We start from the raw sequence: 72,089 nt of genomic DNA, 5'->3' as shown, positions 1-72,089 counted from the left end.
GTCGTCACTGTTAATTAGCAAGGAGATGAAGCCATGTGAGGGGAAGCCACATCTTTACTATGGGGGAGCACATTTGGAAATCCCCTCTGATATGCCCTCTCCTGACAGAGAGGAAGGAGTGTGTTTCTTTGGCGCTGCTGACCTCTGGAGAGAAGTAAAAATCAGAGGCAGAGAAGTAGCTGTTTAACATCCTTTATTTACCCACTTCATTTACTAAATGCATTAAATTAAACTGCAGATGTTTTGCTGTCAACACAGGCAGAGAGCTGCATATTGGTGGGTTATTTTCTTGAATGAAACATTTTATGTTCTGTAAATAAACAAACACAATTTTGTTAATTAGCTAATGAATTATTTTTAAGGCTCCATTTGGCTGTTTTTTATAGCCTAGGCTACTACAGTTCCCATGTTAACAAGTAGAAACCGTGCAGCAGATATAGAGGGCCCAATATTTCCAGAAATTGTAGCTCCTGAAAGAAGGCTAAGGCCCTGGTATTTTAAGTTATTATATGTTTCCTGCAGTATATCTAGCCTAGTGACCACAGGAGTCTAGAAGAAAAGTCCAGACTGGAGAAAGGATGTCAAAAATTAACATCTCCAAGTAAATGAGAGTTAATCTGGAATTAGACGTTGGGTCAGGCACTTTGGAAAAAAAGAACGCTGCTGAGAAGCAGGTACCGCTTGTGGATGAAACCCTGAAAATCTCTTGCCTGCTTACATCGCCCCTGATCCTGACACCCCACCTCGGATTCGAGCGGCGGGGTCCAGAAATGGATGTCACAAATTGTGGCGAAAGAAAAAGAGGAATTTCCTCCCCACCCCGGCCTCAGCGAAAGAGGCACCGAGCAGCAGAACGCATTGCAGTTCGACTGCCAAAGTGGTTAGATTTTTAATAGACAGATGGCTAATTTTACACTTCCAGCCCAGTTTCTAACACACCCGAGCCGGGAGAGCCAGAGTTAGTGTATTGCCATGCGGGAAGGTCAAGCAGGCACCCAGAAGTAGAACATATGCTCACGTCAGCATTTTTCCATAGTCTTCTTGAGCAGAATATTCAGCGTTAAGCTGGGGGATTTGTCCGAGCTCAACGCTAACGCCAGATGGGTGGCCTGTTACAAACTAATGATGGCCTAAGTGTAGAATCTTAATCAGGTTCTGAGGGCCAGTGAATCAAATAGCACCACACAAGTAATCAGCAAAGGATTTTTAAAAATTGCCAAAGACGTATTTGCCGAAATTGCTCCGCTCACTAGAGGAGTGATTTTTGTCTCATCTAAAATCTGTCGTGTCATTCCCTGTTGATGTAAATCCTAATTGTTTTCCTCTGGGTGGATTTTGGGGAAAATTAAGCAATGGACATTGTAGTTTTGCAGTACTGTAAATAGGTTTTCAGCCTTCAGGTAGCTCAACTTTAAGGAGACTGGAAAGGGTTGTTTTCTCCTGCAGTTTTAAAATTTAGGTTGCCTCATGCCTGGATTGTGGATAACTGGTATTTACAAGGGCTTTATTCAATCGGAATTTTAAAAATGTCCTCTGAAGGAGGAAAATTAAGATCAGCATCTTTTCTCTGGAAAAGACTTGTAGTAATAGCTTGGGAGTCCACAACCTGCTCTGAGAATCCATCCAGAATTTGCTGCCCTGGAACCTTCTTGGGAGAAAGAAACAATGACAAAACCATTTTCTAGGTGATGATAAAGTTCTCGGGATCTTAAGCTTTTTCGTTCTTTCCCAGCATTGAACTTCCCTGGGGTGGCTGACGGACTGTGGCTATGTAAATACCATACCGCAATTAGAAAGACTGTATTAAAATGAAGTGAATACCATTTGATTCTAAGTAAAATTAGTCAGTGAGATCAGGGAGGGTCAGCTATGAATTGACCTTATCCAAAGGGATTTTTGAAAAGACAAACACGTTTTCAAATGATTTTAATTTCTACACCATAAAAAGCTTTAATTGGGCAGTTCTCACTTCAAATAATATGCTTTTGAGACCTTTCCCTCCCAGGATCTCACTTCCTGAAAATGGTGGCCTTCTTTTCAGCCAGTTCAAACACATTCACAGGACTTTATTTAAAACAATGTAAAGAAATGGAACAAAGCCGATTCCTTACAAGGAAACCAAGCTTCAATTTTTGCCAGGAAAATAACCTTCAAACCTCAAATTTCGTATGTAAATGCTTCTATCAAATTTTTCTTTCAAGAACCTGGAAAGCATTTCATTTTTGTTTTACTTAACGGGATGTGAAAAGAGTTTTCTCGCAGAGTTTTTGTTTTATAATCAAAATAACTCAAGGAAAGTGACATGACTTTTCTTTGGAGATTTTTTTTTTTCTGGACAAAGTCTAGGAGCCAAAAAAAAAAAAATACCCACCAACTAAATCCGAGTATAGCAGACAAAAGTTAGGCACAATAGAAAAACCCTGAAAGATAGTCACAAATTATTCTGTCACAAAATTAAAGTATTTGTGGAAGAAAAGGTCTTAAAAATGCAAAATGAGTCCTGCCTAAATCTCTACAGTTAATGGAATTATGAAACTTTCTGTATGCACTGGCAGCCAGTTAAAGAGCGTTTAAGCCTTTTAAAAGAGCACATAGTTTTAAAGAAACTTTATACATCCACAAAATTACTTTGAAAAGGAAAAAGCCAAAAGAAAAGCAGAAATTAGGGCAGTTTTTAGGCGACGGGCCAACTGTTTGCTCTACTTTGCTTTATTTATTAGTTCTTAAGGTATTTAAAACTTGAGCATTAAAACTGCAGAATGATTTGCAAATGAATGCAGTTTCAGTTGTGAAAATATAACTCACAGCTGAAAGTGGGTTATTCAGACAAATGGCTGCTTTGTTAGAAGAGGGGAAGTAAAGTTCTGTGTTAATTTATTACAAACTGCAGCATTTCATCCCTGATGTCCAGGCAACAATGTTTTTTATTTCAAGTAATTTATAAGAACTTCCCAGAGCACTTAACAGTGATGTCTTGGGCTCTTTTGCCCCTGAGCCGGAGCGTATATGTATTTACTGTGGGAATTTGTTTTTAATAAAACTGTTGTAAGGCATTTTTATTCGTTTGCTTTGTTACATTAAAAACATTCGCTGCATAAGTAATGTATTTTATTCCTGGTTGAAAGGCAGCAGATTATAGCCAGCACTGTATTGGGTGGTGAAGAATCATGACAGGAACGGTAATGTCTGAAGCAAAAGCAAGGCTTTCCATTTGCCACTGTATCTTTTTCACTGAGGAGAGAGGGGCCGCTTGTGGTAAGCTCCCTGCCTTTGGCTAATCCACAGTTGTTCTGACTGAAAGTTAAAACTCGGTGAAAACTTCTTCAAAAAACCAGTGACCATAAAAGGACCCATATAAAGGGGAAAGAAATCCAGCTGCTAATATTACAAGCCCTGCAGAGAATCCATTGGAAATCCATATTTTAGGGAGTCGCGTTTTGCTTTTTTCATACAACCCAACGAATTCACTCCAGATCGTAACTCCGTCTCCATGGATCCCCTTCGGGGCGACCTTATTTTTACTCTCTCTTTTTTTTTTTCCTCTGAGTGAAAGAGGGAGAGAATGGGTTTGACTGTGACAAGTACTAATATCTTGAATTTGTATAGCATTTTTATTTTACAAGGTGCTTTTCATATTCTCTCCCCACCAGATCTTTGTGCTCTTTTCCTTCCCTTTGGCTGTAATTTATTTTAACGTCCATCTCTCCCACTAGACTGTAAGCTCCTTCAGGGCGGGAAACATTCTTCCCGACGCCATTGCTCTTTCCCACGAGCTCAGCTCAGTACTTTATGTAGAGTGAACATGCTATTGCCTTATCAAATATCCCATTTTTGTCTTCACAATATCCTTCTGAGGAAGGGCAAGGCAGGCATTAGTCTTTCCATTTTACAGATGAGAAAAGTGAGATGCAGGGACTTGTCTAAGGTTACACAGCAGACCAGTTTACAGAACTGACACTAAAACACAGGTCCTCCAATTCTCACACACTGGTTTGTTACCAGAGATGGAACAATCCCAGAACGCTTTCTTCACCCCGCTAACATAGAGGGCTGATTTTGGGGGGGTCAGACCTCCTGAGCTTTAGGGAATATTAAAAGGGGCAATTACCCTCGGGTTTTAGCACTTTGAGGACTCGCTATTCACCCCAGCATTTAGGGTACACATCCGTAATTGATTTATTTATATTAATATCTGTCTCCCCTTTAGACTGTAAGCTCCTCGTGGGCAGGGAACACGCCTACCAGTTCTGTTGTATTCTACTCTCCGAAGCGTCTGTCTCCCCTTCTCGACTGTAAGCGTGTTGTGGATAGGGAATGTGTCTGTTTATTGATATATTATACTCTCTCAACTGCTTAGTTCAGTACTCTGCACATAGTAAGCACTTAATAAATACGACTGAATGAATGGATAATTGAAAGCGTTTAGTACAGTGATCTGAACACAGGAAGCACCCCATAAATACCGTTGATTAATTCTTTGATTTGGTGGAAGTGGCCACCATCCTGCTGGTTAGTAGAGTGGAGGTACCACCCTGAGGGGGTAGGAGTTAATGTTCTGTTGAAAGTGGGGTCCTTGGATGAATTAATTCTCACTGAGATCATGTAAGGGTTTCACTTCTGTGTTTCACTGCGATGCTGTTTGTCTTTATATGTGTTTCTGTGTTTGTGTATGGATGTATCCCCACACACCTGTGTGCCTATGTGTGTAGGTTTTTACTGGACCCGGATTGCACCTGATTGATGGCACTGGGCCACGATGAAATCATTTTTGAAAAATTTGGAGAAAATCTTCCCCCAAAGCCTCTCCTACTCTAGATGGATAAAAATGGTAGGCAAATATCTGGGAGTGTGCAGAGCACCCATCTTGGCAATTGTTTAGCATCTTGGGCTGCAGGTGGTGAGGGGAAGGTCAAGGGTGGAAGAGAGTAAACCTATGTAGAAACGTATGGAAAGGTCTAATATTTCGGTCTCTTTTCTGGGGTTGGTGCAACCCCGTGAACCACTAGCAAAGATTATAACATGCTTTGCAACCTACTGAGGTACAAGCAGCTATAGAAATTCAGGCTCATAATTATCTAGACACATTTGAGGAGTTCTTTATAATTTGAAAATAGCTTTGACTTTTAAAAAGAAAATTGATGAGCAATTAGTCTGTAATAATAGATTTTTCAAACACTTTTTCTCCCTCCAAAAACTAGCAGTGGAGCAAATCACCCTTGGAAGAACAACCCAGGTCTCAGGCCACTGCTTTTCTCCAGGGTTGGAAGTGCTTTTCCATGCCCCCGAGTGACCATGTAAATCCCCAGGCCTGAAGTTTAAGAGAAATCAGGCAGTGGGATGAACTAAAATCAGAACTTGGAGGACCCAAATAAATTTAATGCACTCTCGTTTTTTCTTATTTCCTCTGGGCCTGGTTTCCATGGGATCCTGTGCCGAGAGAGTTCTGTGGCTAGTGCTGTGGGAGAGAGGAGCAATCAATAGCATTTACTGAGCACTTACTCTGTGGAGAGCACTGTACTAAACCTCTGGGAGAGTACAATGGAGTGAGGAGTTAGTAGACATGATCCTTGATGATATTGGGTCTAGTAGAGAAGACCTTCGCCATCCATCATTGTATTGCTGGACTTCAATTCTCCCCGCCAACCCAAGAGGATGCTGGTAATATACTTCCTGCCAACTGAGGGGATAGGAGACATTCTGTCTTTCCATTCTGCCACATAGGAGGAAGTTGAATTCCAGTTACGTCTCTTGGGAGGAAGGGAGGAGAGAATACTTAGCACTGTGCTCTGCACACAGTGAATTCTGAATAAATACCGATCATTGACTGAAAGTGATCATGTCTCCATCAGTGTATGCACCCAAATCCTACCCACCTCTGGGATCCGGGAATGAGAGTGGTGGGGTCGACACCAGACCTAGCAGCACCACGGGCAGGGAATGTGCCTGATATATTGTAATATGGTTCTCTCCCAAGTGCTTAGTACAGTGCTCTGCACATAGTAAGTACTCAATAAATACGATTGACCGACTGACCGCCCAACTCTTGGACAGACATATCCCCCTACTCGGCCTGGATAGGTCCTAGTTCATGGCCCTAGTCCAAGCCTTTTGACTCAGAAGGCCCTCTGATGCTGAGGGGAAGCTCGGTATTGCAACTCTCCATTAAACTGTCTGTTAGAGAAGCAGCGTGGCTCAGTGGAAAGAGCCCGGGCTTGGGAGTCAGAGGTCATGGGTTCAAATCCCGGCTCTGCCACTTGTCAGCTGTGTGACCGTGGGCGAGTCACTTCACTTCTCTGTGCCTCAGTTACCTCATCTGTAAAATGGGGATTAAGACTGTGAGCCTCACGTGGAACAACCTGATTGCCCTGTAACTACCCCAGCGCTTAGAACAGTGCTCTGCACATAGTAAGCGCTTAACAAATACCAACCTCATTATTATTCTCTTCACCCAGGACTCTGCACATAATGCACACCTGATCCGGATGCAGATCCAGATATGAGGGAGATTACAGAAGAGCTATTCCTTCCCTGAGCAGCTGGCTGGCTGTTGGAGTTGGCTGACGGGACAGATGTCACTGCCCACTCTCCTGGGGTCCTGTAGTGAGGGAAGAAGAAACAGGTGAGAAGATGAGGCCCTTCCTAGGAAAGGCGGTGAGTTGGACGGGGGAGGCGGGATAGAACCAGATTCAAATACACACTAGCTGAAAACCATGGGGAGAATAGAAAGAAATCAGTTAACATTCTGGGACTCAAGGAATGCTGAAAAGTGGAGAGGGGACAGATATATCACCTATCTTACTTGAAGAAAATTTGGGGTGTCCTCATCGTGTCTGATGCTACATGTGTAAATAATAATAATAATAATGTTGGTATCAAGCACTTACTATGTGCAGAGCACTGTTCTAAGCACTGGGGTAGATACAGGGTAATCAGGTTGTCCCATGTGAGGCTCACAGTTAATCCCCATTTTACAGATGGGGTAACTGAGGCACAGAGAAGTTAAGTGACTTGCCCGCGGTCACACAGCTGACAAGTGGCAGAGCCGGGAGTCGAACCCATGACCCCTGACTCTGAAGCCCGGGCTCTTTCCACTGAGCCACGCTGTTCCGTTGGCATGGCCTAGGGCAAAGAGGCTAGGGGATTAGAACACCTGGGTTGTAGTTCTGGCTATGTTAACTTGCCTGGTGTTTGACCTAGGACAGATTACTTACTTTTTCTCTCCCTCAGTTTCCTCATCTGTATAAAGGGGTTTAAATGCCTGCTCTTCCTCTTAGACTCTGAGCCCTCCGTGGGGCACGAACTGTACCCAATTTGATTAGCTCGTATCTATCTATCCCAGCGCTTAGTACAGTGCTTGCCGCATAGTAAGTGCTCAACAAATACCACGATTATTATTATTACATGGCTGCATACAAACCATTTCCTCCAAAGGGTCCCTAATTCCCTAACAACAGTATAGCCAAAAATATGTAGTGAAAATGCACGTTATGACAGAGGGTGCTGGCACACACATTTCAAGAGACAGAGACTGAGAATAAAATGACATCAAAATATACACATGATTTTAAGAACCAGACGCAAACTATTTAGAAATGCACCTCCCCACCCCCTCGCAACCAAACTGTGCCCATCGGGACTCCAGTGCTCACACGCTGACTTCTCGCCAGCCCTTGGCTCTCACTTTCACCGGGAAATGGCTTCCCCCGGTTTAAAGATGAGGTCTCCAGAGATTGCCAAATCCCAAAGGTTTGTGAAAAATATTTCAAATACATCCTACGCGAGTTTGCTACTGACAGCAAGCATATTTAGGGCGGGGATGCTAAGAACAATTATCTATCAATCAAGTGATTTTCCATTTTGAAATTGTCTAAACAAGTATTTACTATCTTCTGATGGCTCTTGGAGCTAGTGAAGGAATTGTTCAGTCTACTGAATAAATAACAGGTTTTAAAAATGGTCTTAATCTGGGCTTAAAGAAGGTCCCAAATGCTATCGATCCTTATAATTCTCCTGATAAAATTTGGTGGAGGGACTAATTTAAGACAGTCAAATGAAATGTAACGGTGGCCAGAGAAACTTAGTCACTCAAAGGGACAGCATCTTGCTACAAGAACTGAGTATCTCAAAGTAGTGTCAAGGCTTCTTCAAGGGATAATGTCAACACGGAAGGTCCGTGGAGCAGTTTTCAAGATCTCCCACCCTGCATGTTCTCTCACTCTGTCTCTCTCTGTGTCTCTGTCTCTCTCTCTTCCTCTCTCTTTCTCTCTCTCTCTCAGCCTTCTGCCATCCATGAGGGTTGGATTAAGACCTGGTACTTCTGTAGTGTGTTCCCAAATATCTGATGCAGAGGTATTAATAATAATAATAACGTTGGCATTTGTTAAGCGCTTACTATGTGCAGAGTACTGTTCTAAGCTCTGGGGTAGATACAGGTTAATCAGGTTGTCCCATGTGAGGATCACAGTTAATCCCCATTTTGCAGATGAGATAACTGAGGCACAGAGAAGTTAAGTGACTTGCCCACAGTCACAAAGCTGACAAGTGGCAGAGCCGGGCTTCGAACCCATGACCTCTGACTCCCAAGCCCAGGCTCTTTTCCACTGAGCCACGCTGCTTCTCAGAGGAGGAGCTTAATGACTACTGATGGGGCTGAGGATGTTGACTGGTCAAATATTCCTGGCAGGTGTATAAATATTTGTGGTGACCAACTCATATAGTGTCTGTGTTACTTGGGGTGATAAAGAGGGCATATAGAGAAAACTCCTGTTATGGCACATCGGAGGTAGAAAGTGTGTTAACTGGAGGGCGTTTTTTTTCAATCTGAGTGAGGTTCGGGCTGGGGGGGAGGGTCCTGTCTCAGAGAGGATGCTGAAGTGGAGTAGGCAGTGTTCCCACTATTAATTATCCTATCACACCTCCTCCTGGAAGCCTTCCCTGCCTAACCTCTCCTCTCCCCACCCTACCCCCGCCCCTCCACTGCGTCGCTGATGAACTTGGGTCCACACCTCCCAAGAACTTAGCTACTCAAAGCACGCTCTACAGCAGTGAAGGACATATACTTATAATAATAATGTTGGCATTTTTTAAGCGCTTACTATCTGCAGAGCACTGTTCTAACCGCTGGGGTAGATACAGGATGATCAGTTGTCCCACGTGAGGCTCACAGTCTTCATCCCCATTTTACAGATGAGGTAACTGAGGCACAGAGAAGTCAAGTGACTTGCCCACAGTCACACAGCTGACAAGTGGCAGAGCTGGGATTCAAACCCATGACCTCTGACTCCCAAGCCCAGGCTCTTTCCACTGAGCCACGTTGCTTCCCTTATAGTCGGTTGCTTCCTGTTACCTGTAATTTATTTTAGTGTCTGTCTCCCCGGCTCAATATAAACTCCATGAAGGCGTGGATCATGTCTACTATCTCTGTTATACTCTCCCAGGAGTTTAGTATAGTGCTCTGCACAGGATAGGGACTCAGTAAAAGTGATCGATCGATTGATTTTCCTCTGGAGCAGCTGGACAAATCATCTGGAAGTGCCAGAACAGGGTTAAACGAAGCTTCGCAGATAGAGGGATGGAAAGAGGCAGGTGGAGGGTGGGATTCTCCTGGTGAGTAAAAAAGAGGACAACGAATGGCGGGGGGGATCCATCCTGGTACTTGCGGTAGTAACTTCGTTAATAATAGTATTTATTAAGCTCTTACTGTGTGCAGAGCATTGTACTGCAAGTGAGAATTAGACACGGTCCCTCTCCCTAGGCGGGGTGGGAAGGGGAGTGGAGGGGCTTCCCAATATATGACCTTCGGAGTTCCTTCAGGTGACTTCCCAGAAACCTACTTGTCCGGGATCATTTCCGGAAGGCCCCGGATCTGCACTGCAAGCCCTAGTTCCTTCCCCTCCTCTGTTTCCCTTTCCCGAATCCTGGAGAGGAGCTTTTAATATCTGAGCAACTAGTCATCACTCAGGGACTAAGATGCTGCTTCACTGCTCCAGTAATATCCAATTAGCAAATCATGATCCGGCACTTGGATGAAAGAAGTCAGAGCCATTATCTGTGATGTTCCCAATTAAAGTGTTTATTCATGAAAACCTGTTCCGCGGAGCAGCCCGCCAGGCTGAATTCACCTCCCCATTCTTCTTCGGGAAAAGCTCCCGACCGTTGGTCCCTCCCCTCCTCCCCATCCCCGCCTCAGCCAGCATCAGGAGCAATCTGGCAGCACCGGAATGAGGTGATCGGACGATTCAGATCGAGGAAACAAATAGTGGCTGGAAAAACAGGGTGGCCTAGTGGAAAGAGGAGCCCGGGCCTGGAAATCATCAGAGGACCTGGGTTCTAAACCCTGCTCCATCATTTGTCTGCTGTTTGACCTTAGACAATCTCTTAACATCTCTGTGCTTCAGTTTCCTCATCAGTAAAGTAGGGATTTATTCAAAACTTGCTCTCCCTTCTACTTAGATTGTGAGCTCTGTATGGGCTAGGGACTGTGTCTGACCTGGTTATTTTGTATCTACCCCATTGATTAGTTCAGGACTTGGCACATAGTAAGCGTTTAACAAATACGACGATTACTATTATTCAGAGGGATCTGCCTAACTCCGGTTCCTCGTTCTGTATTTCTTTTGGAATCACTGAATGAGCAGGTGGAAGACTGGAACTGGGGTCTTAGTCACCATTTTCCCATCAGTCTTTGGTTGTCCTCTCATTTCTTTGACCTGGAAAAGAATCGGGTGTTCAGTTAGTAATGGGCTTTTTGAGTACCTACGGAGTACTAGACACTGTACTAAATGTTTGTACAGTAGCATTAAATGTTTTGGAGAGTGCCGTAGTAGAAAGACAGCATGCATGGCATGGTGGAAAGAGTACAGAGTTGGGAATCAGGCTGGCCCAGGTTCTAATCCCAGCTCTGCTCCTGACAGGCTGCGTGACCTTGGATAAGTCACTTCACCTCTTGAGGCTTTAGTTCCCTCTCCTGTAAAATTGGTCAAAGGGAACACTTACCCCTACCTTTAAGATTTTGAATCTATGTGGGTCAGGGACTCTGTTCAATCCAATAACCTTGTTTCTACCCCTCACTTAACATAGTGCTTTGGTATGATGTAAGCGTTTAATAAATACGGTAGTTATTAAGACAGTGGATATCCCGCCCTCAAGGAGCTGTCTAATGGGAGAGGCAACACAGAGTTAAAAAGCTGGAGGAAGAACAAGCATAAAGCAGGAAGTGGTGGAAACCCATTAGGGTGAAATAGCCGAACAAATAATTGAATGCGTGTCGAGGCTGGATTCCTGCCCACTGTTTATTCACTGTGTTTGTTTAGTATCAATTTTCATAACTGCTATGGTCATAAGCTCTCCAGCTACACCACTGGATTTTAAGTGAAAATAGAATTAAAGCCCAGTAGAAAACCTGGCAAAATTCTGTGACGGACCATTTAATTCTGCCCATCTCAAAAAATTGATATTCAAATCTGGAAGCTCTAGGAGAGGGAATATCAGCGGGGGGGAAAAACACCAAAAAACTCTTTGCTCTTTCCTCAAAAATATACATTTTTGCTCTCACAGTGGGATGAAGTCGGAATATATCTCTTTCTAACATTATTGAAATTATTAAGGAATGAGACCGTTAGAAAATAATCATCTATTTAGACAACTGGGCCAATTGGGTCCAGTTCACCATTTTGCACATCCTGGACTTCTTTCTTAATGGTCCCTCTATATTGGCAGTCTTAACAGTGATCTGGGAGTCTCTGGGGCTGAGGCTGATTGATGGGTTATTTCAGCCTACTGATGGTGGCTACGGTGAATGGACTGATGGGAGGATTGTGGCCAGTGAGCCTGTGACTTCACGCCCCCGGAATGGCCTTCCTGAGTTCATGCCACTGTCTCTAGCCAAATGGCCAGAACAGCTAAGCATCAGGTACACTTAAGATGGTCATTCATCTGGTTTTAGATTGGAAAGTCCATTTTGCAGCTGGTCCATCGCCTGTCCAGTATTCTTTATATCTGATATCTTTAAATGAGGAGCCCCGATTCCTTCCACTTCGGCTCCCACCGCCAAATGCCACAGCCGGATGTAGCGCCTCAGTTCAACATGGTGCCTGAGTGAGTTCCCAGAGACCTAGTGGGGGCACTTAAATAGTTCTGGAGCAAGGGAAGAGGTAAAAGGTGAGAGGTCCCCTCGGCAAAATGCTCAGCCACTATGTAGCTTCTGCCAACTTCTACGAAAAACTTTTTTTATGCAAGTCTTTAGGATGCCCTTAGAGTTACATCACTTACATTATTTACCGTATGCCAGGTGCTTCGGCAAAGATGGGGATTGGTGAAGGGGAGTCCAGAATTCTTTAGTGCCCTAAGGAAAACATCCCAGCCACAGTGGAAGTTCTCGATCTATGGCTTCCTACTTACCGTAACATCACAAAACATCAGGCCCAAGGGAGGGGGAGGGGCTGTGGGGAGGGAAGGGAAGGGGGATGGTGCTACGGCCTTGAACCAGCCGAACAGATGTGGCAAATTAACAGCCAGAGGCTTAAGGGAAATAGAAGCACAAAGTTGAGCAGTCTGCACTTCTACTTAAGGCCATGTTCATCCCATCAAAGGTGTTGGCCCAGAGCAGAAATGACACATCTCTTTGCTTCTGGTCCTAGGTCAAGCTGCCCTCAGAGTTGTTCATTGGTAGGATTTAAAAAAAAGAAAAGATTTTAGGTGCTTTTCGTTTTGTTGAAGAGGAGATAACGGCTTGAGATTTCCTTCAGTTAAAGCCTTGCCAGGATAAATATCTCCCTGTTTTGTTAAGCGACCTCATCAATATCGTCTCTTTTCCTCCACATTCTGTTTTTTTCATAAACCTCTGCTCCCACCCTGACTGTGACCTTGTTCCTAGCATACCCTTCTCATCTCCTCTCCACATCCCCTACCAAGCCCCGGCGCATCCACCAGAGAGTCCAAAGTGAAACCTTGAGAATCTGAGTAACTCAGAGGTCAAGGAGAAATGGTGGTTGAGTATGGGGTTATAATATTCCTCATGAAGTGTGATGGCTTAAAATTTAGGAGGGCACCCACTCTAGAAAGTCCCTAAGAGAGCTGGGAAAGTAACAGAGAGAGGCATCCAACATGTTCAGAAAGGTGGAGAGATTTCATCGTGAGGACAAGCTGAAAAGAAGAGGGCTCCAGACTGGAATATTGGAGTATGAGAGGGAATATGATTGACATATACAAAATCCCGTGGATTGTAAGCATCTTGTGGACAAGGAGCACATCTACCAAATCTGTCGAATTGCACTCTCCTAAGCATTTAGTACAGTGCTCTGCATACAATCAGTGCTCAATAAACACCATTGATTAATTGAAATGTGTGACTAGGACAAATGTGGAGTCATTTACCAAATCCCACAATATCTAGATGACTATGGTAGATTCAAAAGAAAAGAAGGAAATGTTTCTTCACCAGTAGGTGTTGCGCAGAGGGAATTTGTTACCCTAGGAAGTTACCTAAGACAAAAATATCGGAAAGTTCCAAGAGGGATTTGGAAAAATTCATGGGTGAGTGGTCCGTAATGGGTTACTAGAGGGCAAGTTAGGAATGTGGAGGAAAAAGTTAGAGGAATGGACCATTCTTATCTCTGAATATAGTTGGCCAGGAGGGTAACCATCACAGAGCACCTCCAAAAATCTTAATGTCAGTTAGGGTTAGAATCCCAGGCTGGATGGAAGATGCATTTGACTCTAAAAAATGGCAATGCTCAGGACCTTAATAATAATTACAGTATTTAAGTGCTTATTATGTCCCAAGAACTCTTCTAAGTGCTGGGGTAGATACAGGGTAATCAGGTTGTCCCATGTGGGCTCACAGTTTTAACCCCCATTTTACAGATGAAGTAACGGAGGCACAGAGAAGTTAAGTGGCTAGCCCAAGGTCACACAGCAGACAAGTGGCAGAGCTGAAATTAGAACCCACATCCTGACTCCCAAGCCCGTACTCTTTCCACTAAGCCACAAAAGAACAAGATTCTGTGGCAGAAGATAACTAGAAATCAGTTGGGGAGCAAAGTCCTGATGTTCTTTACAAGTACTACACATGACCCCCTTCATGGATGAGTAGAGGGAAGAAGAATTCAACATAAACTTGTACGCAAATTCCCTCAAAAAGAATGAAATGAAAACAAAATGTCTCAGCATTCAACCTTGGTTTTCTCCTTTGGAAGGGTGTCCTTGGGGAAGGATATCCACACCTTCCTTTCCTAAATTCCCCGAGGCCTTGGAGTTCTGCAAGATCTCTGGGACTTGCTACTTGGCTGATCTTGGCCAACATAGTAGGTGGATTTGCTGCTAGCCCCTTGTTCCCTGCTTAAAACGTCCAACGCGTCTCTTCTGAGATGAATTTGGTGAGGAAGCCCATTTCCTAACGAAGGACTTCCATTCTTTTCCCTGGAGATGTCTATTCACCTCCAGAATCTCAGAATAAAGCCTACTGAGTTCTTCTTCTTAACAACATAACTACATAAACTCCTTAACAAACTACAAATATACCTTTGCCACCTCCTCCCATTCCTTCCCTTTCTATCTCTTTCCTGTTCTATCTCATCACTCCCAAGGAAGCAAGGGTCAAAATCTTGGGAACAAGCCTCTCTGCTTTCCCGAGAATCAAAGATGTCTATGGCAAACCTCGTATATTGGTCCAAGCACATCAATTCCCTTACTGTCTCTTCTCTCCCTTCCCCTGCTTCTCTCTCCCCCTTCTCTCTCTCTCTCCCTCTCTTTTTAAAAAGAGAAAAAAAGGGGGGAGCCAAACCCCTATCCCCAACCATTCCTGACTGATTTCAGGGGATTGGGACATCTGCACTTTCTCAGCAGTTTGAAAAGAAACAAAAAATTGCCAAGTGGTATAAAATTTGAAGAAAAATTACCCAGACGAGGAATGGACATTAGGCACGCTTCACTTCCCCTCTTTTCGTTGACATTTGAAGTACTTTCTCCTTCCCCTTTCTTTCTGATTCACAGTGTGTCTAAAGAGGTGAATCAGGGAACACAAAAACCAACCTTCTTTTGCCAGGGCGGGTATGAAATATGAAGGCCCGAACAATTGTCTGGGCGCACTGCGTTGGAAGAACATTGGTTAAATTATGGATAGTTTTGAATAGTGTCACTTTTTTCTCTGCAGATGGCTGTTCACAGAAGAAGGCCGGCCTGCATAATTGTATCACTAATAAGCAGTAAGGCAATTAGTTGTGTAAGTGTGCTATAATCATTCTAACAGAAGAGATGACGAAAAGACAAAAAAAGGAGGGGGGGTACAAAAATGTCTTTTCTGAATCCATCAACTGACAGCCATAATTAGATATATATAATTGAAAATTCCACAGTAGGGGGGCTAGCTTATACAAATGAATTTTCTTTGCTACCCTTATGCATTTTTGTCTTTGGTTGAACATCCAACGCCCCCCCGCCACCACTCCCCACTCCGATCTCCCTCCCAAACCAACCCCCCCCCAGAAAAAGGCAGAAAAACTTGTCATTCCAGGGGAGATTGTACTGTACCCTCTACTCTTTCAGAGCAATGATGTCAGAATAACATTTTTTTTTTCAGGAGTCCAGTGTTTAATGCACCCCTTGGAAACGGACTCTATTATTTTAGGGGTTTTCAACCTGTTCTTACTTAGGAGGCCAAACTTGATTCTCTCTATCAGTCGTCTTTCAGTGCCCGGAAAGAAATGTAAAACTCTGGGAGAATGGGGGGGTCACTCCCGGCGATTGATATGAAGAGGGAGGTTTAGTTTGGTGGGCAAGGCGGGGGGGGGGGGGTGGGGAGGGGGGGAGAGAGCCTGGGCTAGAATAGGGCATTATCTCACCAAGTATTATGGGAAGAAGGGGGATTTCTTTTGAGTGAAGCCTGATTATCAAAGCCCATAATTAAATTTGGGTTAAAAATGCTTAAGTGCTTATGAGTTTGTGGAAACTATGCACAGAACAGCTTTGCGCTGAATTAATCAGGCTCCAAGTTTTCATTATTCTGGAGCTTCTCTTTTTAAACTGTAAGCTTACACTCACAGCCTCTTTTTTATCAATAAACTCTCCTAAAATTTAATTGGACAAACCTTAACTGTGATTTTTTTCCCCCCTTAAAGAGAGGGCACATTAAGGCCAGAGCTTGTTAATTAAGTTCTCTAAAAGCCCCCAGCTGTGCAATAAATTTTCAAAGCAACACAACTGCATATTTATTTTTAACATTTGGTGGCTAGTTTTCAATTACAAGCTATTTTGGCGGACAGAAAAAAATAAAGAAATAATCTCTGAGATCATTCCCAGGCTTCATGGGCTCCTTCCCAGTCAAATTGGAGGTACGATTAAGTTGTGACTAATTGGAGCATATTAACTAGAGCAATCACCAGAAGCCGTTGGTTAGGACTGAAGTTCCCACAGTTCCACAGAGATAAGGGGATGGACTCCAAGAGTCCCTTAGAGAGGCGCGTGAGAGATCACACCTCCGCGTCTTCGCCGTAAAGGTGATGCTCTACGGCGGGCTGGCATAGAGAGGTCCGGAATAAGACGAACAATTGTTGCACATTCAATCTAGGGAAGGGGGTGAGACCGGGTGGCCATTCACACGTTCGCTATTCAGTGAGTGCTGCTCAGGCCCAGGGTATTGTGGGTACAGGTTGATCAGAATCAGATTACAAGTTAATTCTACCCATGATGCTCGTTAGTAAAGTGGGGAGCTGGGAACCTGAGTTTCCAATTATGGCTGAGAATTTTCCCAGGGTTGAGTAAAGTTTTATTATTCATGTATTCTTCGAAGGGAAAATGATTCCTAGCAGGAATTTTTGAGGAGGGTTGAGAATTGTTCCTCGCCCAGCCTTTCACCCCTGAGGCTAATCAGTGGGGGAACGTCAGAGGAGCCAATTGTGAGATATGTTCAGGCCTTACTGGTCTTCCTGTGAATTCCTTCCGGGAGAACAGTCTCTGTCCCACTGAGTCTGACGGGGTGCAGCCCTGAGTCCGTCTCCGAGGCTGCGCCGTGGTCGGTTCTGCGCGGAGCCTCATTCTGTTACCTGGATCGCTTGGGGCTCTTCGAGATCCTGGTGTTAGCAGGGGAGGTCACCGTGGTTAGGTAGAGCAGGATGAGCCTGGGAGATCTCCATCTGGGAAGGGACAACTGTTGGCTTTTTCGAACTAGTTCCCGCTCATCTCGTGCATTCCTGCTGCACGTAGCATGAGCAAAAGTAGAAATGGGAAGCAAAAATATTCCACCCACACAGGGAGAAAGAATAGTCTGATTCTCTACACCACAAGAATGAGGTGTTTGGCCAAAATATTTAGGGTGAACTTCTGAGATTGGGATAGACGTGTCAGGGGAACAGCCTTAGAAAAGCTGATCATTCCCCTCCCTCCTTTCTACTGGAATACTACTCTTAAAGGAGCCACACCTGCTGCAGGAGAAACTCTACCCCTTGAAGGATAAATTCCCCTCCAACAAGAAAAGCTTCACCCTCTGAAGGAGAAGCCACTCCCAACAGGATAAATCCTGCCTCATACAGGAAAACTGAGGGGTCAGGAAGCCCTTCCTTCAGAAAATTTAGAGATTTTCTAGTTTTAATTAACAGCTTTCCTTACAGAAAGAACCAAGGTCCCGTGGGCTGGAATTCCCTTTATCCAAACTCACACCTTTTGGGCAATGAAGACCTATTGAATAATTTTGCAAGAGTTAAATTTCTGAATTGAAATTGCTATTTTGAAGTACTGAATTTTGAACAGATGTGTTTGGAACTGTTGAATATTTATGGGTGGGGCAGGTTCTCTCCCTTATGCCCTCTCTCTCTTGCCACTCTTTCCCTTTCCCCCCTCTTTCCCTTACCCCTTCTTTCCCTGTTCCCCACTTTCCCCTCCCCCTCTCTCCCGCCTTTTCTTTCTTACATTTTCAGTTCACTGAAGGCTGTGAATCGTGTCTCAAATCACCTTCCTTGTAATCGCTCCAGTGCTTCGCACAGTGCTTTCCCAACTCAAGCATTTAATAAACGGTTGTGATGCTGATCAAGGGGGAATTCAACGCCCAGACTGGCAGCTCTGTTGAAACGTGGAAAAAGTCATCTCCGCTCAGTGATTGGAAAACTAAATAGCAGTAGTCTACTCCTGTGCTTGTGAGGGTGCCAGATGTCAACTAGTAATTACCAACATCATCTTCCATCCCCCAAGGAAGAGAAAGATATCATAGAATCACCCAAGGCCCCAAAGGGGCATCTCATTGAAGATGTCATTGTGTTCATATCATTGTGTTGTCAGTGGCAATCATTGCAGCTGAGCAGTGATAGGTGTTAACCACAGTAAATAGTCGCTTCTCCTGTAACACTGGGGGTGGGCCCTGAAAAAAAACCTCGCATTAATTCTGCTCGCAGAACTCTTGCTATGACCAGTGCCAAGCGCAAGTGCAACAACCGTTTCGCTAGACGTTGCGTCGTATCCAAAGAGATGGGCGTTGTCAAAGAATGTTGTCTGATTTTCTGACTCCAAGCAGGGAGTGAAAACATATATTGGGGAAGCAGCGTGGCTCAGTGGAAAGAGCGCGGGCTTTGGAGTCAGGGCTCATGAGTTCGAATCCCAGCTCTGCCACTTGTCGGCTGTGTGACTGTGGGCACGTCTGTGCCTCAGTTCCCTCATCTGTAAAATGGGGATTAAGACTGTGAGCCCCACGTGGGACAACCTGATTCCCCTGTGTCTACCCTAGCACTTAGAACAGTGCTCTGCACATAGTAAGTGCTTAACAAATACCAACATAATAATAATAATAATATTTTATAGACAAATCAACCAATCAGTGGTGTTTATTGAGGGCTAATCATTATTATTATTAATAATAATGATGATGGTATTTGTTAAGCACTTACTATGTGCCAGGCACTGTTTTGAGCGCTGGGGTAGATGCAAGCAAAGCGGGTTGAACACAGTCCCTGTCCCATGTGGGGCTCAGAGTCTTAATCCCCATTTTCTGGATGAGATAACTGAGGCATAGGAAAGTAAAGTGACTTGCCCAAGGCCACACAACAAGCAAGTGGCAATCAGGGATTCGAACTAATGACCTTCTGACTCCCAGGCCCGTTCTCTATCCACTACGAATCGTGTGCACGGCACTGTACCGTTTGGGAAAATACAACTTTCGGAACTGAATGGAATAACCGACGTATTGAAAAACAACACGAGAAATATCTTGGCTTCTCAAAGAGACAGAGCACTGTGCTAACTATTGGGGAAAATGCAACTTTCTGAACAGAACTGAACAACCGACGTAGTGAAAAACAACTGTGGAAATATCTTGGCTTCTCCATGTCAAGTTCCTGGGGGGATGAAGACACCTGCAAAGGGCTTCGTACAGCAACCTAACGTAAAAGGTCAATCAATCAGTGGTATTGATTGACCACTTGCAGTGTGCACAGCACTGTACTAAGCGATTGGGAAAGTACAGAAGAGTTGGTAGACGTGATCCTTGCCCTCAAGCAGCTCACGGTCTAGACGGGGAACCATAAATAGCAGTGGAAGAGCGAATGTGCCGGCCAACAGTAGCAAGGCCCATTAGTGGCCCCTAATCCTCTAGCTTGTAAATTTCCTACTAGATTGTAAACCCTCTGAAGGCAAGGCTCATGTCTACCAACTAGAAGCAGCTTGGCTTAGTGGAAAGAGCCAGGACTTGGGAGTCAGAGGTCATGGGTTCTAATCCCGGCTCCCCCACTTGTCTGCTGTGTGACCTTGGATGATTCACTTCACTTCTCTGTGCCTCAGTTCCCTCATCTGTAAAATGAGGGTTAAGACTGTGCACCCCATGTGGAACCACCTGATTACCTTGTATCTACCCCACTGCTTTGACCAGTGCTTGACACATAGTGCTTAACGAATACCACCACTATTATTACTAACTCTATAAGAAGAAGAAGAATTGTGATTTTTTGTTCAGTGTTTAATATCTATCAAGTGCTGAGGTAGATACAAGATGAGCAGGCGGGATCCAGTTCATATCCAACATCGGGGTTAAAAGTCTCAGGGGAGGGATAACACGTATTTAATCCCTCATTTTAGAGATGAGGAAACTGAGGTATAGGGAAGGTAAGTGACTTTCCTGACGTCACATAGCAGGCAAGTGGACTCTCCCATGTGCCTAAGTGCTCTGCCCTAAGTGCTCAGTGAACACTATCAATGGTTTGTGGGAAAAAATGGTGGAAGAAACCTAGAGTTGCCCCAGCCATCAACAGAGACTGTGTCCAACCTGATGAACTTGTATCTACCCCAGCACTTAGAACAGTGCTTGGCACTTAGTAAGGGTTTAACAAGTACCATAATTATTCTTATTAAAGAACACAGGTAGTCTCATCCTTACCCAAGGCAAGGAAGAAAGTTTGTGGACATTGCCAAAACAGTTAATAATAATTATGGTATTTGTTAAGCGTTTTCTATGTGCCAGGCACTGTATTAAGCACCGGGGTGGATAAAAGCAAATTGAGTTGGAAACAGTCCCTGTCCCACAGAGGGGCTCACAGTCTCAATCCCCATTTTCCAGATGAGGTAAATGAGGCCCAGAGAAGTGAAGTGACTTGCCTGAGGTCACAAAACAGACAAGCAGTGGAACTGGGATTAGAACACATAACCTTCTGACTCCCAAGCCCGTGCTCTATCTATTACTCTATGCTGCTTCTCTAAGATCTTTGGAATTCTCCTTCAATCCTTGAATTTGGGGCACTGCCAACCTCCCCCTCCCCCCACCCCGCCCCCAATCACACACAAAATGGGTGTCTGTGCTTGAGAGTCACACGGAGAATCAAGGCGAGCCAGACTTAGCTTATGGGCTATGTATTGGTGACCCCTGATCAAGGTAGAAGACTGTAAGCTCTTTGAGAGAAAGAACCATGTTTTAACCTCTATTATTTTCTCCCAAGCGCTTAGTACTTTCACCTCATCCCCACTGCACTTTTGTACACATCCATTACTTTTTTATTTATATCATTTTCTACCTCCCCCTGTAGACTGTAAACTCCTTGTGAGCAGCGAATACGTTTACCACCTTGGGTGTATCATGCTCTCCTAAGTGCTTAGTACAGCAATCTGCACAAGGTGAGTGCTCAAAAAATACCGCTGATTGATTGATTAGTACAGTGCTCTGCACACAGAGTGCCTGATTGAATGAATAATGCGGGTGGTGTCATTAATTCAAAATTACCCAAAAATGTGATGGAGCGACAAGGGTGGTAGGAGATGATAGATGATTATTTCGGTCCTCCTGAGAACTCTTGCAATTCAACCGACTTTCACCAACTGTAAATGTCCTTGAAACAATCGTTGTGGGCAGGGAATCTGTCTACAGATATTGTATTATATTCTCCCGAGCACTTAATATAGTGCTCTGCAAACAGTAAGAACTCAGTAAATATTATTGATTGATTGATTGATTCAAGGCCTAGGAGGTGCTCAGTAACCCATGAATGCAAAGTTAGCACAGTATAATAAATGTTTACCAGAGGAAAGTTGTGGTCATGTGCTGGTCTTCCCTCAAGCAAAGAAGTCATGGCCTAGTGGAAACAGCTTGGGTCTGGGAATCAGATCACCGGGGTTCTAAACCAGCTGTGCCACATGTCTGCTTTTGAGACCTTGGATGAGTCACTTCACTTCTCTCTGGCTCAGTTCCCTCATCTGCAAAATGGGTGTTTGATACCTGTTATCCCTCCTACTTGGACTGTGAGCACCATGTGGGACCTGATGATCTAATATCTGCCCCAGCACTTAGTACGGTACTTGGTACATATTAGGCACTTAAATTACAGAATTATTATCAACAAATACTTGGAAACAGAATTCCCTGAAAGCATTCAATCAATCAATCAATAGTATTTATTGAGCACTTACTGTGTGCAGACCATTGTACTAAGTACTTGGGAGAGTACAATATAAAACTATAACAGGCATATTCCCTGCCTACGCTGAGCTTACAGTCTAGAGGACTGTGTGCTAAACATTCAACATTATATTCCTGGTGGAAATCTGCCGTTGTGTCCTAGGTTTTCCAGCAGTGTACAGATGGCAAAGCAGCAAAAAACTGAACCAAAAGACCCGCCTGCCCTGTCCTGCCTGTGTCCTGATAGAATTAGCTCCAGCCCCACAGAGTGATTCGTTGAAAGAACATTCCAAATTCTTAGACTCCCTTGGATCTTAGATTTGGACTTAGTTCCCATCAAGCTCTCTCCAAGCTCGCTGAGCCCTCCTTTCTTGCAGCTGATTTTCTCGCTGATTTTTCTTCTCCCTCTCCTCAGGATTTGGAAGGCCACCTCCAAGAGAAAACTCAATTCACAGTGCTGGATGGGGCTCTGTAGAGAGGAAACGAGAGAGCAGGGAGAATTATTTTATTGATCTGCAGGAACCATCCTCTGATGAGATTTCTTTAGCCTCCCACTGCACCTAGGAAGCAAAGAGAGGGTAAGTGATTCTGTTTAAGTCCTCCCTCCTTGATGGCAGGAACAAAACGGGAGATGAACCAGAACCCTTATTTACCTCCTTCACCTTCCTCTATGACAAACCATCTCATTAATAATGGAAGCAGGGTGGCATAGTGGAGAGAACATAGACCTGGGAGTCAGAAGGACCTGGATTTTAATCCCAGCTCTGCCTCGTGTCTGCTGAAGGACCTTGGGCAAGTCATTTCACTTCTCTGTGCCTCAGTTACCTCAACTGTAAAATGGGGATAAAGACTGGGAGCCCCACGTGGGACAGCGATTGTATCCAAATTGATTAGCTTGAATCTATCCCAGTACTTAAAACGGTGCTTGGCACATAGTAAGCGCTTCACACACACAGGAACAATGATAATAATAACAATAATTAGACTACAGAATTGTTGGGAATTTGGAGAATTTATTTTTTTTCCATCATAATAAATGAATTCCCTGATAAGTCATCATCAAAGGGTCAGTAGTAGGCTAGAGAGAGCCCAAGAATTCCTGCGTGTAATTAACTCCCTAAGTGATCACTCTTTTTGAGTGGAATAGTAACTTTCTCTGCTGCACCATCACTTGGTTGAAAAATGCAGGAGTCAATCGAAGGGAAGGTGGGGAGGAGGGAAGGTGGAGAGATAATAATAATGATTATTGTGGTATTTGTTAAGCACTTACTATATGCCAAGCAATGTACTAAGAACTGGGATGGATACATGCAAATGCGAATTACAACGGACACAGTCTCTGTCCCGCATGGGGCTCACAGTCTTAATCCCCATTTTACAGATGAGGGAACTGAGGCCCAGAGAAGTGAAGTGACTTGCCCAAGGCTACCCGGCAGACAAGCGGCAAAGCCAGGATTAGAACCCTTGACTTTCTGACTCCCAGGCCCGTCCTCTATCCACTATGCCATGCTGCTTCTAAGTTAAGTGCAACCCCCAACCATGACCCTACCTGCGCTGGAGGCGTCTTAATGGGCAGAGGGGAGGAAGAGCAGGGAAAATGAGTTTGTTAAATGATGATTCTCCAATCTTCTACTCTGCTTAGGAAGTAGAGAGAAGGGAGGTGGCTTTTCTCATTAAATTGCCAACGTTCGAGTGCCAGTTTTTCGGGCTCATAAACTCCCCCTTCACATTCCCCAGCCCTCGATTGGTCACCTCTAAAAAAGTGAATATTGCACTGGCTTGGGAACAGTAGATCACTGATCTTGGGCAGCTGAGGCAAGGGGGAAGCGGGAGATTACCAGACATAGATTTCTGATCCTTCTTAGAGTATTTTCAGCAGATATTTCCGACCAAACCCGACGAAGCTGATGCTTCCAGACTTTTCTACCGTTCCTCTTTCTCCACTCAAGCTGGCTAGCATTTGAGTTTATATTTGTCACTTCTGACAGTGGTCTGGTACGGTCTCTTTACGTCTTTCATTAGGACTGCCATCTCAAATACGTGGAAAAGAGGGGAATAGGATTGTATGTCCCGGTGACAGACACCACATCCCAAATCTTTGAGCGAGTCTGATTCACCAACTCGTAAAAGAGTGCCGCTCTGTGGGATATGCCTTCCAGCCCAGGACAGGGGATCTGGGGGGCTTTTTGTGTGAATTCCCAGCCATTTTTGGTCATCACACACAAGATGTTTTTAAACAGAGATGTCAGGTTGTTAATCGTCTTTGCTATAGAGTGTCCCGGTAACTCGATGCTCTGGATTTGCCTGGATGTTTTAAAATGTTTTCAGTGCAAACACAAGAAGAAAACCTAGGCACCAGCCCATCCCCTCTTAAATCTTCTTATGGATTTCATTTGCTGTGTGGCCCGAGATAGGTCAAAAGGTTTTGGCTCAGGAGTCGAATTCTAGAAATAATCACCTTATAGACCCACTAAATCAATCATAATTAATGCACTTGCCTGGTTCTGTCAGCTGATTGCTGCTAGAGGGAGAAATAAAGAGGCCCTCTCTAATACAATTTGAAAAGAGATCAAATCTGTCATTTCATCTAATAATTGAGCCAAATGAGAAAAGAGACAGGTCAGAGTTCACCGGGTGACCTTATGTAAACCCAATAATGCATAATTCATTTCCATTTTATGGAATTTATAAGCCGTTGTAAACTGTCAGAATGCACTCATCCGCTCCAGCCTACACCAAACTCTCTCCGCTTATCATGCCACTCACACCAACCTGCCCAAACTTTTAAAGCGGTGGATTCTGGCATAATCATCCATACGCCTTCAACGCGGCCTGGTATTTAATTCAGTCTTCCAAGCGTGTGAAGTTAATAACTGAATAAATCACTGGCAGCTCTCTTGGAATGATATAAAACCTGTAATTTATTTATTGAGTGTTACAAATACAGTTAAAACATGTTTTCACGCAAATTTCCTTTGCCTGTTTCGTTATCAAAAGGCGAATGTGGGATTGGGTTCTGGAAAGCTAAAGGTAACAATAGCTCAGGCCTGTGGAGTTGGCCTTTTCCTTCCTGTCCCAGATTCACTGGCTCCACATCAAGCAAGCTACCCTTTGAGGCAACTAGGTTTAATCATTTAGAGTTGTGGAGTGGAGGGAAGGGAAAGAGGGGAGACCTGCTTGGGAAGCATTTCTCACTAAGCGATTGTTCTCCAAATGTCCACCTTCTAACTATGCCTGACTCCCGGCTCTCCCTCCTCTGATTCCTCATTCACACTGTTCTCCCAGCCTGGAACTTTTTCCCCAGCCCCCAAATCTGCCAGACTAAGGTTCTCCCCATCTTCTAAACCCTCCTAAAATTCCACTTCCTCCAGGTAGTCTTCCCCATTTAATTCACAGCACATCAGTTGCATCAGTCAGTCAGTCATTCGTATTTATTGAGCACTTACTGTGTGGAGACCATCGTACTAAGGGTTTGGGAGAATACGATATCACAATATAGCAGACCCAACCCCTGCCCCTTATTGCCATTGTTCTTGTCTGTCCATCTCCCCCGATTAGACTAACGGCAGGGACTGTCTCTATCTGTTGCCAACTTGTTCATCCCAAGCGCTTAGTACAGTGCTCTGCACATAGTAAGCGCTCAATAAATACTACTGAATGAATGAATGAATGAATGAATGAATGAATGCCCATAACTAGCTTAGGCTCTAGAGGGGGAAACAGACCTCCATATAAATATAAATGCATCAATCCATCGGCATCCACGAGCATCTCATTTCATCCCTATCGTCGGCCTATTGATTTGCATATTCAATCATTTAGCTAGCTATTTCATCCTGACTGATTTAAACAACTACCTGTAAAACTTTCGCTCTTCTTCCTGCTTCCACTATTTGTAAATGATTATTACCTGTTTCCATCTTTAGATTGTGACCACCTTGTAGGCAAGGAACCTGGGTCTTGCTTCTATTATACTCTCCCAAGGACACAACGCTGCTAATTCAGTAGGCACTCAGTTATTCCCACTGATTGATTAATTGGTTGATTGATCATCCAGTGGGTCAAGACTCTGGACTGTCCCTGAACAAGATGTAAACTGCTAAAATGAACCTTTCAATTAATCAGTAGCGCTGCGTGCAAAATTCCTTATAAGGTGCTTGAGAATGTAGAATGAGGAAAACAGTCCCTGCCCAAGAGGATATCACAGTTGAATGGAAAGAATATGCAATCAAAACAGCAATGAGACTAAAATTCACAAAAGAAGATATGACTGAGTACTAGTCATCTGATAGTTGTGAAGTTTATGCCCTGTATCAGCAAACTGACCATCTCCCGGAGTGCATGCAAACTTTCTCGATTCACTTTTTAATGTCCTCGTCTCTCTGTGTGAGATTGGATAGACACGATTGGCCCATTTTCCATGTATTAACCAAACTTCTCTTGGACCTACTGTCATTTTGCATCCTGCACAACTTCCTGTGGTAATAGATTTCATGTTTATCACTTGCTGGGTGAAAAAGTTTTTTGTACTTGTTTGGAGTCTACCTTCAAGCTCAAATGAATGTGCCTATGCTCAGGTATACAGGGATTTGGTGAACAATAATCCTACATTTGAGTTGTCTTTACCCTTCACGATTTTGCAAGGTTCAGCCATGACCTCCTTCAGCCTTCATCGTTCAATAGCGAATAATCCTAATCTCTTCATTCTCTCCTAATATAGAAACAGTTCCAATCACCTGATTAGTTTATTTGCCCAATTCTGCTCAATCTCCAAGTCTTTTTTTCTGGGGTAATGTCAACTTTCTGTAGTAATTCATTCGTAGGTGTATCATAATTGCATATCGTGCCCCAACTTAGTCTTTTGTTCGGCTTTGCTGATGCTGTCCAGTTTTTCATTGGCCCTTTTTGGCTGCTGCTGGGTATTAGGCCAATACTTTAAAGGATGAGTCACCAGTTACTTCAAGTTCTTTTCTCTAAGTCTTGAATGATAGCTTAGAGCCTGTCAAGGTAAGTAAAATTCCTTGGCTCCACTTGGAAATTCCCTAAGACTTCTCTCATCAGAGTGTAAACAGCTTGCGAGCAGGGAATGTGTCTCCTGCTTCTATTGAACTTTACCAAGAGTTTACCAAGGAGAACTTCTCCAAGGAGAAGCAGCATGGCCTAGTGGATAGAGCACGGGCCTGGCAGCCAGAAGGACCTGGGTTCTAATCAATCGCTCAATCAGTTGTAGTTATTGAGTGCTTATTATGTGCCGAGCACGGTACTAAGCACTTGGGAGAGTACAATACAAGAGAATTAGCAGAAACGTTCCCTGCCCATAACGAGCTTACAGTCTAGAGGGGGAGGCAGACATTAATATGAAACCTGCCTCTAGTCTCCTATGTGACCTTGGACAAGTCACTTGCTTCTCTGGGCCTCAGCTACCTCATCTGTAAAATGGGGATTATAGACTAGGAGTCCCATGTGGGACAGGGACGGTGTTCAAGCTGACAAGCTTGTATCTATCCTAGTGCTTAGAATAGTGCCTGGCACGTAGTTTGTGCTTAACAAATATCATTTTTTTAAAAAGTTTAATCAAGTGCACTGCATCCAGTGAGTGCTCAGTAAGTACCATTACTGCTACCATTCCCCACATCTTTTCCTCAAAAATCTTCAGGTTCCAAAACATCTGAAGACTCGCAGAGCCAATGGAAGATGTGGAATAAGGGAGACCACGGAAGACTTTTTGCGGGTGGAAGCAGGGAGAAAACCTCCTTTCACTCAGAGGAACTGCAGGGTGACTCAAACCCGGACACTTGGATGTATCGATCTTAAAGCCGACCCTCCAAAAGTCTGGATCCAAGTTAGCCTTCTTCACTTCAGACTTTTGGGTAGTGGGGATTGAAAGTGACCGCAGGCCTTGACTTTTTCATTTGGTGTATGTCTGACCCCGTGACCCCTGAGATCATGAGTCTTTACCCCATCTGATTAACACATTCCATAATTTTGAAGGTCTCGTCTAGAGCCTCCTTCCATTAATCACAACTGAGGCACCAGGAACAGGAGGAGAAAATAAAAAAAAGCACGACGAAGGTTATCAAATCCCTAGGGCTGATTAGGAAGTTAGATAAGTAAGTGAGACTTTTCACAAACGAAAATTCTGGGGTATACCCTAGGATGGTTTCAGACTGCAACTTGAGAGGAGTAAAGCGGTATGAGAAAAACAAACAGTAAAAAAAAAATAACCCACTGCCACTTGGATTTCATAAAGCTCTAATATCTTGGGGATCATCTGTCCATCTGTTCTAGGAAGGACAGTGTTAAATCGTGCTCTTTTCTTGTGTCATCTTAACATGTCAGTGTTAAATCCGTCTGTGAAATCAGATCTGGAGATATAGCAGGCAGTGTATGTGACCAAGTTTGGTGAAGTCTGACAGAGGGAGTGGTCTCAGATAGGTGAGGTAATCTACTGAATGAAAAAAGTACACCGCAAGAAACTGGGTTTGTCTCTATAGGACAGTCATTCCTAGCTGTGGTGTATAGGATGTGGAAAGCACGCTCCTTCACAACGAACTGAGTCATACTTGGACATCTTTCAGAACTTCTTCACTTCTCTCCCTATCCTTTTTCTTATCAAATGGCACCCGGCCTATGCCCCTATTCATTGTTTTGAACTTGGTAGGATTATGCTAGCTAACTCTTCTGAGGGCCAGGGGAGGTTGTTATGAGGAAATAAGATACTCCAAGTAGTCTTTGAGGGAACGAGAAAGAGAGACTGAGAGAAAGGGTGCAGGGGTGGAGAGGAGAGGAGAGGGGAGACGAGAGAATGGGAGAAAGAAAGAGGGAAGGGAGAGGGAAAGAGGAGAAGACAGAGACAGAGAGTAAAGATCAATTCATCAATCAGTGGTTTTTATTGAGGCTTACTCTGTTCAAAGCACTGAACTAAGCGCTTGGGAGAGTACAATGCAACAGAGTTGGAAGACACATCCCCTGCCCACAGTGAGCTTAGAGTCCAGAGGGGAAGACAGTAATATAAACAAATAATTTATATGTAACTTACAGATGTGCACACTGGGGCTGCGAGGCTATCTTTTGTCTTCTTAAAGCTGATCTTCAATAAAGTAGAAACTTAGAATAACACATTTGTAGTGAAGTGGTTGAGGGTAAAAAATAATCATGGTCACGTCTACTCAGGGAAAAGTCAAGTGGAAAATTCCATTTATCTAGATATTTCAGGAGGAGAAGCAAGCCAGTCTCCTGAAATATAAGTTCCTCAAGGGCAAGATTGTGTCTACCAACACTATTGTATTTCTTTCACCCAAGTGTTTAGTATAGGGCTCTGCACATGGCAAGTGCTCAATAATAACGTTGATTGTTGTTTGATAGTTTGGAAAACAAGGTTTTTGGAGACATGGCTTAAGCAGATTTGCTGTAATGATTGAATTTGAAAGCAGTTTGGCATAATGGAAAGACCCTGAGGCTACGAGTCAGAAAATGTGGGTTCTAGTCCTAGATCTGCCACTAGTCTCCTGGGTGATCCTGGGTAAATCACTTAACCTTTTTTTAATGTTTTTGGTAAGCACTTACTATGTGCCAGACGTTGCACACTTCAACAAATGACGCCATTTATGATTAATAATGGGAATTGTTAGTTAGAAAAGGGGGACTTTTAGGTGTATTTCGCTCTTGATTAAAGAAAAAATGTAACCAAATCTGCTATACGCTCTTACTACACTGTTCTGCCCTGGATGCCATCCATCTGCTATCAAGATTGAGCTGATGTTATATCAGGGCTAATTCCTCCAGGGTTTGATGGAGTTGGAGGTTAAGGAGGCTGAACAGTATATCAGAGAAAGGAGGATTGCAGAGAGTAAGTGATGTGAAATGTATTATGAACATTCACGGGGAAGAGAAATTGTCTTTTTCCTGTTGATAGTAGAAAATCAATATGGTTGTTTTCTGTTTCAGTTTTCAAGGGCACAAGCAGTTGCTACTTCAGATTGAGGAGGTCCATCGTGTAGTTAACAGGATGTCAGCAGCGACTGAGCAGTTGAAAAAAGAATGACCTTGTTCTGCCTTGGATTTAGCCTGAGTGATCTGAGGTGGGGGAATCATGAAATCTTTTCCAGAGGTCCCAGAGAAGGGCCCAGGTTGGCTCGTCACCCTGAAGAGAAATTTGGAGATTCAGCACCTTAGATTAAGATAAAAGAAGGAGTTTTGATTTGGTTTGGCAGCCTTTAATGACCTAGTGAGGTATTACAGGCCTGAGCTCTAAGGTGAATCTACTCTGCCCTGGAATCTTTACAACCAATGTCATAGAATTTCACTGCAGTTGAATTTTCCAAACTGTTTCTTTTCTACTCTGGGAGCTGAGATTTAGATCTGGATTCCTAGACCCATGCATTCTTAGGATCCTTGTTATTACAACATTGACATTTGCGAACCATGATTTCAGTGGAAAACGTGATGTTGCCTTCAAACCCTCTCCATAAAATCGCTATTACCTTCATCCTCACAAATTAAGCATTCATGACTATTTATATAATTAAAAGTTGGTTCCGAACACCAATGATGCCGTACACTGTAAGCTCCTTGATAGTTGATAACCTGTCTTTTGCTTTGTTTGCATTTTCCCAAGCATTTAGTAGAGTGGAATTACATTGAGTGGACATTCAATAAATATCATTACTACGATGACTAATATGTGTTTTATCGATATATAGTGCTGTTTTTAGAAGTTCTGGATGCTGATATGTGGTAAAGCTTAAACAATCTCCAGGCAAACACACATGCAGAGGCACACACAAAACACACCCATCCACACACACACTATTTAAACACCATGAATTTTCCGGTCAGATCAAATTGCATCCACCATCCTTCTCCCTTTGCAGCTGTAGTACACAGTGTGTGCATTCCACCATTTGGCTCTGACTTTATCCTTATTTTGAATTTTTTTTAACCTTGAAACCATTTGAATGTGAACCCTCCCCTGTGGGTGTTGGGGTTAAAAAGTAAATTACATCTTTCCATTCTCTTCTTCCTCCTATCCATAATTTATTTTGTGTCTGTCTCTCCGTTAGATTGTACCGTTCCTGTGACGGCAGAGATTGTGTGTTCTACCGCTCCATTGTCCTGTCTCCAGAGGATGCAGTCTGGGGACCTCCTCCCACTAGGCACTAAAAAAGTCTTATTGATTAGATTGAGTACATCGTTCAGGTATGAAAGCAGTGATATAAAGACCAATTTTTGCAAGGGATCCCTGTAGCTTTCTGAAATAGAGGACCTCTTTAACTGTCTAAATTCAGTTCTCTTTGTAGGTGCCTGAGGAAACATCCCATCCACTTGCCAGACACTTGCTGTCTCAGTTTTGCCCTCTGTAAAATGGAGATTATGAAGTTCAGGCTCTCCCCTGTCCCTGAAATATCTGTATTTTCCACGGAGAAGGCTCATTTCCTCAATTGTGCTCCATTATACTTTATTCATCCCCCCTCCCAGCCCCACCGTACTTATGTACACACCTGTAATTTTATTTATATTAATGCCTGTCCCCCACTCTGTAAACTCACCATGGGCAGGGAATGTGTCTGTTATAACGTTACACTGTACTCTCCCAAGCGCTGAGTGCAGCGCTCTGCACACGGTAAGTGCTCAATAAATATGACTGACTCTCCCAGCTGCTGAAAACAGGGGTCTGCATGTACTAGGTCCTCATTAAATATAATCCATAGATCGATTTGTCCAAAGGGAGTCAGTTTGGATTCTAATTTGAGATTCCCAAGCCTTCCCCTCTCTCACTCAGCTCTTGGAAAAGCAGCCTGCAGGAGCTCAAATCTGAAGCACATCTTCCGTCTCTGAATATACGCTCTCTCACATTCACAAACATTGATCAAGCACCTACTTCTCCAGTGTCCGTGTGGGACAGCACATATCGTAATGATGACCTTCTTAAGCAGTGGTCATGGTACAAGGTATAAAAATCAAAGAGCACAGAGGATTTATAGTTCCGTAGAAGCCTCCCTAAAGGACATTATCATTGCTGCCGGAAATAAAATATCAGCCCAAGCCTAAGTTCAAAATTATAATGCTTCTCATTTTAACTGTTTCCTTCCTGGAAGGTTCATTTTCCTTGGCCTGGGGTGGGGAGGGTTTGAACAGGTCTGGATATGTTTATAGCACTCCCACCAGCAGAACCACAAATAGCAGCACGCTAAAAAGAGAAAGGAGCCAGGTGAATTCCCTGAATGGCTAACGGCTCCTGCCAGGGGATCCGGAAGATTTGGACAGCATTCGGGCTGGTGCACACTGAAACTCTGTGGGGGTTGTGGTAGCAAGAAGAAGGCATGTGACCTTCCACAAAATTCAAAAAGCAATAATAAGCACGTTCACCTCTTCACACTTGGGCAATGTACTTACCCAGTGAGAGCCTTTTAAAAGCGATGAAGTTTTAGACTTCGATGAAAAGCGTTGAGAAAATATTTACTTTAGGATTAAAATTAAATCAATTGGAAAATTATGAAAGATGATGAGCTCCGGAGGGGACAGAGACCGTGTCTAGAGCCCACTCTTTCCCAATGCTCTGCACACTGTAAGGGCTTAATAAATACTATTATTGCTATTACAGCGAAACAGGTAACACACATTTAAGATTTCCTGAGAGAGAACCTTGCTGACATCTCCTTGGTTCTGCATAGAGGGTAGGAATCATACTTCCACCCCAAAATACAAGACTCGTGGGCTTTAACCAGTTCTGAAACTATGGTGTTTACTGAGTGTTTGCTGTGTGCAGAACACTGTACTAAGCACTTGGGGAAGTACAATACAAAAGACTTGGTAGCCAAGTCCTGCCCTCAAGAAGTTTGCATTTTAGTGAATGTACTGACCCTTACCAAACCCCCTCCTCCAAAGAGACTTAGAAAGACTTACAGAGAAAGGAAGAGATGGAGACTTAAGCAGCAAACAGCTCTTCTCGAACAAAAGTTGATCAATTGATTTGAGTGAAGATGGATCGGAAACAAATAGATTCAGATTTCCTCAAAATCATTTGGGATTAAAGGGAAGGTTTTTTTTTCTTTTAAATGGCATCTTTTTAATGCTTACTATGTGTCAGGCACTGTTCTAAATCCTGAGGTAGATACAAGCTAATCAGGTTGGACACAGTCCCTGGACCATATGGGGCTCACAATCTAAGTAGGAGGGAGTACAGGTTTTGAATCCCCATTTTACAGTTGAGGAAATGGAGGTAAAGAGATGGTAAATGACCGGTTTAAGATCACACAGCTAGCACTCAATCAATCATTCAGTGGTAATTATTGAGTGCTTACCATGGGCAGAATACTGTTCTAAGTGATTGGAAGAGTACAGTACAACAGAATTAGCAGATACGTTCCTTGCCCATAACGAGTTTAGAGACACAGAGCAGGAAGTAGAACCCAAGTCCTCTGACTCCCAGTCCCATGCTCTTTCCACTAGGCCACTAGGCCATACTGCTCCCTATTTTTTAAATCATATTTGTTAAGTGTTTAATACGTGCCAGGCACTGTACTGAACGCTGAGATAGATACAAGCTACTCAGACTGTACACTGCCCATGGCTCACATGGGGCTCACAGTCTTAATCTCCACTTTACAGATGAGGTAAAGTGGCCCAGAGAAGTGAAGTGACTTGCCCAAGGTCATACAGCAGACAAGTGACAGAGCCGGAATTAGAACACAGGTCTTCTGACTCCCAGGCCACATGACCTCTCCACTAGGTCACACTGCTTCCCTAATTTCTGGGAAGTTGGATGATTTGTTGCATTCTCCAAGTCTGGAAAAAGAAACTTGGGTTTGGAATTGACAGAGAATGGCTGAGATGAGGGCTCTACCCTTTCAAGCTAGGGCAGGTCCTGGTATTAAAAATCAAACTGGTGTCAACTGGTCAACTGGTCAGCTTGCCCTGGTTTATGACATCACCCAGGCCAAGAACTGGAAATGATCACTGAGTCACTGTTTGAAGATATTTGGAGAGTACATATGTCAGGGAGCATGGTTCCAGCTTCTTGAGGACAGGGCTCTTGTCTGCAACCTCTATTGTACTTTTCCAAGTGCTCAGTTTAGTCCTCTGGAATGAGTAAGTGTTCTATAAATACTACTGATGGTTTGATTAGTGGAAAGAGCCTAGAGTTGGCAGTCAGGAGACCCAGATTCTATTTTCTGCTCTGCTACTCATCTGGGTGTGTCCTTGGGAAAGTCATTTAACCTGTCTCTGGTTCTCAGTTTCCTCAGCTGTAAAATGGGGATAATCATGCTGACCTCACAGGGAGGTCACTGATGTGTAAACCCTTTGAAAAGCAAATGCACTCTAGTAATATACAAGGTATCACTATGGGAAATGCCTGCAAAGGCAGACAAAACCTCCCTAAAGAGTAGATGGGGATGGGAGAAGTGAATTCCTAACCCTAACATTCATTTTTCTAAGACGCTTTCTCTAACGATGTCAACTCTGAAACAGGATCATGAGTCAGCAGCCTAGCTGCCTTTTCTGAATAAACCAGCTGCCCTATATCCAACTTCATTCCAATTCTTGGAAAAAAATTCCAGTATTCCTATAATCGAGAAGTAGGCAGCTGCCCAAAACCCATACACGTCACATCCCAAATTAACAGCTGTTTTTTTTATGAAACATTAAAAGGATAAGCCTTAGATGACTTCACTAGGGATGTATCAAACCTCAGATTGAGCTGAGCAAATGTAGAATTATGATTTCATTATTGAAAGGTTGGGCCCAATTAGGAGAGAATGAGATTTGTTTAGAGAATGCTGTTGGCCCGTTTTTTTTTTTTCAGTTCCTAATCATGAGTTTAATTTTTAATGGAAAAGCATTGCTAGCATAATTAACACCCAATTTACATGTGCATCCATAGAACCAATTAATTACATTTTATTGATGCCTCGTTGCTCCTTAAAATGCTTTCCAAATGCTTGCAAATTGACTTTAAACTGTTGATAGTGGAAGTCCTTCGTACTTTTCTTGGTGTTATGAAATACTAGCCCCTTCATTCATTAAAAACGTGCTTATCTACTGCCGGCAATCCATTATGTGAAAAGCATATTTTGCATGGAGGATGCTGTGTGGGCTGAGTGAAAAGCAAACGAGAAAGTGTTTTCTTAGCCACAGAGGGAGTAAGAGAATACAAGGACAAGGAGCACAAATGGAAATCATCTGAACGGCATTTACTTTGACTCATTGGGATATGGAAAATGAGAAGTGATCAGCTGACACTTTCATTTATGAGAGAACTCTGAGCCACTCTCTGGAGAAAGTGAAAGGAAAATATAATCGAATGAACACGTCAGGCGTGTTGAGTATACGCTTGTGCTCTTGAAGTATTAGAGGTTATTTCTCCTCCTTGAAATCTCTCTCTCTCTCCGAAATCATGAAGGATGTGGACCAGACAAGCACAGAGCTGCTCTCCAATCCTACAACATCAGGATGTTTGAATGTGGTAGGTTCAAAATAAACAGTTCTCCACATAGCTCAGGGTTAAGATGCGGTACCAATTCTTCAGGAAGGTGGATAGGCAGAAAATATCAGTAGGCTCAAGAGAGAATGGGTAAAGTGTGTGGACAAGGTGCCAACAATGGGTACCTGGAGAGAAAGTTAGGGATGCAGAGAGAAAAAATTAGGGAGATTGGATGATCCGATTTTAAACACTAAGATCTTTGTTCAAGAAGTCACCCTCACATAGTTTCTTCAAGCGTCTTGTTGTCACTGATGGAGAAAGAAACCTGGATTGGACAGACCTTTTATCTGATCCACTAATGGCATTGTTCATGGTTTTAGTTATGTGCAAATACTCTCTGATGAGGATGGTTTTAAATTCTAAACTTCTACTGTGAAAAGCAGTGTACGAAGTTGTAGTTTAATGAGTGAGGTTTTGGAGAAATGGGCAGTTTATCTTTCAGAGAGAGTAGAATGAACTTTCCCAAGGTGCAAAGGGACTACCATTGGGAAAAAAAAAAAACGTTACATGAGACACTTGGTTCCCGCCCTATCATTTCTATTCCCTGTACTAGTTAGCTCACTTCGAGATGAATGGCTCTTCATTGGGAACTCATTATTCTTTGTAGATTTCCTCGTGTCCATGTTGGCTTTATGGATTTTCCTATTTCATCTCTCTACTTGGTATTTTATCTCCATTGACTCTGGTTTCCAATCTTTAATAAGCTGTCGGAAACTCTTCATCTCTCTCCTGTCTCTCTGTGACGCCCTCCTTCACTTTTGAATAATGGCTCTTCGCTTCGGCTATTTCAGTTTCATATTTTAAACCAAGCTCTTTTGCTTCCTCTTTTTTCCTCCTCTGGAGATTGAGGGGTGCCTGTTTTAGTTTCCAGGGAGGATAAGATCTTCCCCCCATAGACCAATGTACCTGGAAGGTCTGGGGCTCACGGGATATATAAATATTTGCTCTCCAGTTCAGCGGGAGTCTGATTTTCATGATGTCTTTTTACTCTCTCCCCAAGCTCCTGCTCAGTCTGCTTCTTGTCTCTTTTGATCACCATTTATCAAAGGTATTCTGGGTATTCCTGCGCGTTAACAGAAGTTAGACTGTGAGCTCCATGTGTGACAGGGACTGTGTCTGACCTAATTAACCCGTACCTATCTCAGTGCTTAGAACAGCTTGCAGGGAATGTGTCTGTTATATTGTTGTATTGTACTCTCCCAAGTGTCATGCTCTGCACACAGGAAGTGCTCAATAAATTCAACGGACTGATCGACGGACTGACACATAGTAAGTGCTTAAAAATACCATTAAAAAGGATATGCAAACTGGAGAAAAGGTGTGTGTCCTAAATTTTCTAGAGGTAGATTTTCTGGCTAATGGAGATATACAGACTGACAATGCCTGAAGTTAGGAATGAACTTGTGAGGAAAAATTTGAACACAAAGCATGCCAAGGAAAGAAGAACCTGCATATCTGACAATGAAAGACAGGAGAATTGAAGGCATTATGTTTCTGGGCGATCTGTCTCTGTTTCTCCTTTGGAAGATTTCAACTCAGCTCCTTTAGGGTGTCAGTTCTTCATTCATTCATGGATTACCGGGTACCAGTTAACCTCATTTGTCAGTCAGTCAGTCAGTTGTATTTATTGAGTGCTTACTGTGTGCAGAGCACCGTACTAAGCACTTGGGACAATACAGTATAATAAGATAACAGACGCATTCCCTACCCACAGTGAGCTTGGGTTTTTTATTGCTTCACAGATGGCTACATGATGAAACTCATAGCACAGTTGAATGCAGGACCAAGATAATCCAATTTCCCGACTTGTTCAAATCTACTGAGAGGAATTCTAAATATTTTCCTGTTTGTAGTATTGGCCTCAAGAACGGGATCTCTTTAATTTAGATCAGCAACTCTGTGTGGTTAATCTTCTCGGCACTAGCCAGTGACCAGTACCTGAGTGACACAAAGCCCACCAAGGTCTCCTGGCGTCTTCTCAGCGGTTAGTCAATGGTTTCTCACCTTGCACCAAGTCCCTCTTCCCATTTTAACCTCATCGCCTCCTAAGCCTGTTGTCAACATTCATCTTGCAACCTTCCCTCGCTCCTGTCCTGCTTCCCCCACACCCACCCCAGAGGCTCTGCTATATTGAAGAAACCTGGGGTTGCTATTAAAGTTTTTTAAGAGCTCCTACAGGAAAGGCCATCTGGAGCCCTGGGACTTCTCTAGAAGAAAACACACACGAGGATGTGTTCCCAGCTAAAGCGGTGTCGGGAGCACGTTCGTTTGGAACATAAGAGCCCTGGGCTGGATCACTGGGAACCAAGGGAGTGTTCTCATTCCAAGGGCCAGGAAAATCTCAGGAGTCAAGACTTTTCTCCCCAGGGTACTGGATTCGACAGTAGGTACCCTTTTACATACAGAAGACTAGCTTATCTGTCATTCTGTTAAGTCTGGAGATTACCCGGGGTCCTTTGCTTTCTCCCTTATACCTCTGTCATCTCCCAACTCTTCTCTGCCCTCCCCAGTCCAACACTATGCACCCAGAGTGAAGAAAGGGATACAGAGAAGAGAAAAAGCTCATATTCTATTTAGTCAATTAATCATTTATACTTATTACATACTTACTATGAGCATGGACTGTACTAAGAAATTGGGAGAGTAATAATAATAATAATAATAATGTTGGTATTTGTTAAGTGCTTACTATGTGCAGAGCACTGTTCTAAGCACTGGGGTAGATACAGGGTAATCAGGTTGTCCCACGTGAGGATGACAGTTAATCCCCATTTTACAGATGAGGTAACTGAGGCACAGAGAAGTGAAATGACTTGCCCACAGTCACACGGCTGACAGGTGGCAGAGCCGGGATTCAAACCCATGACCTCTGACTCTCAAGCCCAAGCTCTTTCCACTGAGCCACGCTGCTTCTCTAGCCAAGCTGCTTCTCTAACATAGTTGGTGGACAAGTTCCCTGCCCACAATGAGTTTACAGTGTAGGCTTCTTGTTAATAGATTTGGCAGTTTGATGTAGGGATAAAGTTCAGGTTAGAATGAAGTAGTTGAATTATACTAATCCTGTTCTTACTAACCCCAGCAAATTAAGTTTAGTGTGGGGTGGAAGAAATGTGTATCCCATATATACACACACCACCGATTCTCGATTATCCATCGAAAGAGCTTGTGAAAAGAAATCAGGAGACCTGGGTTCTCTTCCTAGTTCTGCCCGTTGACTGCCGTGTGATCTTCGGTAAATGACTTAACCTTTTAGGGCCTCAGATTTCTCATCTGTGAAATGGAAGTGTCTGGTCTCCTTTCTCCTTAGTTGGCCAGATCTGTGTGAGACAGACCGTTTCTGATCTGATTACCTTATATCTAGGTGACCTTTGGCAGGTAGAAATATTTATAATAATGGTGATATCTGTGACATACTCCAAGCACTGTATAAAGTACTTGGGTAGATATAAGATAATCAGGTTGGATGAAATGCCTGTTCTATATAGGGCTCACATTCAATGCCTAGAACAGTGCTTGGCACATTGTAAGTGCTTAACAAATACCATTGCTATTATTCTAGATAGGAGGGAAGATAGGTACAGAATCCCCATTTTACTGTTGAAGAAACTGAGGCCCAGAGAAGTTAAGAGGCTTGGCCAAGGTCACCCAGCAGGAAAGTGGCAGAGTCAAGATTAGAACCCAGACCCTCTTTCCACTAGGCCAAGAGCTTCATAAACACCATAATTTTCTTTACATAGAGCAACATAACAATGTTGAAAATTTCTCTCGAGCGGGTGAGACAGTGAAAGAGTAACTTGATGTACCTACTGACTAGCTTCTTTGGAAAAATATCAAGATTTATCTTCTTTTGAGAAAACTACCACCCCCAATTTAGCCTCCATTAATACTGGCCTCTCCGGTCAGTGGATCGTCTCAGCAGAAGGCAGTTTCAACCAAACTGCTTCCTTTCTTGTGGAAGCGTTCCGAAGTTTGGGCCCTGCTCTCCTCTGGGGTTTCTTTTGGGGCTCAGAAATCCTAGTTCAAAGGAACATTCAACTGGCCCAAAACTCCAAACCTGTGTATTGATCAATTTATTCTTTCAATTGTATTTATTGAGCACTTACTGTGGACAGAAACACTGTACTAAGCACTCGGGACTGTACAATATAATGGAGTTGGTAGACCTGTTCCCTGGCCCTCATATCGGATAGATAATTGCTCTCCTCTACTTCAAAGTCTTATTGAAAGCACATCTCCTCCAAGGAGCCTTCCCTGACTAAGCCTTCGTCTCCTCTTCTCCCTCTCCCTTCTGCTTCACCCTGACTTGCTACTTCTTTCATCTTCCCTCCCAATCCCACAGCACATATGTATATATCTGTAATTGTTTTTTTTATGTATATTAATGTCTGTCTCCATCTCTAGACTGCAAGCTCGTTGTGGGCAGGGAATGTGTCTGTTGTTATATTGTATTCTCCCAAGCACTTAGTACAGTGCCTTGCACGTGGTAAATGCTCAGTAAATACAATTGAATGAATAAATGAATGAATGAATTTCCAAACCAGCTTATAGTCTAGAGGACTGTTTATTAGGAGCAGGATCAGAAATGAGCTCAAAATAAATCCCATCCCCTGAGATCTTTGGTTCTCTTAAATTTGCAGGTTATTTCAGGGTTGGATCCTAGAATGCCAAAGGTCTTCAATAGGAGGTTTTCTTCCTCCCCCTGACCCATCCGTGTCTGTGGAGTGGATGTATGGCGGAAAACAGATAAATGAGGTAGCTGTCCAGAGATGCTCAGAAATCCTGATTCTAGGTGCTCTGATTTCTGATCTGCTACTGGATTTCTGGAGAGCAACAACAAAAAAAACCCACGATGTCTCAAGGTCTGCAACCAAAGGCGGAAAGAGAAAAAGGCTATATCAATCAATGGCATTTACTGAGCACTTACTGTGCACAGTCTACTTTCTAGGCACTTGGAATAATAATAGCAATAATAATAATTATGGTATTTGTTAAGTGCTATGTGCCAGACACTGTTCTAAATGCTGGGAAGATACAAGATAGTAGGGTCGGACACAGTCGCTGTCCCACATAGAACTCATACTCTTAATCCCCACTTTACAGACGAGGGAACTGAGGCCCAGAGAAATCAAGTGACTTGTCCAAATTCACACAGCAGAAAAGTGGCAGAGCTGGGATTAAAACCCATGACCTTCTGACTCCCAGACCCATGTTCTATCCACTAGGCAATGCTGCTTCTTATTGGAAGAGTACAGTACAACAGAATTGGTAGGCATATTTCCTACCCTCAAGGAGCTTGCAGCCTAGAGGAGGAGAATGACTTTAAAATAAATTATGGATAACGTATGTAAGTGCTGTGGGACTGAAGGTGAGGTGAATATCAATAGCTATAAGGGAACAGATCCAGGTGTATAAGAGATGCAGAGGGAGAACAAGCAGGGCAAAAGAGGGCTAGACTCTTAACTCGTGTGGGCAGGGAATTGTGTCCGTTCGGTGTTACGTTGCACTCTCCCAAACACTTAGTACAGTGCTTTGCACACAGTAAACGTGCAGTAAATATAATTGAATGAATTAATGAATGAAAGGGCCTAGTTGGGGAATGTCTCTTGGAGGAGATGTAATTTTAGTAAGGTTTTGCAAGTGGGGAGAAGTAGCGTCTGGCCATTTATTGGATTGGGCAATGTGAACTTGATAACCATATTCATTTTCTAAAATGAATGCCTAAAGAACACAGGGGCCTTTTCTTTCCACAGGTCTTTGAGAACGTCATTTCACAGTGTCTCCTTTAAATCATCCCTAGAATTTATCCACTCTCAGAGTCTAAGCCAATCGGACATTCTGAAGAACACTGCACAAAAGCTTATCAAATTCAATGTTAAACTGGAGCAATGGAAAAAAGACCATAAATGAAACATAAGCTCGTGTTCATCTTGTAAATGGTAATTACTCTTCAGATTTCACACTCTCCTAGCACTTTATGAAACTGATCAATGGCACGGTGATACTAATAGGAATATTTCGGTCTCTAAATTCCCTTTATGAAAATGATACTTATTACATTTCTTTGATAGTGTCTTCATTTTGAAATCCTGTTATCCTTTTTTATTCGAGCTGACTAAGCTAAAGAGGATTGTGAAAGGGTGCATTACTCTAGGAGATATCACTATTAAATGAGGATTTTCCTAAAACCACGTTCACAGTTTTGAGGATGAAATGGATTATTAAGTTCAGAGTTCTTTGAAACTTGGGCCATTTCTGGCCTTAAAGAAATATTTGGATTCTGTTTTAGCATAAAATTCATTTGCGATATCAAATTTAACCGAGCATATGAAATGGCGGACTCTTGAGTTATGTTGGAAATTTGGAATTTATGTTTTAGGGAGCCCTCAATAGCTGGAGTGAGTCAGATAAATTTTGTTCTCTCTTAAGTGCTTAATACAGTGTTCTAGTCGTAGTAAGAGCTCAATAAATACCATTAGTCGATTGGTGGCACAGAAATTAGTGGTACTGACACATCAGCCAACGAATGGTACAGCTCGAGCTCTGTTTTTAGCACTTGGAAGAGTTCAGTAGAGAGAGTACACACGATCGCTGCCCTCGAGGAACTTCCAGTGGTGATTCAGGACTTGGAATTTGGAGGCCAAAAATTGGGAAATCCAACCCTACGACGCCTAAACCCTGATCCGGAGGGGAGAAGCCCAGCTCTGCCACACAGAAGCCCCGAGAGTGATTCCAGGAGGTCTGAGGGAGGGCCAAGACCTGATCTCCCAGCACGGGGTCAGAGGGGACTTCCTTCCATTTCTGAGGGATCTTGATTAGATCTCCATCCCCTCTTCAGCCTGGAAGGGTGAAGGCAGGGTAGGTCTACTAGTAGTAATGGTATTTATTGAGCGTTTACCGAACGCAGAGCACTACACTAAGCATTGGGCTGAACAGTTCCCCTTCTCCCTTCCCCTCCAGGCACTAGAGGGCCCTAGTCACATGGGAAATGCCTTATTGACAATGCCACAGGGCCTGGGCCTTCAAGTCTTGTAATTCCCATATTAAATGGCTGCTTTCCTGGGAGTTTCATGAGACTTTTTATGACATGACTAAATACCCGTTGCCATAAAAAATAATTGCTCCATCTACAGTATTGAGTGAATGCTTTGTATTTTAAGGTATGTAGCCACCGTAACTTTTTTAGGAGGCTGTATTGTGTGGGGTCGATATAGCTGCCTGAACGCTTCTCCTCCCCCACGCCGATAGGCCCAATCAGGAAACAGCCTCTCCGCCTCAGAGATCTGGCTTCGGACCGCGTTGAAGTGTAGCCGTGGTTACGAGGGCGCAGGTGAACTTTGACCCCTTGGGCCCAAATGGGTATTTATCCCTCTTAGTAGAAAATCGTGTTCCTGTTTCAGATGAAACTTCCTCCGGCCGAGTAATTGTTTTTCTCTCAGGAAGAACGTTGGGTTATTTGTTTTGGTGAAAAGTTCGAGGGGTCAGTTCAGTAGGTTTCAGCCTTTTAATAACCGGGAAAAATTCCATTTTCAGTAGCGGGTGGTAGAAGAGAAAAGGTGTGGTGTGCTCTCCTGCGTACACTAACTTGGCCGTCGGCGGATTCTGTACTTGCGGCTAAAGGACGGGAACCTTTAGGTATGTCCAATGAGAGGCCAACAACAGCACAGCCCTGCAGATGCCAGACACTGAGATGCTCATGAAGCTGCCCGTGTTTCACTGGGCCCACTCAAACATAATCATGTCACAAGCAACTCCTTGTTGAAGTCCGTCTGACTCTGCTCCGAACCTAAGCAGTACGGCTTAGTGGATAGAGCACGGACTTGGGAGTCAGAAGGACCTAGGTTCTAATCCTAGCTCCACCACTTGACGTGTGACGTTGGGCAAATCACTTACCTTCTCGGATACCTCATCTGTAAAATGGGAATTAAGAGTGTGAGCCCCATGTGGGACGGGGACTGTGGCTAACCTGATTAACTTGCATCTACGCCAGTGCTTACAACAGTGTTACACACATAGCACTTAGCAAGTACCATAATTATTATTATGGTTATTATTATTAACCTAATTTCTTTTCCAGGTGGGATCCCCTACTTTTCCCATGTTGTTCCAGAGCTTTCGTGTTCCCCTCCCAGGGCCCTAGAAACAACAGAGCCTGTTTCTGAGTGGCAGGAAGGAAGCTGAGAACTTCAAATGAAAACACCAGACATAAAGGTGTCCAGTGCTGTGTCCAAAACGGCCACAGGACAGACCAGCTGAAAGTTGGGCACCTAGACAGCGTGGGCCCAGCAGAATATCAAACTAAAAACTAAGGTGTCTTAGTTCGATGTCTAAACTTTGGTGTCTAAATTTCTTGGTAGTTGGGAGACCCAGCTCTAACACGGGTGACCTATCCAACTTCTAGAACATTCCATCAGCTAATAGAAAGACAGGGTCAACAGCACTGAGGTCCTGGAACAATGTCTGATCACCAGTGTTCATCACAAGACGCTATTGCCAGCAGAATATCCCAACAGCTACTCTGTGGGTGAACTAAAGTTGGGGAACCATAGACGAGGACAGGATAAATGCTTGAAATGTCTTAATGCCTCTCTCCCGCTCTAGACTGTAAGCTCCTAATGGGCAGAGAACTTGTCTACCAATTCTCTTATATTGTACTCTCCCAAGTACTTAAGACAGTGCTCTGCACACAGTAAGCAAGCAATTCCATTGATTGATTGGAAGACATGATGGAGCAAAACCGTAGTCCATGTGGCCTGTGTGTCAAGCATTGTTCTAAGCAGTCAGGTCACACACAGTCCCTGTCCCACAAGGGGCTCACATTCTTAAAACCCGTTTTACAGATGAGGCAACTGAGGTACAGAGAAGAGAAATGACTTGCCCATGGTCACACAGCAGACACGTGGTGGAGCTGGGATTAGAACCTGCTTCTTCTGACTCACAGGCCCATACGCTATCCACGAGGCTATGCTACTACGCACAACAGACTCTCTCAGGCATATGTGCCTTTGTCTAAGCATGTTCTGGGATCCAATTTGCCAGGGGCCAGATTTCAGCGTGCCAGGCGACTAGCAGTTATCAGCAACCTCGTCGGCTCTTGCAGCAGGGTGGCATGGCTCTGGGCATGGTCCAGGGATGGGAACAGCTGGTCCACGCTCGTGCCATTCCCACTCCTTTGGCCAGCCGGGGAAGACTTCCAACCCAAGCTGGGGACCCAAAGATTTAGCCTCGTCCTGATTTCGGCCTGATTCAGGCTTTACTCTACCCACTGGTCACCCAACAATTTCTCCAGCATCACTCCCACCTGGATCACATCTCATTATTGGTGATTATCTTTAAAATCCCAAACTCATATCCATACTGTTGTAAGTGATGCTGACAAGCTACTTAAGAAGTCAGAAATGACATAAGCAGAAAATCCAAGTCTCACACACATATAAAGTTGGAGCTTAAAACCTCCCATGAAAACTTAAATTGGCCACATGTTCATTCATTCAATAGTATTTATTGAGCGCTTACTCTGTGCAGAGCACTGTACTAAGCCCTTGGAATGTACAAATCGGTAACAGAGTCAGTCCCTGCCCTTTGACGGGCTTACAGTTTAATCGGGGGAGACGGACAGACAAGAACAATAGCAATAAATGTTCACTGCTGCATTCTGCCCACCAACCTCCTGGAGGATAATCTGGCCTTCTTGATTCAGATTTCTCCTTCCTTGTGTATCAGTGCATCTCGACTGTTGACAAAAATCTTGGATGCGTATAGGATTCCCAGGCCCAAGTTGGTGGTGCATCATTAAAAAGTAATTAACTGAAGTTGAGGATATCAAAAGTTTTTTTTTCCTTTAAGAAACTAACCACTGAGCTCTTCACCTAATAGGATCATGGTTGTTCCTGAGTGACAAAATAAAAGAAAGACCGCAGACTATTATCTAGATAATTCAGATGAATAATTTACCTAGTGGGGAGGGGGTGGGAAGAGTCTTTTTCTTTTGGCCTGATCGCTAAGGAGTCCTGATCCGGTTGACCAAATTCATAGGTTAATTGTGTGAAACTGCATTGTGGAGAGAAACAGCTGTTAGTCAAGCTGATGATTCTAGAGGATCTTTCAGTCAGGCCTCTGCCTTGGATTGGTTTGTGAATCAGCCCTGTGTTACATAAACATGGCTTTCCTCCACTTAACATTTTTCCCTAAATCTTAAGAGCCCATAAGGTGAGTTGCTGAAGTGTTTTAACATTTAACACGGTGTTGTAAATAACTCTCTACCGGGGGCATGTTCAATACGAATTAAAATGTTATTGCTTCTACATTTTATTGTTTACAAATTTGCCTTTAAATGGAGATTTATAGGACATTTCAGCTGCTCAGTGATGGAGCAATATTAATGTCTTCACACGGGAGTGTGAGTTAAAGCAATCTCTCAGCAGGCCCCGAGAATATCTGTAACTGTCTATCAGGAGAGGAGGGTCTCATTTCCTGTGTTAATACACTTCTCACCTTTAAAGCCTTTCACCTTTGAACACAGGTCTCATCCGGCAGGCTCTAGATAACTCCCCACCACTCTGAATGCCGTGAGGACTCCATCCTATCTGTGTCTGATCATTTCTTTCCTTCATTTCAATCCCGCCTTTCCTCTATAGGGCTCCATAAGGCATTTTAAGTTGGATAAAGGGAAGGAAGGCTAAGGGCCTAGTTATCTTTCTACCTTCGTTTTAAAGAAGAACGGCAATGAGCCAATCCTCTGGGGACAGAGGGAGGATGGGGGGAAGAGAAGGACAATCTTCAAGAGTAGTGTCTCCACCAATTTGAAAGAGAGTTTGGGGAAGGATATAAAATAATTCGGAACCCCTCATTGTCCTCTGTCTAAAAAGAAGTGCAGTGAGCTAATCCTCTGGGGCAAGGGGAAGAATGGGAGAGGGAAGGAGAGAGCTAAAGAGATGTGTCTCCACCGATTTGAAACAAAGTTTGGGGAGGGATATAAAAGAATTCTGAACCTCTCATTTTCCCCATTTTCAAAGAAAAAAATGTTATGAGTCAGGCCTCTGGGGAAGGGGTAGGAAGGGAAGCATTCCCCTCCAGAATCTGGGCGGTTGGTCTCCGAAAGAAGCAGAACCGATGTCCCTAGCTGGGTCGTTCTCTGCCAACACCGAGCAAGACCTACCCAGGAAGGAGGGTGATTTCGTGCCAGCCCAGGGCTACGGTGGAAAAGTCCAGCCTGAAGAAGGCGGCAATCCGAAAGGAATCAGGTGGCAGCCAATCAATCAATCAATAATAATTATGCCGCTTGTTAAGCTTACTATGGGCCAAGTGCCGTACTAAGCTCTGGGGTAGATATGAGATAATCAGGTTAGACACAGTCCTTGTCCCACTTGGGTCTCTCTGTATGAGGAGGAGGGAGTAGGATTTAATCCTCTTCTTACAGATGATGAAACTGAGGCCTAGAGAAGAGAAGTGACTTGCCCAAGGTCACACAGCAGACAGTGGCAGAAACTGGTTTAGACCTAAGTCCTATGACTCCCAGGCTTGTTGTCTTTCCACTAGGCCATGCTGCTTCTATGATCAAATTTATTGAGAGTCCACTGTGTGCAGAGCACCGTAGTCAGCAAGTGGGAGAGGGCAATGGAGTCAGTAGGCCTGTCCCCTGCCCTCGAGGAGCTGACATTCTAACAGGGGAGGCAGACACTCCTTTCACTCCCGGAGAGCTCACGTCACCTTTGGCTGGAATAATAAGCGGTTTGGATGGTCCTGAGGACTGACTGAGGTTCGGATCCATTCTGTTAAAGCTGTCACCGTGAGGGTCCCGACTCCCTGGCCAATTTCTGCCCGGAGAGCCGGCCTCACACCAAGTTTGTCTTTTGCGTCCGGGACCTAAAACCGAGAGCGGTAACCCCCCTCGGAGACGGAGGAGGAAATTAGGACTTCGGTCAGAATCCGATCCACTATCTCTCAGCCCCACGGAGCAAGGGTTTAGGATAGGAGGGCATGGAAACCTTCCTTTAAACGGAAAGAATCTTTGTTTTTGTCATGCAGTGCACGAGGCCTGCAGATTACAGTAATGAGAAATGGGGACAGTCCCAGGTATCCAGGAGATGGAAGAGAATTTGCATTCCAATTGTCGAATAGATCAAAAGCCGATTCTTTCTGCTCCAGTTGGAAGGGACACTGAGCCCCTGGGGGCCGGCCTAGTGGGGGAGGGTGGGGGGCACCTTCCCCCTCCATCCCCTGGATCCCATGGGCTACTCCTGGGAGCTCCAGGAGAGAAAAGTAGAGGGGGTCCCGAAGCGGGTTCTAGCCGGGACGGGGTGTCATTTCTCATTTCTCGAAATGTGAATCACTGGGCGGAGGGAGCAAAGTCACCAACAATAATATAATGATAACTGTGGTATTTGTCAAGTGCTTACTATGTGCCAGGTACTGTTCTATGCGCTGGGGTAGGTACAAGGTAGTCGGATGGATCATAGACCCTGTCCCATAGGGGGTTCTCAGTCTTCGTCCACATTTTACAGACGAGGTAGCCGAGGCCCGGAAAAGTGAAGTGACTAACCCAAGGTCACACAGCAGACATGTGGCGGAGTCAGAATTAGAGCCCTTGTCCTCTGACTCCCAGACCCGTGCTCTTTCTGCTAGGCTACACGGCTTCCCATGTCTCCCCGCCCCGCCTCCCCTGCTCCCTCTCCCCACCCACCCCGTCCCATCCTTTCTCTCTAAAGAGCATCTTGATTCTGCTTTAACGGCAGATCTCCCTCCTAGGGACATATGGCTAAAGCAAAACCTCCCTGTGGGTTGCGGCCGAAACTGGAAATCAAGATCTTTCTCACGGCTGGGCACAACTCATCTGCCCTTCCTCCACCCCCACTTCCCCACCCACCCATTCCAGGCGGAAACTGGAAATCAAAATCATTCCCAGGAAGCCCAGAACTCCTCTGCTCACCCCTCGCCCCCGCCGCCCCCTCCTCCCAGACTGATTTCATAAAAATGTCAGCTATTAAGTTAACATTATTTAAGGGGCTCCGGGTTGTAGTTCCTGAATGCAACCTAAGCTATATCCATAAAGGTCTGACATTGATCCCTGGCTGTATAAAACATGATACAGAGAGGTACTAAATAAATAATCTGTATACTGCCTCCAAAGCATCTCTATTTATCACTGCAGTAATGATAAGGATGTGATTTAAAGTGAACCCTACTGAGGGTCAAATCCTGGCACAAGCAGTAATATGATCTGCAAGAGAGTGCTGATAACCTGAAACAATATGACGAAACCCTGTCAGATAAATAAAACGCACTGGTTGTCCATTAAACAGCTCGGGAGGAGATCAGGAAAACCAAACAGAGCAGAAACCCTCCCTTTTCAGACGGTACAAACAGGCAGCACCTGAAGCAAGCTGAGCAAACAGCCTCTCTAGAATCGGGCAGCTTTTTTTTTTTTTAAAACAAAAAGCTGAGCCCAATGAAGGAGAGGGGGGTCTAGAGGGCAGCCTTAGGAGTGAAATCATTTTCCCTCGTTTAAAATATTCCAAGAGTTTTTATCAAGCAATTAGTACAGTACTTAGCACACACTAAGCACTCAAATAAATGCCTTTGAACCAGAAAAGGTTCACATCATTGTTGAGTGTTACAGCTGTCAGAGAAACTTTCCTGGAACAGAACGGGACCTTAAGAGGTCAAAATGTCCAGCCTCCTGCCTCCAGGAAGGCAAAACCCTAAACTGTTCAGGGGAGATGAGAGGAGGGAAGGGAATATATCCATTTGGTGTGGGGAGATCTTCAGGGCTGGGATTTCCCCACCTCCCAGGGAAGACCGCTGCAAGAATTCATCCAATTTGAAAAGGGTCGAAAGCAAGTTGGCCCAGGCATATGGACCTCAGTGTTTAGTACAGTGCCTGGCGCATAGAAAGTGCTTAACAAAAAACAAAATTATTATTATTTCGGAGAGCTGGGCTCCAAAGCTTCTAGGGGAGTTGGTGGTTGCTTTTGCATTTTTTTAACTGTATTTTATGTGTTCACTACATGCCGGGCTGTATTCTAAATGCTGGGGTAGATGCAAGCTAATCAGGTTGGATTCAGTCCCTGTCCCACGTGGGGCTCATAATCCTAATCCCCATTTTACAGATGAGGTAACTGAGGCACAGCTAAATCAAGTGACCTTCCCGAGGTCACACTGCAGACAAATGGTAGAGCCGGGATTAGCATCGAAGTCCTTCTGACTCCCAGGTCCTTTGCTCCATCCAAGTGCTTCTGTGGCCAGTTGACTGTTGCTGCATGATTGATTTTGAAGTCACTTAACTTCTCTGGGCCTCAGTTACCTCATCTGTAAAATGGGGATGAAGAGTGTGAGCCCCGTGTGGGACAGGGACTGTGTCCAACCTGACTAACTTGGCTAACTTGACTATCTACCCCAGTGCTTAGAACAGCGCTTGGCACGCAGCAAGCATTTAACAAATATCATTATTATTATTGTTATTAGAAAGTCCCAATTAAGACTGTGGGGCCAAAATGCTCTAAACTTCTTAGTGATTGGGAAGAAATGTTGTCTTTGCCAAGTGCCCATCTTCCTCCAAGAGCATACTTAATTATTTTGTGAATCTGTTTAGGGGTTCCAGGAGTTTTAAAAATAAAGGAACTTTTTTATCCCCATTTTTTCAGAGAGGGAAACAGAGGTTACAGAGGAAAAACACCTTAATAGAACCTCCCACCACGCCGACCAGGGGACTTAGAGGGGAGTCTGATTGCTGGGCACCTGATTTATCTTTCTGTCTTCAATACCAGGCTGTTTCCACCTCTGCACATCTCTTTTATATCGATCAAATCATCAAGTGAATCATTTTGGAGGAAGAGGGAGGTGGCAGGGCAGGAAGGCGAGGGAATAGAGGGACATGACAACTTTCTCCCTCAAGTAGCCCTGTTAACGGGACTTCAAAATCTGCCCTTGGCAGCTTTCAAGCAGGTTTTTATTGAAATCTACTGCACCTTTAAAGGACTCCTGTATAGAGAAAGTCCCCCATATCATCCCAAATTGATCCCTACAGTTTCACTTTAAATATGATTAAATCTATTACGGAGAGATCCAAATAATAATAATATTAATGGTATGTGTCACGCACAGTTCTAAGCACTGGGGTAGATACAAGGTAATCAAGTTGTCCCACACTGGGCTCCCAGCTTTAATCTCCATTTTACAGATGAGGTAACTGAGGCACAGAGAAATTAAGTAACTTGCCCAAGGTCACACAGCAGACAAGTGTCAGAGCCGGGATTAGAACCCACGCCCTCTGCCTTCCGAGCCCGTGCTTTTGCCTCTAGGCTGTGCTGCTTCCCAATCAACTCATTCCTCCCTTAATAAGGTGAGCTTAAGGAACATAGACCAAAAGGAATTTCATTACTGTATCAGACAAATGATCCACCCAGCCCGGGGTGGATCTGGCTTTCTACGGGAAGCTAGAAAGAACAGTTGGGAAGGTTTTGGTTTCCTTGAGAAAATAGTAGTGGTAATAATAATAATTATGGTATTTCTTAAGCACTTACTAGGAACCAGGCACTGTTCTAAGTGCTGGGGTGGAGACCAGCAAATTGGGTTGGACACAATCCCTGATCCCCGTGGGGCTCTCAGTCTCAATCTCCAATTTACAGATGAGGTAACTGAGGCCCAGTGAAGTGAAATGACTTGACCAAGTTTCACAGAGCAGACACGGGTCAGAACGGGGATTAAAACCCCTGACCTTCTGAATCCCAGGCTCACGCTCAATCCACCAGGCCACGCTAGTACTAGTAACAGCAGCATCTGTAGTAGAAGCGATAGGAGAAGTAACGGTATTTATAAAATGCTCATTAATACGTATTAAGTGCCGAGTAGTTGTCGTAATAGTGTTTTTTAAGCAGTGAGTCATAGTGATAATAGTATTTATTAAGGGCTGAGTAGTAGCAGTAATAATATTTATTAAGAACCGAGGCGTAGTAGAAATAGAGGTAATAGTAGCAGTAATAGTGCTAATAGTATTTATTATTAATAATAATACTAATAATAATGCCGGTATTTGTTAAGTGCTTACTATCCGCCAAGCCCTGTTCTAAGCGCTAGGGTAGATACAAGGTAATCAGGTTGTCCCACACGGGGCTCACAGTCTTAATCCCCATTTTACAGCTGAGGCACAGAGAAGTGAAGTGACTTGCCCAAGGTCACACAGCTGACAAGTGGCGGAGTCGGGATTAGAACCCACGACCTCCGACTCCCAAGCCCGTGTTGTTTCCGCCAAGCCACGCTGCTTCAGTGTCCACTGGTTGCTCTACACGGTCGGGAAGTACAGAATAAAGAAATGATACCTTCTTTGCCCATGAGCGGCTTCCACTTTAATGGAGGGGGCGGACATAAAAATATTCATGTCTAAAAAACTCGAGCGGTCAAAATAAATAATCGTATGCCCAAGTGAATAAACATAAGCATAGATACCATTGATGAGTTTATCGAGAGAGGATGGGTGTGAATAAGTATATAAGTGTGTAAGCTGAGTTTCTATGGTTTCTGGTGCTGGGAAAAAAAACTGGAAAAGGCTTGACGGAGGAGGTGAGATTTTAGGAGGTGGAAAACAATGGTCTGTCAGATGTGGGGAGGAAAGGAGTTCCTAGCAGGGGGAACAGGGTGAACAAGTTTTCATTCTGCTAGACTTTAAGTTACTTGAGGGCAGGGAACATAGCAGTAAGTATTACAGTGGGCAGGAAATGTGTCTGTTATATTTTTTTGCGTTGTACTCTCCGAAGCACTTAGTACTGTGCCCTGTACACGGTAAGTGCTCAACAAATACAAATGATTGAGTGATTGATAATAATAATGATAATTATGATATTTAAGCGTTCGTTATGTGACCAGCACCGTTCTAAGCGCTGGGGTAGTTACAAGCTAATCGGGTTGTCTCACTTGGGGCTCCCGGTCTTAATCCCCATTTTACAGAGGAGGTAACTGAGGCACAGAGAAGTGAAGTGGCTTGCCCGAGTTCACACAGTAGGCAAGTGGCAGAGCCAGGATTAGAACCCACTTCTTCCGATTCCCAAGCCCACCACACTTTTCCCACTAAGCCTCTCTGATTGACGGTAACGATCACGACGATAATAATGATAGTAGTATTTCTTAAGCACTTACTCTGTGCCAGGCACTGTACTGAGCGGTGGGAATAGACACAGGCTGATCAGTTTGGACACAGTCTATGTTCCACACAGGGCTCACAGTCTTAATCCCCATTTTACAGATGAGGTCACTGAGGTACAGAGAAGTGAGTGACTTTTCCAGGGTCACACAGCAGACAAATAAAGATATTAATAATAATGAAATATTGGTTAAGTGCTTTCTATGTGTCGAGCTTTGTTCTAAGTGCTGGGATAGATGCAAGATCAGCAGGTCAGACCAGATTATCTACCCCAGGGCTTAGTAAAGTGGCATATAGTACTGGAGAAGCAGCATGGCTGAGTGGAAAGAGACTGGGCTTCGGAGTCAGGGGTCATGAGTTCGACTCCCGGCTCTGCCACTTGTCAGCTGTGTGACTGTGGGCATGAACCTTAACTTCTCTGTGCCTCAGTTCCCTCATCTGTAAAATGGGGATTAAAAGCGTGTGAGCCCCACGTGGGACAACCTGATTACCCTGTTTCTCCCCCAGCGCTTAGAACAGTGCTCGGCACCTAGTAAGCGCTCAACAAATACCAACATTATTATATAGTAAGCACTTATAATAATAAATATATGTATATTTAATATATATTCATTAAATATATACATGATAGTATAAATATATATTATATAATATATTCTTTCTGCACTTAAAAAATCATCATTATTATTATTATCCCTCTAAAGAGATCCTGTGTGCCTTTGGGGTCTCTTCTCTTTCTTCGGTCCGTAGTATTCTGGACTGTTCACTTCGGTCCTCCTGGCTTACCTCGGTTTCCCGTTCGGAACCCAAACAAGGAATGAATAACCAAGTTAAAAGGACATTTCCAACATCTAATACGGCACTTGGGCTACAGCATGGGCTCAACAGATACTCACTGGCTGTTGCTGACCTGGCAACTCCCTCATGAGCAGTTAGCTGGTATTGCAAGATGGCCAAAAGCAACATCTGGTTGGAGTCACGTCACTAAATGTACCTTCAGATAATTCTCATTTGTAACGGGCGAGGTCGGGTGACCTCTCTGGGGAGGGGCCTGGCCAGGCCCAGTCGTCTAGGGGCACTTCCGAGCGTGTCCGTCAACTGAGACAGTTTGTGTTTATCGGTGCGGATGGAAACAATCGCTTTTATTTATCGAGCATTTATTCGTTCAATAGCGTTTATTGAGCGCTTACTATGTGCAGAGCGCTGGACTAAGCGCTTGGAATGTACAAATGGGCAACAGATAGAGACAATCCCTGCCCGGTGACGGGCCTACGGTCTAATCGGGGGAGACGGACGGACAAAAACAAGACAACTTAATCACGATAAATAGAATCAAGGGGATGTACACCTCAATAAAATAAATAGGGTATTAATAGGGTATTACTGTGTGCATAGCGCTGTACTAAGGGAGCGAGGGAGTAGAGTAGAAGAGAGTCGGTGGACACGTTCCCTGCCCGCAAAGAGCTTACAGTCGTAACAGTTAGTCGCCTCGAAGCAGTCGTCCTGTAGCAGCAGCTGTGGAAGGCCTTGTTAGAGAAACAGTGTGGTCTCTGAGAAAGAGCACAGGGCCGGGAGTCGGACCGTGCCGCCTGCCCGCTGGGTGACCTTGGGCAAGTCGTTTAAGTTTCTCTAGGATTCAGTTTCCTCATCTCTAAAATACCTGTCCTCCTTCCCTGCCCCTTGGACTCTGAGCCCTATGTGGAGCCTGGATTGAGTCTGATTTATAATTGCAGTACATTTACCCCAGTACTGGGAACATAGTAAATGCTTAACAAGTACTACTATTATGATCATTTTATCATTATCATCTTCATCAATATTATCATTACTACACATCAGTAATTTAAAACACTGAAAACTACTATTTATGGTGCCAAGCATTGACAGATGAACGAAACTGGAGATAAAGCTGTACCCAAAAACTTTGTGTTTTGTCTCTGGGGAAAATTTTGCCAGAAAGTTTATTGCTTGCTTGCTTGCTTGCTTTCTTGCTTTCTCTATTATTTGTGGTACTTGTTAAGCATTTATTATGTGTCGAGCACTGTTTTAAGTTCTGGGGAAGGTTCAAGATAAACAGGTCAGACACAGTCCTGTCCCACAGAGGGCTCACACAGCTATTATTTTATTGGGCTACATAAAAAAAAAAAATGACTGAAATAAGAAACATTTTTCACAGGCCAGTGGTTATCAGCATACCACATTTTGGTCAGCCAGTAGAAAATGACCTTTATTAAGCTAAAATATTCCTACAAGACTGCCCTCTGATATGTTGGTGCGTGGCTTAGTGGAAAGAGAATGGACTTGGGAGTCAGAGGATGTGGGTTCTAATCCCAGCTCCGCCACTTGTCTGTTGTGTGACCTTGGGCAAGCCACTTAACCTCTCTGTGCCTCAGTTCCTGGCATTTAGAGAGGTTTGTTCAGTTTATGATCCAGGATCAATTCTCACACATCTCCTCTGAAAGGACTTCCCTGACTGAGCTCTCATTTCTCCTCCTCCCTCTTCCTCTCTGTCACCCCTGCACTTGGATTTATACCCTTTATTCACCCCTCCCTCAGCCCCACAGCACGTCTATACCTCTCCATAATTTATTATTCATGTCTGTCTTCCCCTCTAAATTGTAAACTCCTTGCGGGCAGGGAACGTGTCTACCAACTCTGTTATACTTTATGCCCTCAAGCACTTAGTACAGTCTTATGCACACAGGAAACACTCGCTAAATACAATTGATTCTTTCTGCACTAATTAACACCAATTGCCTCAGTTGATGGACACGCATGGAAGTGTCCCCAGACCACTCTGAGTGGACAGACCCCTCCCCCGAGAGGTCACCTAATCTCACCCCGTTTGACTGAGAATTATCCTATGGTGCAATGTTAATCAACCAGAATGATGCAAGACACAGGCAGTCCTGAATCGACATAATAGCATGGTTAGACTCCATTTCTCATTCTTCTTCTGGATTCAGAATCCATCCATTCCCTTGCCCCTCTCCCTTCCCTCTCCTACCCGGACTGCACAGTATAAATGTGAATTTTTTTGCGGGGGGAGTTGATTTTCCTTGTCAGGTCTTTCTGAGTTGGAGGGAGTGAGTGTGGTAAGGTCTGACTGTTTCATGAGCTAAAGGCTAAACCCCATCAGGTTCTGCATAGAATGAGAAGTGTTCTGGAAGAGAATCCCAGGGTCAAAGGTCAAGCCACCATCATGTTCATTTTCATCTCCTGCAGAGGAAGAACTCCCCAGAGAGGGTGAAGATCAGTGGGTCTCCAATGAGGGCTTCGGCAAACAGAAAAAGCTAAAATCTAATGTTGCTTCTGTTCCATTTTTCCCTTCTTCTTCTGCTTCACTCCACATGGACCTAACACTCATTTTTCTTGTCTGAAAGAGCTGCTCTCCAGACTCAGAAGGAACCCTGGCCTGAGCTGACCTGATCTGCCTTGGGGCCTTAGTTTCCCCGGGAAAAGCTGGAACCATTATAGATTTTGAAGTTGAAACAAGAACCCCACCTATACCTTGAGCTAAACTGGGAATTCAGGGGACTCTTGGCATCCTAGATCACCAAACAACCTAAAATAGCTGGTCCCCTAATTTCCCAGCACCAGTCAGATGTTTTTTCAGGTGAAATCATCAGGCTGGATAGAGATCCTGATAGGTCAAGCAGGGCATCTCCATGTTCTCATGTAAAATAGAACATGGGCGTGGGAGTCTGAAGGATCTGGATTCTAATCCAGGTTCAGCCACTTGTCTGCTGTGTGACCTCAGGCAAGTCACTTAACTAGCTCATTATGGGCAGGGAATATGTTGGCTTATTGTTATTTTGTACTCTCCCAAGTGCCTTGTTCAGTGCTCTGCACAGAGTAAGCTTTCAATAAATACAACTGAATGACTTCTCTGTGTTTCAGTTATCTCATCTGAAAATGGAGACTGTGTCCAAGCCGATTTGCTTGTATCCACTACAGAGCTCAGTACAGTGTCTGGTAAAGAGTAAGGGGCTAAACAAATACCACAATTATTATAAAATCCTCCAAGACAGGTCAGTCATCCATAAGTCCTTCCTTGTTTATAAATCACTTGAGTTCAGAATTTCCGACGGGACACGATACTGTTTCTTTCCCCCAGAAGGGAGTCATTTTTTTTAATATGGTATTTAAGTTCTTACTATGGAAAGGGAATAAGCATATGGAAAGGGAGAGTTTCCAGGCCAGAGATAAGACATGAGCAAGAAGACATGGGAAATTCCAACTGCAGCTCAATTCAGCACCATCTACTCTGGGTAGCCACAATGGGGAATAGACGCAGAGGCGGCGGGGGGCGATGTGGGATGAGAGGAGGGGGTGTGTATATGTGTGTGTGTATCCCCACGCATTACCCTGTTCGCTCATCCTCTAGATTCTAAGCTCATTTTGGGCTGGGAACGTGTTTGTTATACTGCTTATTTGTTCTGCACACAGTAAGCACTCAATAAATAATCACTGATTGATTGATCTGTTTGAGCATATCGAGTGTCACATCTGTACAGTGGGAAGTTAATGTAATGTGGTGTTTTTCATTTATTGCGTTTCTCCATTAGGTGAGCCTCCTTCACCTCAGGACGTGATAGTTTGGCAAAAAACAAGACCAAACCCAGCAATTCCTGAAATACTAGAATTCCGAGTCCCTGCATCATTTGGAATATTTCTACCAACTGTTGTAGAGAGCAAGAACTCAATAAATACCGATGATTGAGTTAACTGCCAGCCTAAAACCCCACTGTTAATTATTCTCGCTAGTGGATTGATAATTGTGAGGTATGGAATGTATTATTCAATCAATTAATGTTATTTTTTGAATGCTTGCTATATGCAGAGCACTGTACTAAATGCTTGGGACTACAATATGATATCGTTGGTCAGTATGATTGCTTCCCTCAAGGAACTTGCAATCTACTATGTCAAGGGCAGTGATAAATGCAGAGGTAAATGCAAGATAATCAGGTCAGATCCGATCTTATTACTTTCCTCCAGTTTACTGGCAAATACGATATTCATTCCAAGAGCTTTTCAGTGTCATATTTATTTCCCATGCTCTCTTTAATTTCTTTCTTAATCTTACCTATCCCCTAATATTAGGTTGCTATTTGCTCTTTTCATTAAATTCAAGTCTTCACCTACACCCGAACACGAATTTAGATGGTGGGGCGATTTGAGAGGTTAACACCCGCTATGACCTCCTGGGGGCGCTAGAGAGATGCACCTCCTGCCTTTCTCTTTATTTCGATTTAGAACAGCAAAACCCTCTAGGACATGGGGTTTTTTTTGAAAGAAAGCAGCATTTCTTTAACCTTTATGGATGGTCAAATGCCGAGGTGGAATGAGAACCAATTTTTTCAGTAAATAACGTCTCCTGATCACTTTCGAAAGAACAAATCCTAAATATTGTATCTAATCCTTGATTCCTGATGGCAGATATAAGTTACTATGCTATCAATGCATGTTATCAGTATTCGTGTCTGCCGCTCTCTCTACCAGGGTACCTCATGCACCAGGCACCCAAACAAATTCAAGTGATCCTTATCATTAAAAGTTAAGCATTCCAAACATGAAAAACAAATGCATGAAAGAGTTTAATTTTCAAATGAGGGTATTCACTCAGTGATATCAAAGTAAAGGAGCTGAAATACAGTAATTCAGAGTGCTTTGTTCTTTAGGACAGTAGGATAAATAGAACAGCGACCATTTTTGTTTATCACAATCTGAGTGTTTAGAATAACTTTCCTCCTGTGAAATGCCAGCGTTAAGGTTTATGGAGTTTTTTTCCTGGCTTTCTTTCTCGGACTCTAATTTTTATCCTCTAACCTCATTTCTTTCTTCCACCCCACATTTCCTCATTCCTTTTTTTTCTTTTGGATATGAACAACAGCTACTGTGGAGCTGGTTAAACCTTGAACTTTTATTTCTTTGGGGCAGTGGTGCATCCATGCTTCTATTGGTCTCTGCCCTGTGTCTGTCTGCACGCCTGTTGATTCCAAGTACAACAAGTTTTCTTGGTGAAACGGGAGTTTTTATCAGGACCTCTCTGCTTCTCCCTGCACTATTGTACTTTCCACCCTGCAAATAAATCACTTCATTCAGAATGGATAAAACCGAAAAAAAAAACAAAAACGGGGTGGGTAGTTTGGGAGCGGGGTGCTTTCAGATAATTCCATGTTTGTACTATAAACTAGACCATTTTTACATTCAGGTCTAGGGTCTGACCAGATTTATGCCCTTGAGAAAGTCCCATTTTTGCATGATTTAGACAAAAAAAAGTGTCTGAATACTGCTCTCCAGCCTAATTTATATGAAACTGGGATCCCGCCACCTGGAGTTTCAGCTCTGCTCTGCGAGACATGTCTGGTATGTAACTAGGGGACGGAGAGAGCAGGCCGATGGGAATAGAGAGCCCTGTTCTTCGGGGAGCAGTGGTTGCCGAACTGAATGGGGCCGAGAAGTCAGAGCGTTCATTGTGCCTGGTCGGAGTGGCTTGTTGTGCAGACTGCAGTCTCTCGCCGCCAGCTGAAACTCTGGAAATACTCCCAAGTTGTTTTGCCCACCTCAGCTGGGTCGAGTTAGACTTCTCCCCCCCGCCTCTCTGCCTCACCACATGTTTACCCTCAGTTCGGCACCCATAGGATCCTAGTTCTTTCTATCAATCAGTCAATCATCTTTATCGAATGCTTATTGGGTGCAGAGAATTGTACCAGGTGCTTGGGAGAGTACAGTATAAAAGCGTTCATGAGGGGATGTTCCCTGCCCACAGGGAGTTTACAGTCTAGAAGGGGAGACAGACATTAATAGAAATGAGAATTATGGCGATGGGCATAAGTAGCAGCGTGGCTCAGTGGAAAGAGCCCGGGCTTGGGAGTCAGAGGTCGTGGGTTTGAATCCCGGCTCTGCCACTTGTCAACTGTGGGACTGTGGGCAAGTCGCTTCACTTCTCGGGGCCTCAGTTCCCTCATCTGTAAAATGGGGATTAAGACCGTGAGCCTCACGCGGGACAACCTGATTACCCGGTATCTCCCCCAGCGCTTAGAACAGTACTCGGCACATAGTAAGCGCTTAACAAATACCAACGTTATTATTATTATTAAGTGTGTCGGGGCTGAGGGAGGGGTGAATAGGTGCAAATCCAAGAGGAAGAGAGTGGCATTAGAGGAAATGAGGAGTTAGTCGGGGAAGGCCTCTAGGAGGAGATATGTTTAAAATCAGGCTTTGAAGTTAGGGAGAGTGATCATCTGTCGGATATGAAGAGGGAGGGCTGCTTTCCTGGCCAGAGGCCAAAGGTCAGCTGTGAGATAGGCAAGATCGAGGTACAGTGACTAGGTGGGCATTAGAGGAGGCAAGTCTGTGGGCTGAGTTTCAGTAGGAAATCCAGGAGTTTCTGTTTGATGCAGCGGTGGATGGGCAACCACTGGAGGTTCTTTGAGGAATATTCAAAGAAGGACTGAATGGTTTGGGAGAAAAATAACCCAGGCAGCAGGGTGAAGCTTGGACTGCAAGAGAGAGAGATAGGAGACAGAGAGGTCGGCAAGGAGGCTGAGGCAGTAATTGAGGCAGGATAAAATGCATGCTTGGAGTAACATGGTAGCTGTTTGGATGGAGCAGAAAGGGTGGATTTTGGAGAAGTTGTGAAGGTTAGAACGGAAATCATTTGATGGCAAATGGAACATGCGGACTGTGTGAAAGAGATGAGTCGAAAGCGAATATTATGGGCTTATGAGGCAGGAAAGATAGTGGGGCCGTTAACAGTGATGGAAAACAGCTGGAGGACAGGGCTTGGGTTGAGAATATGAAGAATTCTGTTCTGGACTTGTTAAGTTTGTGGTTTTGGCGGGACTTCCAAGCAGAGATGTCCTGAAGGCAGGAGGAAATGTGAGTCTGCAGAGAAGGAGAGAGATGAGGACTGGAGATGTAGATTTAGGAATCACAGAATCATCCACATAGAGATGGTAGTTGAAGCCACGGGAGCAAATGAGGTCGGTCAGTTCTGTCTACCAATTCTTCCTGGAAGCCCAGAACCTGGAAAGCACTTTGAGAAGTCAAAGGGTCCAGTTCTCTGTCTCTAGCTAGGTGGATGCCTAAACTGCTGTTTTTCAGCAGTGTGTAAATTATCTTGCTTCCCTTCTCCCCGTCTGGTAGCTTCTCGATCCTGCTAGCATCAGAAAACTTCCTGGGGTTTCTCCACTCATGGTCCTCAGACCCTGTCAGGCGGGAATGCAGAACCCTAGCATGTATTTTGACTAAGCATTTTGAAGAGAACATGACTGAGGAATTAGGGGATGCTTTTCCAACAACACGTGTTTGTCCGAATAAAAGCTCTGAGGCACCGGGAGAAATAGTTAGGCACATGCATGCAGTGTTGAAAATGGGGTGAGTGCTAAAATCTGAGTTTTCCTAAACAGGAGAATGGGTACAATGATAAGCTCCTATGGGATCTGAAGATGCACTGGAGGCAGATTGGGGGGAGGAGGGGAAAGGAAAGGGAGAGAGAGAACTTTCCAAATCCTTTTTCCACATGGCAGACTCTCCCCACAGCCTTTAAGCCCAGACTTCGTGGCTGCTAATTCCATGACACTTTCGAGTGGTGCAGCATGCGGAAGGGACTTAAGCTGAGAAAATTATTGTTATTGTAATAAAAATGGTTTTGTTATTTAAGTGCTTACTATGTCAAACACTGTTCTAACCGCTGGAGCAGATACAAACTAATCAGGTCAGACAAAATCCCTGTCCCACATAGGGCTCACAGTCTAAGAAAGACGGAAAGCAGATACTGAATCCCCATTTTACCAATGAGGGAAGTGGCAGAGAAGTGAAGTGATTTGCCCAAAGTCACCCAGGAGGCAAGTGGTGGAGTGGGGATTAGAACCCAGGTCTTTTGACTTGCAGGCCTGGGCTTTTCCCAGTAGGCCAAGCTGCTTCAGAGAATCCAGTCTGTGGAAATGCAAGATCATTGAACTCATGGCTGCCTCAGAGTCTCAGGAACTCTGTTGCCTTCTGACTGGCCATGATATCACGTATTATTCAGGGCCTGCAGTGTAAGTTAATGACAACACAGGTTCCATTTCGCATTAGGATGGAGATTTTCTGCAATCTTAGAGCATTTCGCCAATGGGAAGCACCATGGCCTAGTGGATAGAGAGCGGGCCTGGGAGTCAGAAGGAGCTGGGTTCTAAATCCGGCTTTGCCGCTTGTCTGCCGTGTGACTTCGGGCAAGTCACTTCTCCAAGCCTCAGTTACCTCATCTGTAAAATGGGGATTCAGACTGTGAGCCGTTATGTGAGACAGGAACTGAGTCCAACCTGATTAGCTTGAATCTACCGCAGTGTTTAGAACAGTGCTGGGCGTATAGTAAGCACTTAACAAAAACCAACATTATTATTACTTGTTCCAGTGTTATCGCATTCTATCCCCTTCTGAATTAGTGCGTCCCCTGAAGTGGCATCCAACAGCTTTGGCAGAGGGAGACTCGGGTCTGAAAATGAAAAATGGGCGTTAAAGTGTCCGATACTATATTGGAACCTGACAGAACCAGTCAGTCGCAAATTGGATTGTCTAATATAAAACGAGACATCGTCACTCTACCTCTCACCCTAAATCCTTCTGGAAAAAAAAAATCCTTACCTCTGTCCTAAATCTGGCTTTGAAGGAGAATTTGAGCTAGAATGGCTTTCAAAGAGCCATTTAATTCATTGAACAAGCATAGATAAGATAAAGATATTCACAGGGGGTTGGGAAAAGCACACACAAGACTCGGCTCCTTCCCGGAAAGTTGAAACCCTGAATATTCCAGAAACTTCCTCTGAGAGAGGTGGCAGGATTCATCGGACAGACAAGAACCATCCTGCAGTTGACCCTCCTTCCCACTGGATAAATATGGATCTGACCAGGTAGCTTCCTTATTAAAATTGCAAAGTAGACCCCTAATCTTTCTTCTGACACTGAAGAACACACCAGTTGCTGAGCGACCCTGAGGGGCAGAATGGAGCGAGGCTTAATTCCCAGAGTATCCCTTCTCTTTGTGCTTTTAATCCATTTTTAATCTCTCAAAGAGGACACCCTTCAACAAGTGAAATCTGCTCTCAACATATCTCAGGGAAATAGAATCTTTCAAGGAACAACTCCCAGGCCTCCGTCCACTGGCCCCACTGCCCTTCCTAACACACACAAAATTGCCTTCACCCTTTCTGGGACTCTTCAAGAGTAACAGCATGACCCTATGGAAAGAGCAAGTGCCCGGGAGTCAGAGAACCTGGGTTCTAATCTCAGCTCCACCACTTGCCTGCTGTGTCAACCTGAGCAAGTCACTTAGTGCTTTAGTTTCTTGGCTGTAAAATGGGGATTCATTATCTGTTCTCTGGCCTACTTAATAATAATAATCATAATAACGGTATTTGTTAAGTTCCTACCTTGTGCCAGGCACTGTACTAAGCCCTGGGGTGGATACAAGCAAATCGGGGTGGACACAGTCCCACATGGGGCTCACGGTCTTAATCCCCATTTTGCAGATGAGGAAACTGAGGCAAAGAGAAGTGAAGTGACTTGCCCAAGGTCACACAGCAGATGAGTGGTGGAGCCGGGACTGAGGGACTGTGTCTGACCTGATTATATCATATCAACGCCCTTAGTGTGAGTCGTTATGGGCAGGGAGTGTGTCCGTCAACTCTGTTGTACTCTCCCAAGCGTTTAGTATAATGCTGTGCACACGGGAGAAACAATATGGCTAGTGGAAAGAGCATGGACCTGGGAGTCAGAGGACCTCGGTTCTAATCCCATCTCTGCCATTTGCTTGCTGGGTGACCTTGGGCAGTCGCTTAACTTCTCTGTGCCTCGATTCTCCTGCTGAGCTACTTAGACTGTGAGCCCCATTTGGGGACAGGGACTGAGTTCAACCTAATTAATTTTTATGTACTTCAGAGCTTAGAAGAGTGTTTGACACATAATAAGTCCTTAACAAATAGTTTAAAAATAAAATTTAAAAGATTGAGAAAAGTGCTCAATACTTGTGAGCTGTGTGACTGTTGGCAAGTCACTTCACTTCTCTGTGCCTCAGTTCCCTCATCTGTAAAATGGAGATTCACTGTGAGCCTCACGTGGGACAACCTGATTACCCTGTATCTACCCCAGCGCTTAGAACAGTGCTCTGCACATAGTAAGCGCTTAACGAATACCAACATCATTAAATACCACCGATTGATCAGTATAGTAAGAGGTTAACAGATGCCATATTATGTCTATTGTTATACGAGGGCCCGAGAATTAGTTCACTTGATTCATTTTTGGAAATGAACTTTTTAAAACTGATTTTATTGGTTTAGCCCACGCTGGCCTGGGTAACATCAAACCCCGTTCCTCTGGCTTTTCTATTTCCCTCAGCCCAGGACAGACGCCCCATCTCTCAGCGCTCTCCAACTGTACCCCATAAGCGGGGAATCCATCTGGCCCACCTTCTCCTCCTTGAACGCTGAAACTCTCTTCAAACTGCTGGAGCCCGCCTCTTAGTGGGAAGAGTGCTACAGACACAAAATGGGGACAAACCGTTGTTTATTAGCAATTAACATGGAAGTCCTTCCTGTAATTAACCCCTGGCTTGAGGGACACTACTATTTGCAGATCAGTTCTCTCATAAATAGGGGCTCTATTTCCATTATTGTTTGGGGAGATGAGTCACTGGGGGAGATTGCTTATCTCAAGTCACTTTTAACTAGCTTTTGTCTATATGAGATAATCCCTGGTACCTACAGGATTACAAGCAAGACACTTCTTTTTTTCTCTTTCTTTCCTTTTACCCCTCCTCCCCTCCGCCCTCTTTCAGGCATTCCGGATGCAGTAGGAAGAGCATCAAAGCCCAGAGACTTATAAAATTCTCCCTTCAGTAAGCGTCCTCTTTGCCTGTATGATCATTGACTCATAACCGAGAAGAATCCCAAATTCAGCCTGGTGAACGGACAGTCTCAACCAGCTGAATAGCCAACCAGACCGTGGCTCTCAGGGCCCAAAAGAGACAAAAGTGAAGGGTTTTGTGTTCACGTTGTTGTAATCGCTCAGGACAAGCTGGCCATCCGGCTGGAATTCCCCCGGGGTGGATGAAATCCCTTCTTTTCAGGTTCCAAATGCCCTGGCCAGCCTGACGCCCCGAAGGGTGCCCTCAACAGCCCACGCCGCCCCAGCCGCCCGCACCCCGCGAACTTCTCACCCGGCTCTGCCGAAAACAGAGGGAATGCCCATTCCCTCTGGTTCCTCTTTCCCTGGAAAGCAGAGTGCGAGAGCCCTAAAAAATCAGGAACAAGCCTCCCGCACCTGGGTGGTCTGAAATGAAAAACGGTTTTGCGCAGTTCTCATCTGGTCTTGCAGCCGGCTGGGCCAGTGGAGATTTCATTAGCATGCCAGGCGAGAAGCCCTAGGGAGCCAAATCCCGGGGAGAAGGATTTAGAAAGCAGGACCCCATAACCGGTGTCCCCCCCCCCCCGCCCTCCGGCCCATGTCCGTCCCCTCCTCCTTCTCTCTCATTACCAGTCCCCCAGATTGGTGCCCTACTGTTGAGACGGAGCTGGACACGGTCCTTTAACTGGCTCCCGTCAAACCCAGACCGCTCCCCCTCCTCCCCCTCTCCCTTTTCTGCATTATCAGAATGAGAACTCTCACCATTAGGAACCAGTTACCCCAATTTCACAGTTACCAAGCATCAGATGCTAGAACTTTAGGGGCCCCCTCTTGCCGCCAGCTCAGATTCCTCTGCTGTTTTCAGAAGCAGGGGGAATGAACTCCCCTTCTGTCCCCACAAGATGGGGGGTGGTCCCTAGAATGTCGAGCAGTTGTTCCTTCCTGGGTGCTTTGGGGAATCACTTCTGGGAGCTGAGCTCCTCCGCTTAGCACTGGGCCAGGCCTTTCCTCTGACTGAAGCAGCAGCTTTCACATCCAGATGGGGAAACCTGCAACCCAGTTTGTAAGCCAGTAGAACGTCTCTTTCCATAATATTTAGAAAGAACATCTACTAAAGATCGCATCTGTTAACTGCTTACTGTGTCAAGTACTGTTCTAAGCGCAAGGTGTAGCTACAAGCTAGTAAGATTTGGCATAGTCCCTGTCCCACATAGGGATCACAGTCTCGACCCCCATTTTACAGATGAGGTAACTGAGGCTCAGAGAAGTTAAATGACTGGTCCAAGGTCACCCAGCAGACATGTGGCAGAGCCAAGATTAGAACCCAGGTCCTTCTGGCTCCCAGGTCTGTGTTCTATCCACTAGGCCAAGCTGCCTCCTTCATCTCATGAGGCCCCTTGGTTCTCTGAAAACTTTAATCACAGCATTACACAGACATCCTGATTCAGGCAGTTCCCAGAAGGGAGGAGATGGTAGTGATTTAGCACAGGATTTGAGGAAGGGATTTTCATCCTTCTGTTTGTGTCTCCTGGGAGAGCAGAGAGGAGAGCAGCTAGCGTGGTAGGTTCCCCTGAAGACCCTGGAATGAATTATGTGCCCCATGATAGTCAGCAAAGGCCAACATTGTATTGAAATAAATGTTCTTTCCTATTTGTTGTTTTATTTTTTAACCTCATCCAACCCCAGAATCCATAGCCGCCTCCACCAACAAACAATCCCTCAGTTAATGATGGTATTTATTAAGCACTTCCTCTACGTACCAGCACTGTGTTCAACACCGGGGGAGACACAAGAGAATCACAGTGGACATAATCCTTGTCCCTTAGTCTACAAGAGGGCTCTCAATCTAAGATGTAAAGAAGTTGGGAATTCTATCCCCATTTTACAGAAGCCAGAAAGGTTGTGACATGCCTAATGTCACGCAGCATGCCAGTGGTAAAACTGGGATGAGAACCCGGGGCTCCTGGCTTCCAATCTCGTGCTTTTTCCACCAGGCCACACTTTCCTCATAGAACAGAACAAGCGTTAGGATTGAAATCTCCTTAGGTTCTTCTCCTCTGGGTTTGACAAGTGAAACCTGGATTCTGGCCACATAAATAGTAGTTTTTAAGCACTTTCTATGAGCCAAATACTGTACTAAGTGGTGGGGAAAAATATATAATCAGGCTGGACAGAGTCTCTGTGCCACAGATTTCCCAGCCTTAAGGGAGGCCATTCAGGGCCCGGGGTTTAGAGAATCGAAATAGCAGCTGCTCCAGCCTCCTCTTGTGGTCAAACATTGGGCTGATGCTGGCAAGGCTCAAGAAGGAAAAAAAGCAAGCATTGGTAATCCACCTGAACCCTTGCAAACTGGCATTTGCAGCCCTGACTTATCCAGGTTTAAAGCTTGTTTCACCAGAGCACCTCTTCCTTTAGTTCGGCGATTCAAGATGGTAAATCCATTCGTTTCGGGCCTTAGGAGAAGAGAGATCCAGGCACTTTTATTTGCCTAGCAGAGTCCTCTTTCCAGGTGTTCACAAGGACCCATTTCTTCCACTCATGTCTTAGGGAAAAGAACTCTCAACCAATTGAGCCCCAAACCAACATCAATTGAAAATGATAATTGAGTGTAAATAGGAAAGAATGGTAACAAAACATCAGTCAGTCGGTAGTGTTTATCGAGAGCTTATTGTGTGCAGAGCACTGTACTAAGAACTTGGCAATGTATAAATATAATTGAATTGGTAGATGTTATCTCTGCCCACAAGGACCTAAAACTCTACAGGGGAGACTGACATCAAAATGGATAGCAGATAAGGAAAATGGTTGATTATAAGGATGTTTGCATAAATCCCGTGGGGTTAGGTGACAATCAAAGCGCCTAAGAGATACACAGTCAAATGCATAGTCAACACAGAGGGCAAGGCAGAAACAGTGTTGCTTAGTGGCTAGAGGATGAGCCTGGGAGTCAGAAGGACCTGGGTTCTAATTCTGGCTGCCTCTTGTATGACCTTGGACAAGTCACTTCATTTCTTTGTGCCTCAGTTACCTCACCTGTAAAATGGGGATTAAGACTGTGAGCCCATGTGGGACAGGGATTGTGTCCAACCTGATTATCTTGTATCTACCCCAGTGCTTAGAACAGTGTTAAGTGCAAAACAAAAAGAAAAAAAAAAGAGGGCACCTCCAGGATATATAGAATCTTGCTAGATTTCCAAGTTGAATATAACCAAAGTACCTTTCCCCTACCTCAGCTCCTTCTTGTTCCACCCAGATTGTAAACACCATGATGGCAGTTATCATGAGATCATTATGGGAGGAGAACAAGATCTGCTCATTCTGTTGCACTGTACTCTCGCCAGCACTTAGTACAGTCCTCTTCACACAGTAAGATCTCACTAAGCACCAGTGATTGTTTGATTTTATTTGCATCACACTCTTCCAAGTGCTTGGTAGGGCGTTCTATACCTAGTAGGTGCTCAGGAATTTGTATTCATCGATTACTGATTTGAGAGTGTAGAAGCGAAGCCCTTCTTAAGCTAAGACGTTAATGAGGGAGGTATGGATTGAGTCTGATCTTCGGAAGTTGGGAATAGTAATAATAATGATGTTGGTATTTGTTAAGCGCTTACTATGTGCAGAGCACTGTTCTAAGCGCTGGGGTAGATACAGGGTCATCAGGTCGTCCCACGTGCGGCTCACAGTTAATCCCCATTTTACAGATGAGGTAACTCAGGCCCAGAGAAGTGAAGTGACTCGCCCACAGTCACACAGCTGACAAGCGGCAGAGCCGGGAGTCCAACTCATGACCTCCGACTCCGAAGCCCAGGCTCTTTCCACTGAGCCACGCTGCTTCCGATCAAATAAGGGGTTATTATTGATAGAGGCTGAGTCAGGATAAGTGTGTGGGAAGGTCCCTAATGTAGATTCCCTACCCACCCTTACACACTTTGTCCATGAAATTAGCATCGCAAATTTTTCCTCGTCCCTGACAATTTGGGGTGAGCTTCACTCACACATCAGTGGTAAAGAGGGGGGGGGGGGGGTAAATCCCATCACCGACTGAAAATGTCATTTATTGTTCTTAAAGAAGTGGTGATGGTTTGCCCTGAGTTATTCTCACTCCCTTGCACCATCCCCTCCGTTCAGTGGCCTGCACTGTGCACTGTGAGATCATTATCATCAGTGGTATTTACTGAGTGCATACTACATGCAGAGCGCTGTACTAAGCACTTGGGAGAGTACAATACGAAAGACTTGGCAGACGTGTTCCCTGCTCACACAAAGTAGACAGTGTGGAAGGTAAGCAAGAACTAAATGAAAATGGATATGCGCTGGAAAAGAAGTCCAAAAGATGTCGAACAATGAAACCTCCAATCAGACAATCTGGTTCCATAAACTCCTTTCAAAACACATGCTAGGTGTATCTCTTTGTTTTACAGTTAACTCAGGGAGCCAGAAGATCCTCTCCATTATTTCCTTTGAATGAAAATGTGCCAAACTCACATTCGATCTAAATAGTCATTGAGGACTTGTTTGAAAAAAATTCACCTTTCCTCTCCCAGACTTGTCTGTTTTAAGAAACCCACACACCCTGGCCCTGGAAATGATTACCTGCAACTCTGTCCTGTTTCTTTCTTCTCCCCCTGGTTTTTATGGTTTACTTAATTATGACAAGATGGTCTCTCACTCTGTCAACAAGTTGTGAAGCCACTCACTAACCCAGTTCCTCTCAATTAGGACCTTAGTCCTCTTCTTCTCAAGCCTTATTTAATTTTTGCATTTCCTGATTTTTATCTTGGGACAACAGAAGGCAGCTGCAGTCAGTTACTGGGCCTGCCAAAGGATTGCCTTCTTCCAGGTAGTGATTTGCAGGTTTTCCACAGTAAATTGTGAGGAATGAAATGAGGATTTTGCCAAATTGCTATGAATCGTCTCCATCTTTCTCTGTTTTTCTTTTCTCTCTCTCCTTTCTTCCTCTTCTGAAATGTTTCTCTCTTTTCTCTCATTCCCTTTCTCTCTTCCCCTCTTTCTTCCTTGCTCCTTCTCTCCTTCTCTCTCTTCTCTCTCTCCATCTCCTTCTTCCACTTTCTCTCTGTCTCTTCCCCCATCTCCATCTCCTCTCTCCCTCTCCCCCTTTCCTCTCCCTCTCTCTCTGTGTCCTTCCTCTTCCCCTCATTCTGTCTCTCTCCTCCCTCACTCCTTATCTTCCTTTCTCCTTCCTCAATCCTCTCTCTCCTCTTTCTCTCTCCTCTCTCCCTCTGCTTCTTCCCCTCTTCCTCACTCTCTATCTCTCTCCTCCTTCACTCCTTCTTCCCCTCTCCCACTCTGTCTCTCTCCTCCCTCACTCTTTCCTCTCACCTTCTCTCTGCATCTCTCTCTCCTCATCTTCCTCTCTCTGCTTCTCTCTCCCCCATTCTCTTTCCCCCCTCCCCCACCCCACCAACCAACCCCCAGCTGTATTTCTAATCAGCAGAAGATACATCTTGCTTGGAGTCAACCTTCCTTTCTCTCTGCACATTCTTAACCTTCTATCTTATGCATGGATCACTGGTTAGCTTAGAAATGCACAGGCACAAAAGGAGAAGCTGACATGTGAGGTTTGATGGCAATAATGGCTGTTTATAAGCCTAATCCATCACATTTAGGGGACACCTCCATTTTCGTCCCTCTGAAAAGGTATAAATAATAAAATGGTATAGCTTTAGCTCAGAGGTGCCTTGGTAAATATTTTAACTATTTACAAGATCGCACCAATAACAATAGAAGCATCTGTACCATGTGCATAGAGGCCCCTGAATCATTAAAAGAGGACCCAGATGGTTCTTACAATTCACCAACAATAAAATTTCTTGACGACAGAGCTTTTGTACTAGGGTTTACATTTTTTTTCATATCACATTGTTCAATATTCTGAACTGGTGCCCGTTTCTCCAGAGAAAGTCTCGGTAAATATCCCTTCCCCGAAGAAAAGAATAAGGATCCAGAGGAGCATTGAAATTGTCTATTTTGAAGCCTGATTCACCCAGAAGACTGAACAATTATAAATCATGCATTCTCAATATCCAAATATTGACTTTTGAGCTGGGCTTTTTTCACCAGGATGCCCGCATATTCTGCAGGACAGTTCAAGGTTAGCAGTGGGTAAACATCCCGCTAAACTCAAACTGCTACTTGGTGACTCAGACGCCTTCATTCCCTTTTATTTAGGATCTTCAATCCAGGCTTAGACAGAGTCATTCAGGAGTTCGGTTGTTGGCTGACGACACTGTGATTTTTTTTTTCCCCCCTCAGGAAAGGGACCTGTTTTCGTCTCTGGGGATCCTGCCGTTGCTCGTCCAATTTCAGAAAGAAAAAGGGTGGTTTCTCCTTCCAGAAACAACTGTGGCTTTTGAGGACAGACTGATCATCGTCAAGCTGGGCCTAAGATACAGCTGTAAGAATTCGGGGAGATTTCTGTGTTTTTCTCCAGCCATTGTGGAGGCTGATTCCAAGTGGCCAAACAAATCCTCAGGGTGAGGGAAACTGGTTGCAGGAAGAGGGAATGCAAATCTTAGAAAGAAGAATATGAAAGTAGTGATTTCAGATGGCCTCCCACTCATTCATTCATTTATTCAATCATATTTATTGAGCGCTTATTGTGTGCCAAGCACTGTACTAATTGCTTGGAAAATACAATTCAGCAATAAAGAGAGACAATTCCACCCCACAATGGGCTCACAGTCTAGAAGGGGGGAGCCAGACATCAAAACAAGTAAACAGGCATTAATAGCATCCATTTAAATAAATAGATTTATAGATATATACACATCAAAACAAGTAAACGGGCATTAATAGAAATAGAGTTATAGATATGTACATATATATACAAGTGCTGTGGGGTGGTGGGGGGTAGAGCAAAGGGAGTGAGTCGGGGCGATAGGGAGGGGAGGGGGAGCTGAGGAAAAGGGGGGCTTAAGTCTGGGAAGGCCTCTTGGAGGAGAGTTCTGAAGAGAAGCAGCGTGGCCCACTGGAAAGGGACCAGGCTCCCGGGGGAGGGGGCAGGAGATCTGGGTTCTAATCCCAGCCGTTGCCACTTGCCTGCTGTGTGATTTATGCCGTTTCTCTTATGTCATTTCCTTTCTCTAGATTTTAAGCTCCTGATGGGCAGGAAACATGTATTCCATCTCTGTTTTATTGTGCTCTTCCAAGTACTTAGTACAGTGCTCTGCATACAGTAAACACTCAAAAAATACCACTGATTGATTCTCCAGGTTTTAGTTTTCCCAGTTGCAAAACGGAGACTAAATACCGGCTCTCCCCCCTTTTTAGTCAGTGAGCCCCATGTGGGACAGGGACCATACCTGATTTCATAATCTTGACTACTCCAAAGCTTAGTACAGAGCTTGGCACACAGAAATACCACTATTATCATTATTTTAAGAGATGAAACAAAATATTTTCCAGGATCAAAACTTGGATTCCAAGTCCCCGAGGGTATAGGTATCCAGTTTTGGTTAGAATTTCGATCTTCAGTTTTCCTCAAACTCCCACTTCCCAAATTTGGTCAATAAAATTAACAACTGCCTTTTGAATGGCGTATCACACCTCTAAATGAGCTCAAGGTGGTGCTGGGCCAGTCCAGCGGAATGTGAGATTTACATTTCACAGCTCCTCACCAAAGTAATGAATGAATCGGATCTCGTAAACAAACAATCTTGCTTCACGTTGTTTCAATGGCCTCCGACCATGTGTGTTTGCTA

At 44.3% G+C, this 72,089-nt stretch overlaps 1 long non-coding RNA gene across 1 annotated transcript; it reads right to left on the bottom strand.

Annotated features, from left to right (window-relative positions):
• Positions 1-21,839: 21,839 nt before the first annotated feature.
• On the bottom strand, positions 21,840-53,453 carry LOC120638668. Its single transcript, XR_005660513.1, has 2 exons — positions 53,370-53,453; positions 21,840-22,328 (listed from the first exon to the last, which is right to left on the bottom strand). It is a non-coding gene; the product is annotated as an uncharacterized LOC120638668 (long non-coding RNA).
• Between the last annotated feature and the right edge of the window lie 18,636 nt (positions 53,454-72,089).

This window comes from Ornithorhynchus anatinus, chromosome 11 (assembly GCF_004115215.2).
Source record: "Ornithorhynchus anatinus isolate Pmale09 chromosome 11, mOrnAna1.pri.v4, whole genome shotgun sequence".
Lineage (NCBI taxonomy): Eukaryota > Metazoa > Chordata > Mammalia > Monotremata > Ornithorhynchidae > Ornithorhynchus > Ornithorhynchus anatinus.
The sequence above is the reverse complement of the archived record's forward strand: the minus strand, read 5'-3'. Positions and strand labels throughout refer to the sequence as shown.